The sequence below is a fragment of the Zingiber officinale genome, chromosome 8B, assembly GCF_018446385.1.
Source record: "Zingiber officinale cultivar Zhangliang chromosome 8B, Zo_v1.1, whole genome shotgun sequence".
Taxonomy (NCBI): Eukaryota; Viridiplantae; Streptophyta; class Magnoliopsida; order Zingiberales; family Zingiberaceae; genus Zingiber; species Zingiber officinale.
In genome coordinates, this window is record NC_056001.1 from 68833183 (window position 1) to 68905271 (window position 72089).

Sequence of the window (72089 nt, forward strand, 5' to 3'; positions counted from 1 at the left end):
CTCCTGATCGGTCTGGTGACCGATCGGGCGTGCCAAAATGTTGATTTTCGACTGTGTTGTCTGAAATTTCAGCTGAAAGTTAAAACACAGTTTGTGTTTTGGATTTCTAAAGGTTTGAAACTCTCCAAGATATTGTTGGTGCAATGGTCAAGGGGGAGTTGACTTTTAGGGGGAGTTTTTACACTAAAGACTTGAGTGATATGGGATTATCACTAAATTGATTGTTGACTTTAGTATCAAGGGGGAAATTAAGGGTTTCAATGAAAGGTATGTGACTTTCATTAGGAAGAAACTCTTAACCTTGAATCACTCTTTTTGATGTGTGTCAAAAAGGGGGAGAATGGGAGAATGTCCAAAGAATGTTCAAGGAAGAACATTAGAGTTTGGGGAGAATGTTCAAGGAAGAACATTGGAAAACCTAAGTTAGGTTATCGGGTTAACCTAACTTGATTATGGTTTTTGTCAAACATCAAAAAGGGGGAGATTGTTGGTGCAACCTTAGGTCAAGGTTGACCTGGTTGACCTAACTCGAGTTGACCTGACTCGAGTTGTATTTTGATTATTGACGAGAATAGAAAAGTTCTATTCTGATGTTTGACGAAAATAGAAAAGTTCTATTCTGATGTTTGACGAAAATAGAAAAGTTCTATTCTGATGTTTGACGAGAATAGAGAAGTTGAAGTTGTATCTTGATGTTTGACAAGATACAAACTTGGGAGATTGTGGGTGCAATCTTTGGTCAAGGTTGACCTGGTTGACCCGAGGTGAGTCGACCTGATTCGGGAAATCCTGGTAAATGAAGCCAGGTGAAAGTCCTGGTGAGTGAAGCCAGGCAAGGGAAAGTCCTGGTGAGTGAAGCCAGGCAGTTGGAAAGTCTTGGTGAGTGAAGCCAGACAAGGGAAATCCAGATAGGTCAAGGTTGACCAGACATCTGGTGAAAAGTCCAAGTATGGAGACTTGGCACGAGAAAAGTCCAAGTATGGAGACTTGTTACGGAAAAGTCCAAGTATGGAGACTTGGCACGGGAAAAGTCCAAGTATGGAGACTTGACACGGAAAAGTCCAAGCAGGGAGCTTGGCACGAGAAAAGTCCAAGTATGGAGACTTGGCACGGAAAAGTCCAAGCAGGGAGTTTGGCACGGGAAAAGTCCAAGTATGGAAACTTGGCATGGGAAGTCGGAGAAGGCTTGGTAGCTCGTTCTCCGGACTAGGTCAGAGAGGGCTCGGGAGCTCGTTCTCTGGACCGGACGTGGAAGTCGGAGAGGGCTCGGTAGCTCGTTCTCCGGACTAGGTCAGAGAGGGCTCGGTAGCTCGTTCTCTGGACCGGATGGAGTCGGAGAGGGCTCGGTAGCTCGTTCTCCGGACTAAGTCAGAGAGGGCTCGGTAGCTCGTTCTCTGGACCGGATGGAGTCGGAGAGGGCTCAGCAGCTCGTTCTCCGGACTAGGTCAGAGAGGGCTCGGTAGCTCGTTCTCTGGACCGGATGGAGTCGGAGAGGGCTTGGTAGCTCGTTCTCCGGACTAGGTCAGAGAGGGCTCGGTAGCTCGTTCTCCGAACTAGGTCAGAGAGGGCTCGGTAGCTCGTCTGGACCGGACGAAGTCGGAGAGGGCTCGGTAGCTCGTTCTCCGGGCTAGGTAGGGTTTAGGGCTGGGAGCTCTAAACCTGGATCGGTCTGGTGACCGATCTAGTTATACGCTGGTTGACTGATCGGTCTAGTGACCGATCAGTAACCAAACAGTGTGTTTCTGTAAATTAACTGATCGGTCTGGTGACCGATCAGAAGCGAAGAAGATCGGGAGAAGAAAGAGGGGGGATCGGTCTATGGACCGATCCACCTGAGTCCTGATCGGTCCATAGACCGATCAGAGACGAGGCCAACTCTCTGTGAGAGTTGGCTGATCGGTCTGGGGACCGATCAGCCTATGGCCTGATCGGTCCCAAGACCGATCAGAGCACTCCTGGACCGATCAGGAGTGTGCCTGATCGGTCCAGGCCTAGCCGTTGTGACACAACGCCTATCTCTGCTTCGTTTGTTTTCGTATGTTCTTCTTCGTAGGTTGCAGGGAGATACCAGATGATATATAAGGCCTCTACAGTAACAATTCTTGCTCTTCCTCCTTACTGCTATGATTTGAGCTTTGCTGAGCTCCTCTTTGCTGAAGCTTCGCGTGAGCTTCGTGCTGATTTTCTAGCTGCTGGAGCCGTGAAGCTGCTGCTTCATCAACGGACTCCGACGAGAAGGCAAGCAAGTGTGTTTACAATTTCTATTGTTCTTGTTTGTTTCCTCTATTGTTGTACTCCTCTGTTTTGCTGTTGCAAAGACTTTGTGGTGAGGTTTCTCCACCCAGAAGGAGTTCATATTAGTCGGTTATCCGGGGTTTCATCCACCGACGGATTGATAGGCTTCGTCCACCTTACGGACACGCCGAGGAGTAGGAGTATCATCTCCGAACCTCGTTACATCGCTGCGTCTAAGGTTTGATCTTCTCGTTCTCGTTTCTATTTTTTTATTTCCGCTGCGCTAACTTGATTTGTAGAAAGAAACGCGAAATTGGGGTCGGCTATTCACACCCCCCCTCTCTAGCCGCATCCGAAGGTCCTAACAATACTCACTTTACTCGCCGCTCTGTCTGGCACTCATCCTTAGTGTTTCGCTCACCATTGTTGCTCGGTCGACGCTCACCGCTCACTCGTTGCTTTGCCCGACACTCGCCATTCATGTTCTGCTCATCGCAGTTGCTTGGTCGTGTGCTCGACCATTCATTGGTACCACCCAGCTACTCATTTTATGTAGATCAGTCTATCGCTTGACATTTTTTCTCCATCGCGCGCTTGTCACCGCTCGCCCGTTGTCATTCCGCTAGCTTGGGTTTCTCCCTATTGCCCAGGCGTCATTATTCGATTGTCTGATCGCGATTTATTGTCACTCGATCGTCACTTTCTTGGTCGCGCTCACGTCTTCGCGCGCTCATTTTACTCTCTATTGCCTGGTCATGATTTACTGTCACTCGGTCAATATTTTTTCGGTCGCGCTCATGGCTTTACTCGTCCATCAATCTCTTTATTTCCTGGTCACGATTTATTGTCACTCAGATGACATTTTCATGTTCGCACGCTTAACAATCGCTCGCCCGTTGTCTTCCGACCCGCTCGGCAGTCGCCCTATCACCCGAGTATCATTCAGATGATCGATCAAATTCTAGGTTGGTTGTCGTTCTATTCGACACTCATAGCCTGGTCGACATTCATAGCTCGTGACTCACTTGCCGTTCCACCTTGCACTCGTCGTCCACGTCTCGTTTATCGCTCTGTCATGCACCCGTTGCTCGTGTTTCGCTTATCGCTCTGCCCCGCATTCGTCTCTCGGTCGGTGCTGGTTTTTTACTTGTCAATTGCATAATCGCCCGATCACTCTGCTCAGTATCGCTCAAGCGTCTTCTCGATATCACTCGGTCTCCCTCAGCATCTTATCGATCGCTTGCTCGGCATGCGCTCCGCACTATTTCTCATCACTCGCTCAATACTATTTGAATCACTTGCTCGACATCGCCACAGCTGCTCATTCGACATGATAAGACATGCCCAGCGATCTGATTCCGTGCTCGGTAGCGATTCTGTTTTGGGCTTGGTCTAGTCAGTCGAACTTGTGTCTCCTTCGACTAGACTTGAAGGGGAGGCTTGTGATGTGGATATGGGTTAGGGGCATAGGAGGAATTAAAGGGGGAAGGAGGGGTAATTTGGTAAAAGCACTATGGAGGGTTTTAAGAGGAAGGATACTATAGCAATAGGGGAGTGTGGGCTTTGCTTCGCCGCCGCCAATAGGGACCAGGAGGCAGATCTTCTTCCTCGTCCTCGCACTCCTTGCCAATGACGCCGGCAGGCAGCGGCTCTCCCCCTCTTCCTCCGGTCACCACCTCCTCCTCTTCTCGCTGCTTACGCGTGCCACCCCTCTCTCACGCTCTCTCGCCTTCGTCGCTAAGGGTTTTTCCGTCGCCACCGCTTCTTCTTCCCTCGGCGCCACCCTCGAGAGATGGTTGTCGGCTACCATAGTCTCTCCCCTTCCTCCTTCTCCTCACGACGTCGACCACAACATCTCTCTCTTGCGCTCCTCTCCTTGCCAAAGTCGGCCATCGCTCCTCTCCCTCTCTTCCTCCCGTCGTCGCCGCCAAAGGTGCACACAAAAGGGAAGGTCTTCTCCCCGTAGACTGCTGGCATCACCGCCTCGGCTCTCCTCCAAAGCCAGCTGCCCCCAAGGCCGACCACCTCTTTTCTCCATCTCGACCGCTGCCTTCATCTGTAGCTCCGCGCATGTCGCCTTCTCAAGTCGCCACCAGCGTCACTGGAGCCGACAACCCACTACCCTCCTCTTCCTCTCTTCCTGCTGCTGCTATCGAAGCCGCTGCCGGCACTGCAGTCCACCGCCACAGCCGCTTTTCCCTCTTTTTTCGCACACCTCGTCCATTCCTTCTCAGTTGTCGCAACCCTTATCGTTGGTGGGGCACGCCATCAACCATCCCTGTATTTTCCAGCATCGTTACCCGCTCCACAGTCCACCGCCATCGCAGATCTGTCGGTCCGGTTCTTCGGCTCTCGATCTGTATTGTTATATGCTTTCGCCATCGATCGGGTCTCTGGGCCACTGTCGCCATTATGCTCCGATCTGACCAGTCTCTAGCCTTTGAGCTGTGGATGTATTTTGGACTGTGTGTTTTGTGTCTAGTGTTCTTTTTGCTGTCATTTCCCAGCCTGCGGCGTGCCGAAATCATATCGCGGCCTGCGTGCCGGTGTCTTATCTCGACCTACGTGTCGAAGTCTTATCCCGACCCATTTGTTGATATCTTATCTCGGTCTGCGTGTCGATATTTTATCTCGGCTTGCGTGCCGTTATTATCTCCGGACCTGCAGCTCGTCTTTCGGTCTGCGTGCTGATATCTTATCCCGACCCATTTGCTGATATATTATCTCGGTCGTCAGATCTAGCTTCTCGTCTGGTGCATTCTCATATACTCTTCCAGGTCATGACAACTCCAGCATCGTCCCATCTGAGGGCGCCCCCTAGGCCAGGGTACGTTACGGTACTCACTCTCCATTTATTTTATTATTCCAATATTAGTTTGTTACTTATATGTTCGTTGGATCCGCCTCGAGCCTCGGGGTACCAGGGATCGGGGGGGACCCGATCGCTGGCTGCAGGTAGCGTTGACCAGGGAACTTCTGAAGACTTGGTCAACATAGAAGTCATCTCAGCATACCCTCTTCCGAGACATCGCGACTCGGTTAACATTCCATCCACCTCACCCGGCGGTCCATCTGACTCAAATTCCAGACAGGATCAAACTGCATGTGCAAAAATCCAGAAAATCTGGACCTCTAAATGCCCCTTCAAGGACCACATCATTTGGAAGTGCAGCTTCTCATTCAGGGTCTATCATACCGAATGCCTCTGGCCGATCTAGCTATTCTGGTTCTCTCTCTTCTGCAGGACTAATTTCTAGCACCTCACTAGTTAGCGGAGGCCCTATCATGCAAAAATCTAATTCTGCGCCACTTAAACATGGAGATCTTTAAAAGAAATTTTCTGGTCTTCAATCTCGAGGGGGAGCGAGGGAATTCGGGGTCGCTAGAGGCCGCTGGAGGTCGCGTAAGGGAGGTCGAGGGAGGTTGCTAGAGGTCGACGACGCTGGAAGTTGGCGACGCTGGAGGGAGGCAACGCTGGAGAGAGATCACGGGAGGGAGACGATGTTGGAGGGAGGCCGCAGGCGACGAGGGAGGCAGCGTTGGAGGGAGGCGACGTTGGAGTTCGCTAGGGCTTATGTGCGTTGGCGCGTGCACGTGTTTTGCACGCGAGGGAGATTTTTATATCAGATGTGTGGTCCAAGAAGGGACCAGGAATAAAGGGTCCAGAAGATCCAACCCCAAAATTTAACAGTAAAGATTTTCTTGTCCACAAATTACGGATCAAAAAATGATCCCTTCACAAGGACTCTTGATTTGAATGAATCCCATTTTTAAATAAATAAAATCCATCCAAATAAAGGTCTACAAAAATAGACCATCCTAATCCGTCCTCGAAATTTAGTGAGCTTCACCAACCCATCCCCTGATTGATTGTCCATAGCTAACTTTCCCAACCACAAACAAATCATTCTTCTTTCTGAAAAGAAATCTGGCACCAAATCATTCTCGACTGCAAGAAATTTGCAACTTGCACACAACATGCAATCTTTTGCCCTTTTATTTCCATGACAGAACAAGCTTAACTTTAGGTTTAGATAAATACTACAAACGCTCATAGTAAATAACAAGTTGACCATCTCCTAGTGAGACCACACCTCCAACTGAGACAAAAAAAAAATATACATCCGATTCCCACATCACAGGCTAGGCCAAGAGTCCAACTGCTTGAGCGGATTGAGGGACTTAGCAGCGATCCTTCTCTTTCGCAGTCTCTCAGCGATGATGAATGCCAGCTCAAGTGACTGGGAAGCATTCAGCCTCGGGTCACAGTGGGTGTGGTAGCGCGAAGACAGGTCATCAAAAGTGACAGTGCGCGATCCACCAATGCACTCGGTCACATTTTGCCCGGTCATCTCCAGGTGCACGCCTCCAGGATGGCTTCCTTCTTGCTCGTGGACATCAAAGAATGCCCGGACTTCGGCCTGAGTAAGGCAGAACTTACTGTTAGTGAGATGGAAGTAAATAGATGATTTGACCGGCATTCATTAAATAAAGACATAGACTAACTATATCTACTAAAAAGACAATTATTAATACGCTCTTAGACAAGCTAAAATCAAAATTCATTTAAAGAGGAGACAGAGTGCAATTGGAATGACAACACAATGAATGAAGTATAACTGATATGAATAGAATTAGTTAATAACGGGGACTACTAAAGGCAGAAAAGAATCATAGAAAAGGATGATGCGAATCTACCAGAATTGAGTCAAAAGGTCGAGTTTTGAGGCCACAAGGGGCCTTGATGGTGTTGCCGTGCATGGGATCACTGACCCAGGTTACAATCTGACCAGCTCCTCGAACAGCGCGGATCAGATGAGGGAGCTTCACCCTCATTTTATCTGCTCCCATCCTTGTTATAATGGTGATCCTCCCGGGTTTATTGAGGGGGTTCAAGATCTCAATCAGTTTCACCAGCTCCTTGGGGTCCATCTTATCACTCACCTACATCAGTTAAACGATCAACAATATTTAAAGACATGTCTTGATTCAACGGAAAGGGCTGCGTGAACCGAACTCATCGAGTGTGCTCACCTTGATGCCGAGGGGATTGGCAACCCCACGGAGGAACTCGATGTGCGCACCATCGAGTTGTCGGGTACGTTCTCCCACCCAGAGGAAATGGGCGGAGCAGTCATAGAAGAGACCTGAAGTAGAGTCCTCGCGAGTGAGAGCCTGCTCATAGGGAAGGAGAAGGCACTCATGGGAGGTCCAGAACTCGGTTGTGGTCATGATGGGATGGTCCATGGTGAGTCCAGCGGCGGCCATGAACCCTAAGGCCTCATCCACCCGGTGGGCCAATTCCTGATACCTGTTGGAAGCAAAACAACAAACAAAATGACTATTTCATATAAAATGGATTCGTAGGTCGACAACCTATTCAAGATTTCATTTTCTCAAATACCGAAAAGGTTGAATTTTTTTTTAGATGAAATAACTAGTGGCTATCACTTCGTCCAAGTGAACGTGACTCAGTGGGGATGCTTGAAAATGAAAAAGCAACGTGAAAATTGCAATGATGTATATATAATTAACTAACTTACGTCCGTCAAACTTGTACAGAGAAAAGGAATAGGAAAATATTTCTAGAAGACGACAGCGGAATCCATGATTTGCAACCAAGAAGGCGACAATAATAAAATTCATCTATTTCCTAGAAAATCTCTTGCTAGAACAAAAAAAAAATCGCCAAAAGTTCCAAAGTGGAAAAGCAGGTGAGACGGAATTTTCACAATCAAAATATCTCAACCAGTGAGAGGGAAGAGTAGCTCAAAATATAGAAGATTTTGGCAAAAATTGCTCGATCAGGATCAGGGGAAAGACTATCAGATATGAAGAAAGAAATGCAGCCATCACGACAATAGGTTTGATGGACACCCAGTACCTGTCACCCTGCTCGCTGTGCTCGGTGAAATCGAGATTCCACTGGGTAACACGTTGCATGGCAGCATAGCCACCGGTGGCAAACGCCCGGAGAAGGTTGAGCGTCGCCGCAGACTGACAGTAGGCTCGGATCATCCTCTGAGGATCTGGATTTCTCGATTTCTCGTCAAATGAGTCGCCATTGATGTTGTCCCCTCTGTAACTAGGAAGCTTCACTCCATTCTTCTCCTCGAACGGCTCCGATCTAGGCTTGGCGAACTGCCCAGCCATTCTCCCCACCTAATACAACCACAACAAAAAAGATCGGCAATCCATTCCTCGTATCCAGTAAGATCTAAGAGATCCGATTAATAGAGTTTATTCTCAATCGAATTTACCTTGACGATGGGCATCTGGCCGCCGAACATGAGAACGGCGCCCATCTGAAGCAGAATCCGGAAGGTATCCCTAATATTGTTGGCGTTGAATTCCTTGAAACTCTCAGCGCAATCGCCCCCCATCAGAACGAACGCCTTGCCAAGCGCAGCATCCGTGAGGTGCTCCTCCAGGTGGCGGGCTTCGCCAGCGAACACGATCGGCGGGAAGTTCTCGATAGTTTTGAGAACCGACTCCAGCTCAATCTTGTCCGTGTAGTCCGGCAACTGAAGGGCCTTCTTCGTCCTCCAGCTCTCCACCGACCATTTCACGGCCTTCTCCTCCACGGTCGAGACCAGATCCTTGGTCTTGACCGGGTTCTTGGCGGGTTCCGCAGCGTGGACGGCGGAGATCGGGCGAGGATAGCCCTTCCGCAGGGCGGTACGGACGAGGGACGGGAGGGAAGCCCGGGGGACTACGTCCGCGGAGGCCGGTAGGGGCTGGTGGCGTGGGAGGAGGGAGGTGCCGTTGGCGAGCGCCATTCGTCGAACAACTCGATTAACGGAAGGATCAGAAGATCTGGATAGGCGGCAGCAAACCCTTCCTACCGAACGGAGGCGGCGAGGGATGAATTTATAGAGGGTAGAAGAAGCCCTCTCTCAGGGTTGGTGAGGAAGGTGAGAGCGAGAGTGGTTGAAGGGAAGCGTGAGGGGCATTTCTGGATACCTTCCCAAATACGAATAAAGAATATTCGTACTCATTTATCGCATCCTCATTGCTACCTTCACCGTTATTGGTGAGAATCCTCCCCACAATCTCCCCTCAGTTTCAGACGTTTCAATCGGAGCAAATATGGCATTTCTCTGTGGCTGTATAAATCAAGACGATCCCAATTTATTTTATAAAATAATATAAAAAAAAAAACTGACTTGCGAAAGTAATTATTTAAGCTTAATTTTTTTCAATTTAAATTTGAGTTTAGATATTATTAAATTCCTAATTTAAATTTATTTAATTTTTGTGAATATTTTTTTTCATTTAGATCCCTAGCAATGCCATTGATTTCTGCCTCCTCTACTCGAATAAATCAAACCCAAATGTCGCCCGCAAAGCAATCAATGGATTCAGGTGGTCCCAACTCCCCACCGCCCCCCAAGGCGAGGGCTTGTTTTGGGTACGTACTCCAGGTTTGGTTAGGTGTGGTCACGCGCGCATCACGTGACTATCCGCCACGTTTTGATATGGAACGGGCGGCCGTCAAAGTCTGTGCTTACCGTCAAGGGTTGGTAGAAGCCCGATCCGGTGTTACCGTCGAGTCAAAGTCTACGCTTTGGACCGATCGCAATACAGAGTGTGTCGTAAAATTATTATTATTATTATTAAAATAAAAATAATGTTGGGTGAAATTGAGGTTTTTTATTATTCGCCTCTAAAATGAATTTTTTTTTCTTATATTGTGTAGGAAAAAAAATTTACCAACCCCGACATTTCCCCAAAATTTAAACCACCAACCACAAATTAAATTAATAAACAATATATTTCACCTAACCATCGAGAGGTGATCAGAAAAAGCCACCAATAGATCGCGTTTACTTATTAGTGGACCTACTTAGCCAACATAATCAATAGATTGACGTCGCAATCTAATTATATTGGTCCATGTCATGACCCTTCAACTATTGTGGTCGAGAGGTTGCCATGGACTCCTATTCCTAGTAATTTTAATAGATGGAAAATCAATTTTAGGTGGGCAAAACTAATGAGGAAAGATCTTTTTGATGTTGCTTGCTAATTTTTTTTACAATATATATATTTTTTTCCTTCATATTTTGCTTATCAAAATGATCACATTGAATTTCATTTTCAGATAAAGGCATTATTGCTGTAATTCTGTGTACAAGTTACTGATAATAAATACTCAAATGTTTGTCGTACACTCGTACTAACTAACTTTCTATTTTACAGTTTACTGGACTAAATTTACAGTAGATTTGCGCCATCGACCTACTTTAGGAGGGAGATGCCAAAACATGTCAATGGAGCTTGACACTAGGGGAAGAGAAGAAGCAAACTATCTTGCACTTGGCCCACTCATTTCGGGCGCAGAACTCGTGATTTCTGATGTGCCGCTTTGACTAACATCAAGAATTTCAGTGTAAGAACTCATGCTGGGTTCAGGTTCTCCGCGAGCAAGCTCCAGTTGTAGGCTCTCCTTCAACAGCATCGACACCACAGTCATGGTTGGCCTCTCATTGGCATCCATGGAAGTGCAATGCAATGCTAAATCAATGATCTTTTTGACAGAATAGTTGTCGTATTGACGTTTCAATCTCAAATCAACAATATCAGCCACATTCCCTCGAGCAAGCCCCTGCCTCACCCACTGAAGGATGTGACCTGTTTCGGGAAACTTCAGCACGGCCGGAAGACCTGTGACTAGCTCCAGCAGAACAATTCCGAAACCATATACGTCACTCTTCTCGTTAAAACGGAATGTGTTGTGATACCTGAGAGAAACTGTTAGTTCAGTGACATGCTCATTGAACTTTAAATATGTATTGCTTGCATGTGTACTAGTGCAGCTTTAGTTTCTTTAGTTCAACCTAACTTACTAAACCTAGGCCAAGATTGAGAAACATACTCAGGATCAACATATCCAGGAGTTCCAGCAATAGCATGGGTAGATATGTGAGTCTGGGCATCGCTCAGGAAAGACTTGGATAGCCCAAAATCTGCAATCTTTGCCTCAAAGTTTTCAGACAAGAGGATGTTGCTAGTCTTCACATCTCGATGAATTATTGGCGGTTTACATGACTTGTGTAAATACTCTAATCCTGCTAAACCAATAGTTGATTATATTCTACACTTGTGGAATAAAAATATACAGTGATTGCTACTGTGAGAAACCTTGTGCTGCATCAATTGCAATACGAAGTCTCTCTCTCCAACTCAGATTTTTTTCACTGTATGCTTTTTCTGCAAGAAAGAGAATGAAAAGATTGATAATACAACAAAATGCTATGGAGGATTACATTACCAGCAACATCCAAGTCAAGTAAACAAGTTCAAAATCTGTTTGTATAACACTATGTATGAATATTTCACTAGATTTAGATGACAGAATGGGTTGTTTGTGGAGAGCAAGTCTCAGTCTCTCAGCATTGAATGATTGGAATTAACTTTTGGGGTGTTTAATTTTGATACCATGTTAGGTATTTGACTGGTATCATTATATTTGAAAATATATGTATCTGAATGGCACATATATTGACTGTTTAAAATGAAATACATGCTAGTAAGACTCTAAAAGGCAGCATGATATACAATACCTGAGAGATGGTCTCTGAGACTTCCTTGAGCTGCATATTCAAAGACAAGTCCAAGGGAATACCCTTCATTACAGAAACCAATCAAGGACACCAAGTTTCTATGATGCACCCTCGATAAGAGTTGGGCCTAACAAAATTCAAAGAGAAGCCACAAATACTAGAAAACAATAACTTACTAATTTCTACTGTTGTTAGAGGTAGATTATGAATTGCCTACCTCAACCTGAAACTCCTTGATGGCGTGGGAATATGAAGACAGCTCGTCATTCTTCAGCTCTTCAGTAACACCTTCATCAATTGCAAGCAACCGCTTCTGCATCTTCACTGCAACTTCAGTGCCATCAGGCAAGCGACCATAGTAAACAGTGCCAAAGCCTCCTTTGCCGATTGCTCTCTCAAAATTGTTGGTGATCATCCTCAGATCGTGGTATGTGAAACGAGAATTGTCAGTGTGGAAGGAACTACCTCCAATCTGCTTCCATTTTTGTTGTGGTTTGGCTGATAAACCACAAGGTCAGCATCAAATAATTTAAAAAGATAGGAGAATAATATTCTAACAATAAAATGGTAGATGAAACTGTTAGGGGATCATCACGACATATTCCCTCTATCAATTCATCTCATGCGAGTTGTCTTGTCTTGACACCCAGACCGCATTGTTTGTCAATATCAAGAAATCAGATCGAATATGAAGTTATTGGGAGCCTCTTCCAGTTGTGTTAAGGCGACACTGAAATGATCACTCAACGTGGGTTGCTTCTCGACTGTTGTTACTGAAGATTTACTTAGACGTTTGGGATATTCAAAATTATTTTAATAGACAAAGGTGTTTATACTGTGGTGTATTTGGGCATGTCAAAGATATCATGGATTCTCACTTGGTCATCCTTCTCATGCCACTCATGTTGAACAAACTGACATGACTCCCACAACTATGGTTCCTTAGTTCGATTGATTGTGTTCCGCTGCATTAATTCATACAAAAGAGTACTCTTGGCTCTTCAATTCCAAGTGGTTAGTTACCAAATACAAAAGTATTATAATTTCATTATTTTTTAGCATGCACACAACACGAGTATTAAATTTAAAAATGGTTAGAGTCAGAGTGATATATTTGGAAGCCTTTGAGTTTCTATTAAAAAAAACACTCCAACATAATTATGTTAAATGATGGGGTGTGCAAAGCATTAATTTAAACAAAACATAGTTATAATTGGTGAAAGATCAGCATGAGTTAACTTACATGGTTGTCTTTTGCCTCTTCTTCTCCGCCATATGAAGAACACTGAGAGTAGAATGAGTACTACAACCACAGTTGCAGCCATGGAAACCACAAGAACCTGACTTCTATTTGTATGCTTGCTACACTCACAGGCGCCTCCTGAGCTACATGGGTTGCCCTCTAGTCTGATGTGGCAATTGTTTAATTATAAGAGCAGTTATTAGATTATATGTTCATCAATTAGTTGAAAAAATTCTTGGAAGATGGATTGTACCTCAGCGACAGTAAGCCCTTTGCTTGTTTATGGCACAAGTGAGCTGGCATAGGACCATCAAGTTTGTTGGATGATAAATCTCTGCATACGAAAAGATAACAACATGGTTATCAGATACTTTAGTCAAAACTAAGTACTTGAGTTTCCCAAAGAGAAGGTATAAACACTTACAGACTTTGGAGTGAACTCAAGTTTGCAAGAAAATCAGGAAAAGTTCTCAAGTAATTGTTTGATAGGTCCCTGCCACAAAGAAGGAAAGCAATTTTCTTGTTTACAGATAATTAATTTACAAGAAAACAAGGGACTAGGACCAGAGAAGGCATTTTGTGATAAACCCATGAACAATTAAGTTAAGGTATGTGCTTCTTTGAAACTCAGCTCCTCCCTTGTACTATACATGGGTATGAACGTTCAACCTTTCAGCCATGTATAGTGACTTATGTTGGTGCAGTTTCCACTAACGGTCTAACTCAAATTTTGATGAATGACAAATGAGTTAAGTTAGGTGTTTTTGTGATCTGATTACTTTACCAAGTGTGTAGGAATTGATGGTCCGAAGGACCGGACACCAGGCAGAAATCCAGCTAAGTCCGCAAGACCGGATAGTTGGTGCGAAGTTCAGATAGGTCAACGGACTGACAGAATATCTGGAAGGAAGACCGATTAGGTCCGCGGGACCAAACAACCGGCAGAAGTTTAGTTGGGTCTGTGGATCGGACAGCTGGCATGAAGACCTGGTAGGTTAAGAGGCTAGTCATCCAACAACAAATTGATAAGTAAAGGTAAGTCACTGGAGGAGAGTGACTAAGTGAGGACGCGTCTCAATTGAGGAACAGTAGGCGCCGATCCAGGTTAGGTCCATTTTGGATCCCTAATCTGAGACTTTGACTAGTTCCTGATCCTAGGAGGACAAGATCTAATTACTACTTCTTATTATCACTATGGTAACTTTGTTTTACAGTTAGATGTTTTAGATTTGAATTAACACAACTTGCGGGGCAAAAAGAGCAAAAAGCCTTAGAATGAACAGTATCCGAAGGCGCCTTCAAGCATTGGAAGGTGCATTCACACTGTTCATGAAGGCGCCTTCAATGACTTGAAAGCGCCTTCCAAGGGATAAATTTTGGACCCCCTTTCAGATAAGGCACAGCGAAGTCGGGATCAAATTTACCACATTGAAGGCTCCTTCAATGGCTATGGAAGGCACCTTCCATGCCCTTTATAAGGCAGTCTTGACCAAGCATCAAATAACAACTACTATACGAGCTACTACACGTCTATTTGAGACATCTATTTGAGGTTCTGACTTCTTGTTGTGACTCTACTGCGAAGTTGTTGTGCCCGACAACTGCTCCGACGACTTCCGATAAAGGCCGACAGATCGACACCGGCACTCGTGCGCTTTCACTTCAATCCCTACATGTCGGTAACAAAGTCATTTTTTTTGTACTTAATTTCTATAAATGAAAAGTGTAGTCTGTTATACTTTTCCGATCTCTTTGTACTCGATCTCCTCTTTCGGAGGTACCGGAAGAGGTTTTTTAGTGGATTATCAATTGATAGGTCCGCGGGACCTAGGTCTTGGAGTAGGAGTCAGGCTCCGAACCAAGTAAACCGCTTGTGTTCGTATTGTTTTTCATTTGTCTATTCTCTTATTCCGCTGCGTTCGTACTTTGATTTGAAAACTGAAAAGAACGAGATTTTCAAAATCACGTGATTCACCCCCCTCTCATGTGTGACTCGATCCAACAAGTGGTATCAGAGTAAGTTCTGCTCTAAATTGGTGCAACCACCAATCAAGTTGGGGGGAATTGTTTTATTTTCTTTTCGAATTTTAGTTTTTCGTATTCAATTTGAATTGGTAGAACTTACTCTTTCAAATAACGATTTCTCGTTCAGTTCTTAACTCGAAGTTGGTGCAACACCACTCGAGTTCTTCAAAATTTCTTATTCTTCTTTTCAAACTCTGCTAATCCAAGACAAAGTCTTAGTACCTTTCTTTAGTTTTCTATCTACAGCTCTAAATGGCCCAAAACGAAGGGTATAGCACCGTTCGTCCCCTATTCTTCAACGGAGACGATTTCCCATACTAGAAGAAGCGGATGGAGGTGTACCTGAAAACTGACTTCGACCAATGGTTCAGCGTCACCAAAGGGTACAAGACGCCAATTGACAACGCCAAAATTCTAATGGACCCGGAAAATTGGAATCCGGAAATGAAGAAGGTCAGATTGACTTCAAGGCCCTCAACACAATCCAGTGCGAGTTAACAAAGGAGGAGCTAAACCGCATCGGCCCACACGAAAACACCAAAGAGCTATGGGACAACCTCATAGAACTACGCGAGGGAACCAACAACACAAAGGTAACGAAAAGAGATCTATATTTAAATAAATTATTTAATAAAAAAATGCAAGAAGGTGAGACTGCCAGTCAACTACATGCAAGGATAAAGGACATCCTCAACGGACTTCACACAATTGGCCACCAGATGGAGAACCGTGATCTTATAAGGTACGCTCTAAACGCATTTCCTCGAAATGCACTATGGCATCCATCGTGGATGCCTATAAGATTTTGAAGAATTTATCCAAATTAAAGTTAGATGAACGTTTTTGTGAACTAGAGCTACACGAACAGACTAACTCCAAACCCGAGAAAGGTATTATCTTTATTGCAGGAACATCAAAAGAAAAGTCCACAGCCAAACCAGAACCTGAAGTTGAGTCTAACCAAAACTCAGACGATGAAGAATACCTAATGAATCTGGTAAGAAAAATGTTCACTAGGAGAAAGAAGAATTTCACCTAAAGGGACATGTAGAAGATCAACTCCACCTCAAACTCCAGCAACAGCAAGATGAACGTTACATGCTTTGGATGTAACAAGAAGGGATATTACAAGACCGAATGCCCAAATCTCAAAAAGAAAAAGGCTCTCAAAGCAACTTGGGACAAATCATCCGCGGAAGAATTAGACGGCGACGAACCAAAGCACACCAACTACCTCGCACTGATGGTTTACAAACCAGACCCGGAAAATGAATCGGAAGGCGGGTCCGAACCCGAATCAAGCTATGAGTCCGCACTCGTTTCCCAAGATTCCGATGAGGTACAGTCTGATCTTAGCAAGAAATTTTTTAAAATCATTACATGCTTAGATAAAAAATTAACTATGTCTAAAAATAAAATAAACGAACTAAATCTGTAAAATAAAAAATTTAATGAACAACTGAATTCAAACTCAACATTTAAGTCAATTCAACCTGAAATCCTGACTCAAGTTGCAAAACTTGAGGAGGATAATTCTAGATTGAAAGGCGAAATACTTAAACTAAAAGAACTACTAGAAAAATTTACAACTAGATTCAAGTACCTTGATATGATACTTGGATCACAAAGAGTTGTATATAATAAATCCGAACTCGGATACAAGTCCAGCTCGTCTAACAAAACGTTCATATCACTAATAAGTCAAAATAAGAAACTAACTAAAGTCTGGATTCCAAAAGCGTGTCTAACCACGCAAATAGGACTCAATCAATTTTATATACCTAAAAATGAAATCCATTATCTAAGACCAAATCCAACTGAAAATACAAATTCAGACCTGAACCTAAAATATAATTCAAAACCAAATCAAAATAAACCTTCAAAGCTAAATTCCAAACTAAAGAATAAAATAAAATTAAATAAATCAAATAATTACAAAACTAACTCAAATTACCATCAAGTCTATTATAATTATAAAAGTAATCGAGATAAATCCAAAACCTAAACCAAAAAAATCAATAATTCAGGGGAGGTTCCAAATTAGTTGGCACCTCTAAAATCAATAATTTACCCGGATGGGTAATTAGGACTAGTCTAAATAGGGACAACAGTTTAACTTGATAAATGGTACATGAAGTTTTAGATGGTAGTAGGTTAGGGAAACTATGCTTATGCATGTCTAAAGATATGGCTTCGATGCATTTGGTTTAGTGGAACTGACTGAAATTACCCTGTACTAATCCTAACTGGTTAGACCAAAATTTTGTATTAAGTTATAGGACTATTTGGAAATTTTCGAATGCATGGTTACTTTAATGATGTCTAGGTGACTCACCATAGCTCATAAGTTTATCCAAAAAATTCTTGTTTGTTGAACCCAAAGCTTAACTTGAATCTAACACAAAGTTAAACCAAACCCTAAAATTCAACTTAACTCATCTCACGATATTATAGAATTCCCTGATTGAAAACATAGATTGAGTAAGATGACTAAAGATTTAAATTCAAATTCAAACTAAAATTAAATTGAAAATTAAAATAAATTAATATAAAATTAAAATAAATTAAAATTAAATTAAATTAAAATTAAAATTAAAATTAAATTAAAATAAAATAAATTGAATTAAAATTAAAATTAAATTAATTAAATTAATTAAAGTAACTTAAAATTAAAATTCTAACCTCAATTAAATTAAAAATTAAAGTTAATGAAATGAGTTAACAATAATAGTCAACTTTTATAGGAAATCAAGTAGATATTAGACAGTGGTTGTTTTAGACGTATGACTTGGGATCACACAAAATTCACTCAACTCACGTACAAAAGCTTAGGAACAGTTGTCTTTAGAAACAACAATAAACTTAAGGTAATTGGAATAGGTAATATCAAACCCAAAATTGACTTTATTGTTAAAAAAGTGTAACTTGTTAATAAGTTTAAATATAATTTGCTTAGCATTAGCCAGTTGTGTGATTCAGGATATAAGGTTAGGTTCTTATCTTCTGAATGCTTGATTAAATACTTAAAAGGGTTTAGGAAGAATAATATCTATGCAATTAATCTAACCATCTCCTCACTTAAGTGTCACTTGACACAAAAAAAAAAAGAAACCTGGCATAGAAGAATGCCCCATACCAATTTTAGAAACCTAAAAAAATTCAATGGATTAGTTAGAGGCTTACCAAAATTATCCAACTTAGATTCAACAACCTGTAATGCTTGTCAACAAGGAAAGAAAATCAAGTCAACACACAGATCAACTAATCAAACTCAAACTAACTCAATACTAGAATTATTGCACCTGGACCTATTTGACTCTCATCGAATCAAATCTATAAATGGAAGTCTCTACTGCCTAGTAATAATAGATGATTACTCGAGATTTACCTGGATAAAATTCTTAAAAAATAAAGATGAAACTTTTGAAGTGTTCGGTAATTTTTGCAAACAAACTGAAGACGAAAAAGATCAAAGAATTAAACGAATTAGAAGAGATGAATTTAAAAATCACAACTTTAATCTATTTTGCCTTGAAAATGGGTATCATCACAAATTCTCATAACCTAAAACATCCCAACAAAATGGAGTAGAAAGAAAGAATAGAACTCTACTTAAAGCCTCTAGGACAATGCTAAATAAATATCAACTCCCAAAATATTTTTGGCAGAAGTTGTTAGCACAGCCTGCTATGTACAAAACAGAACCACAATAAATAAAACTTATCATAAGACATCATTTGAATTCTACTATAATAAAAAACCCAATATTAAATATCTTAAAGTGTTTGGATGCCCAGCTTATATACTAAACACAAGAGAATACTTAGGAAAATTTACCTCAAAAAGTAGAAAATAGAATTTTTATAGGATACTCATTAAACAATAATGGTTACAGAGTATATAACAAAAATACACTAAGAATTAAAGAAACCACAAATGTAAAGTTTGAAGAATCTACCCTGAATCTAGAACAAACTCAGATTCAACCAATTGATTTTATAAAAGGCAGCATAAGTCAAGGGGGAGCAAGTGAAAACCTAAGTCAAGAATATGAAGAAAAACATCAACCACAAGAAAATGAACCAACTAGAACAATAAAGGTTAACCCAAACCATCCACTTGAACAAATAATTGGTGGCCAGATCTAAGAGTCCAAACTAGATCAACCATTAGAAATCTAAGCCAAATAGCTTTAATCTCTAACATTGAACCCAAAACAATAGAAGAATCATTAAGTGATCTAGATTAGATTTTAGTTATGCAAGAAGAATTGGCCCAATTTAAAAGAAATGAAGAATGGAATCTAGTTCCACTACCAGAACATAAAAAACTGATAGAAACAAAATCGGTCTTTAGAAACAAACTAAATGAAAAAGAGGAAGTTGTTAAAAACAAAGCCAGATTAGTAGCAAAAGGCTTTAGTCAAGTTGAGGAACTTGACTATGATGAAACCTATGCCTCAGTCGTCGGACTTGAATCAATTAGAATGTTATTAAGCTTTGCAACTTATAAAGGTTTCAAATTATATCAAATGGATGTTAAATCATCTTTTTTAAATGAACTGATTAAGGAAGAGATATATGTAGGTCAACCTCCATGATTTAAAAACCTAGAATACCCTAACTATGTGTTTAAACTAAAGAAAGCTCTTTATGGCCTAAAACAAGCTCCTGGAGTGTGGTATGAAAGGTTGACCACATACTTAACCTCAAAAGGCTTCAAACAAGGTCAAGTAGGCCCAAACCTATTTGTCAAAACAGTCAATCAAGATTTCTTTATAGCTCAAATCTACGTAGATGATATAATATTTGGGTCAACTAATTCAAAACTCCTATAAGAATTCATAATATTAATGGAACAAGAATTCGAAATGAATCTAGTAGAACAACTAACATTTTTTCTAAGTCTACAAATCAAACAAACAAATGAAGGAAATTATGTGTATTAACAAAAATATACACTTGAATTACTTAAGAAATTTACTATGGAAAACTCAAAAGAAATTAAAACTCCGATGGCCACCAATATAACCTTAGACAGTGATCCAAATGAAAAACATATAGACCTCAAATATTACAGAAGCGTCGTAGGAAACCTACTATAACTAACTGCCAATCAACCTGACATTCTATTTGCAGTTAGCATGTGTGCAAAGTACCAAACATGTGCCAAGGAGTCACACTTGGCCAATGTTAAGAGAATCTTTAGATACTTAAAAGGAACGTCCAACATGGGTATGTGGTACCCTAGAACGTCCAATTTTGAGCTCATAGGGTTCTCTGACTCAGATTATGTCGGCTGTAAATTAGACAGAAAAAGTACAAGTGGTGGTTCTCAACTACTTGGACCATCACTTGTCAGCTGGTTTAGTAGAAAGCAACACTATGTCACTTTATGTACTACTGAGGCAGAATATATAGCAATAGGAGAATATGTCGCACAATGATGATGCACACCTTAAAAGATTTTAATCTAAACCTTAAAAGATTTTAATCTAAACCTTAAAAATTTAAAAGTCCTAATTGACAATATTAGTTCAATCAACTTGACAAGAAATCCAGTGCATCATTCAAGAACCAAACATATCAAAATTAAACATCACTTCATCAAGGATCATGTAACTAAAGGTGACGCCCCCGGGGCATGGTTGAGTTGGCTAGTGCGGAGTAGAGTTGCTACCATAGGGAAAGGGTTCGAATCTCGGCAAAGTTGAGGGAAAAAAGCCCTCCTCTGCACTGGTCAACTACAACTTCCCGATTTACCTCCTCACATATGGTCGTGGGGTTGACCGTATGGGGCCGCTGGGGTGGCGGATTCCACCTTTTGCTACCATGTAACTAAAGGTGACATTGAACTCAATTACATTGAGTGCAAGTCAAACTTAGCTGACATATTTACCAAACCCCTTTCTAAAAGTGAATTTAGCAATTTACGTTGACAATTAAGGATGTGCTTCATAGACTAGGCTTGATGTCTTCAAAACATTTTCCAAATAATTTGCAACTTCTAGGAAAAATTACTTATTCTCTTAAAATTTTCATTTCTTTAGAATTTCAAAATTGATTTTAGCCTTAGAATACATCAAATCCATAGAAAGCATATTCCTATAGATCTAGGACTTGAACATCTCACAAACACACTAGATTTACCTTGATTGTGAATTCATAAACTTAGAATGGTGCGAGATGCATAGGCTCATTGATTGGACTTAAGATGTTGATATCTGTGCATCAACACAAATCTGGGCGAGAAATACCAAATTACAGTGATCAGGTTAAGTAATCCATCTTAGTTAAATACTAACTAGACATATATACTTAACTTGACTAACCAAGTGAAGACTACTATACTCTGATAGTAACTACTGGTTAGACATGTAAGGACAATTTCTAGATGATTATATTTTTTTCAAATAATAACAGATCTCGGGGAGAATATTTGAAGAATAATTTCAACTACAAACCTATTTTATTATGTTTGAAACCAACCTTGCTTGCTTAAAGGTATCTTAAAAACCTTTCTAAGTTAAGAATTTCTTGTATTTTGAAAATATTTCCAAATTCTTGTTTAGAATATTTTGAAACTTCTTATGAAATTCTTAAAAGTATATTTTTAAATATTTTTTTGAACAATAATTTAGAAAGGTCTGAAAAGTTAGTATATTTAAAATTTACTTTAAAAATATCTTGAAAACTCCTTAAACTTTAACTTTAAAGTTGTCTTTGCAAGAGGTAGCTTTTAAAACATCTTATAAACTTTCAAATTTTCCTTAAATGAAAAGCCAAAATATATGTTTTGAAAAATAAAAAATCTAACTTGAAAGGTATTTTGAAAAATAAAATACAAATGTTCTGAAAATTGTTTTAAACATACTTTGAAAGATGTTTTTGATAGCACTTTAATAACTATTTTAGCACATTTAATGTCCAGGACTTTAAAGTTACTTTTACAAAAGCTAACTTTCAAAATCAAGTATACTCCTTCAAAATCTTCCTTGCAAAAATTTTGAAACTCTTTCAAAATATATGTTCTGAGGAATTAAATGTTTTTTCAAGTCCTTTGTAAACTACTTTAAACACTTTTAGACGTTTTCAAAAAGCTTTGAAAAATTGATAAAACCTTTTATCAAAGTTAACAATTTCTCTAAACTCCCTCCTACAATGATCTTGAAAGTAGTTTTGTACTGCACAAATTTGTTATTTCCTTCATGATTTCTTTACTTCACAATTTTTTAACATCTGTTGACTCATTTTTTTACTCATGTTCTTTTTGATGAATGTCAAAAGAGGAGGGTTAAGGTTTAAGTTAGAAAACAAATAAAAATCAGAATAACTTAACTCTAAAAATGATCAAGAGAACAAAACTATCTCATTTTTTCTTGCTTCTCTTAAAATCATTTGTTGTTTATTTGTCATATATTTTTCCTAACTTAACTCAGGTTGTCATTGCATCAAAAAGGGGAGATTGTTAGTGCAATTTGCACTAACGGTCTAACTTAGATTTTGATGAATAACAAGTGAGTTAAGTTAGGTGTTTTTGTGATCTGATTACTTTACCAAGTGTGCAGGAATTGATGGTCTGAAGGACCGGGCACTAAGCAGAAATCCAATTAGATCTGCGAGACCGGATAGTTGGTGCGAAGTCCAGATAGGTAAATGGGCCGACCGAATATCTGGCAGGAAGACCGGTTGGATCCGCGGGACCGGACAACTGGCAGAAGTTTAGTTGGGCCTGCAGACCGGATATCTGACATGAAGACCTAGTGGGTCAAGAGACTAGTCAACTAACAACAAATTGGTAAGTAAAGGTAAATCATTGGAGGAGAGTGACTAAGTAAGGGCACACCCCAGTTGAGGAACAGTAGGCATCAGTCCAGATTAGGTCCATTTTGGATCTCTAATGTGAGACCTTGACTAGTTCCTGGTTCTAGGAGGACAGTAGCTAATTACTACTTCTTATTATCACTGTGCTAACTTTGTTTTGCAAATTAGATGTTTTAGATTTGGACCAACACAACTTGCAGGGCAAATGGAGCAAAAAGCTTTCGGATGAACAGTACCCGAAAGCGCCTTCAAGCATTGGAAGGCACCTTCCAAGAGATAAATTTTGGATCCCGTTGCACATAAGGCACAGCGAAGTCGGAATCAAATTTACCACGTTGAAGGCACCCTCAATAGCTATGGAAGGCGCCTTCCATGCCCTTTATAAGGCACTCTCGACCAAGCATCAAACAACAACTACTATACGAGCTACTACGCGTCTATTTGAGGTTCCGACTGCTCCGACTTCTTCCTGCGACTCTGCTGCGGCCGACAACTACTCCGAGGACTTCCGATCGTGGTCAGCAGATCGATACCGACACTCGTGCGCTCTCACTTCGATCCCTACATGTCGGTAACAAAGTCATTTTTTCTATTCTTAATTTCTGCAAACGGAAAGTGTAGTCTGTTACACTTTTCCGATCTCTTTGTACTCGATCTCCTCTTCCAGAGGTATCGGAAGAGGTTTTTTAATAGATTACCCATCGATAGGTCCGCGGGACCTGGGTCTTGGAGTAGGAGTCATCGAAAGCTCCAAACTAAGTAAACTGCTTGTGTTCGTATTGTTTTTCATTTGTCTATTCTCTTATTCCGCTGCGTTCGTACTTTGATTTGAAAGCCAAAAAGAACGAGATTTTCAAAACCACGTGATCCCCTCCTCTCTCTCTTACGTACGACTCGATCCAACAACTTATACTATCATCTTAAATTATTGCTGACAAAAAATGCATGCTCAAATGGAATGTGCAGCAGATAATAGTTACAAACCAATATTTATGGAGAAGAAAAGCATCAAACAAGGACCCAGGGGCTTAGTATAATGACGGCTACAGATACAAGAAAGTTTTCAGTACTTACAAGATTTTGAGGGCTGTTAGGTTTGCAATGGCAGTTGATAGAGAATCTTCTAGTCCTTTATAAGAAAGGTTTCTGCAAAAATTATTTCACAGTACAAAGAAGCAATATTATTCCTTCCTCATGTGATATTAGCTAAAGATTCTTTCTAGTTTCTGAGATGCGTACAAGGATGTAACCCTAAAGGATGTTGAGCTAGAAGAAGTGCAATTAACTATGCTCCAACTCAAATTTGCAGGAACACATGGGTCACCTTGCCAATTGTGCTTGTTATCATACTGCTTCTTTATGGCCATCATAGCATCAACTGTTGTTTCATGAGTTCAGAGACGTTAATAAAGCACCAGTAGCATTAACTTTGTTCCTTGATCTAACTTTTAAGAACATGTCAGCGTGAAATGGAAAACAACAAACGTATCTAGGTAGGGTTAAATAAATCAATGCATTAAGCCATGGAGCAAAGTTTGACCAGTACACATGCCAGTTTCGCTTGATCCTAACATACCTGTTTCTGGTACTGGTACACACTGTAGGTACCAGCCAGCCTCGTACAAATTATGAACATTGCACTACAAAATTATGCAACAACAGTGCAAGCAGAATGCGAGGTGCCATTCCTTTGTCATATTGGTCAGATCTAAAATTTAGCTTTTTATATGTGGCTTTTTAAGATGACAGTGACATGTACTTAGATGATTAATAAATGCTCTAGTTAGGCGATGTGAAATTATGACAAATACGCACATCAACCGAGGAAGACAAAAAAAAAAACTTGATTAGCAATAAAAAACAAGATAAAATTTATTTAAGTATAGATAATGATATAGCAGGGAATAAAGCCCACGTAAAAAGATCTATATAGCCGACCCCGCCTAATGGGATAAGGCTTGGTTGTTGTTATTGTTGTATATGCATGCTTTGATTAAATGGAACAAGAAATAATAACTTATAAAAGTTGCAGATGTTGGGATTGATTGTAGATAAATCTGATGACTAAAGGGGGGATGAAGTTTCTTGCAAGACCAAATATTAAGCAGATAGACCTGATTTGAAATACTTGATTCCTACTCTTGTGTCACCTTTGGAAAAACCCACTATCTTTTCACCTACTAAAGTAGAGAAATCTTGTACAAAACTATTTTTTACAATAAATCCCTACAAGATTAGTTTATAAAAATAAAAGTAAGACTTTATGGAGTTGTGAAATAAGTAACCTTAAAATAATAGGTTTTTTTTATTGTCTTTGGAGCTCCTCCTGCCCTTCTATTTATACCCTTCAATCCATGCTAGGACAAGCTTCACTCAACTCTTTTATTTAATGCCAATCAACTTAATTCTTTCTTGTCAACTAAAACGTAGAACATGAGATCATTATCAACTGATTGTTGTCTCCAGTAGACTTATTGGCCATCCAATTGACTAGAAACCATTCCAGTGGACTCAAACCTCGTTAATCGACAACACTAAATAAGATCTTCTTCAACCATTCTTATTTTCATATTTAAACAAAAATCCAATCAACTACCCAAAAAATTCAATCCTCGACGGTAGATTATCTAGTTAACCTAACTCCAAACAGAAACATGAAACATTCTATTCACGAACAATCCAGCCTAAGTCGCCTTAGCACATAAGTGAGTGAGATCAACCTCCAATTGATTGAATCCTCAACTGCAAACTCTGAAGCACTTTCTTGGTCAAGTCTATGTCTAAGTAAACATTTATCTGAAATCCCAATAGGTCACTCGACCTTCATAATAATTTACCTTTGCAACTTCACTTAACTTACAAAGCCATTTCTCATCAAGTTATAAATCCCTAGGATGCATCAAGCCCTCAACTCACTCCATGTGTCATCCTTCACTTTGCCACCTATGTAGTTCGCCTTCTTGGGCTATCATCAAAGTTGCCACATTGATGTTCCTACTCTTGCTGTCCCTCAGATGTATTATACTATATATCCTTCCTCAATCTCTAATGGACTTTTAAGTTATCGAGCCAACATCAACTTGGTCATGTCAATTCAAGCTCTACAAGCTTCGTGTGCATCCAACCAAGCCATTGCTAACTTTATGCACGAACAAGTCATACAGCCTGACCTAACTTAAACTCTGTCATATATATATCAAAACAATTTGGTTGAATACAACTACCTAGAGCATAATTGCACTAACTATAGATTCTTGTTTTCTTTCAATTATCCAATGCTAGAAAACAAAATGTGAAGAATGTGCAGGTCGCAAAAGATGCACCTCCCAACAATTGGAAACCTTGCATATGCATATGGGTATTAAGGTCTAACAGTTGAATAAACTGACAAGTTTCAAGTACTAGATATTTAATTAGTTAATGAAAATAAATCACATTTAAAGGTAATAGCAGTATTTTTAGCACCATTAAATAAATTGCAATAAATTGAGATAATGCTTGGAAAAACTAAATAGAAGTCTGCATATGTATGGCTAACTTGTCATTTTAGATCTTCCTTTCTACCTCATTGTTTTCCTATTAATCCAATAGATCCAACGGAATCACAGCCTAGATATTTATGTAGAATTGTCACATGGCTGGAGGTTTAACAAGTTCAAAGGGAAAATTGGCTTTTCAAGTTCAGTGAGCATTGAAGCATTGTGTGTTTGCAGCACGACAAGGTCATTCACACTGCAGGTTTAACATAATTAACTTTTTAAGTTTTCCAAAATATGTATCTACAAACCAAATAAAGGTTGAGAAAATTCATCTACTTGAATTAGAAAGTTTTTAAGTTTCTAATTAAAATAATTTAGTTAGATTTCAGCTGTATGAACATTTGTATTAAATGAGGAACTTCAGTTGAAATGGATGTTTGATCAAGACAGTATAAAGTGTTCACACCATCTCTTTCGTCAGTTGCAATACTTGCAAGGTTTATTTTGGAATAAACTTCCATGGCATTGATCAGTGGAGGAAGCATAGATCCCTGCATCTTTGTCAGAGTTAAATAATATGTGCTGGGGTCTGGGTCAGCTTGGTAGCTTATAGGAACGTGTCTTTCAGCCAAGTATTCTGAGGTCATGGTGTAAGGAATGGACTTAATACCAGGTATTTTAATTAGAAATACTCTGCTGGCGCTGGCGCTGGCGCTGGCATTCAGCTCAGAAAAGTGCAAGTAGATATAGAACAAGGGAGGGGGAAGGGGAGGGGGTGAAATACTGTTTCCATCACGAAAATCAATTTCCAGGGTGATGTTGTCTGGTGCCACCTTTGCTGTCTGCATTACTACTGATGGCACTGCATAAGGATCATTGGCATCAAATCTGACTAACTCTGTAGTTGCTACTACATTTGGGTTTGGTTCAGAGTTACTGTTGCATCTATACAAATTAGCTGAACAACTACGACCAATACCGTCCGGCATCCATTTGCGGTCATACTTGTCTTTCGGATATCTGCCCAAATATTCAAACATAAATAGTTAATGACTAATGAGATAAAATTGTCTCCGACCTATACAAAAAATTTTAAATAGTGGATATTATAGCCTTGAGTAAAAAATGCATATTACTAGATTTTGGGAATGTATATGGTTTCTTTATTGCCTTAATATTTTAACACAACTTCACATGGTAGATAATGCAAAAACTTCTCTTTCTGTTATACAAAAGAATGAAAGGTATACAGGAGTCAAATAGCACATGGCAATATTTTTAACACAGTAAATTGCATATACAGAGAAAAAAAAACAAGAAATTACCTCTTAGAATTTTACTCCAGGTAAAGGTGAGAGCATATTTTGGATTTGAAATTGAAACATAATTAATACCAAATGATGTGAGCTAGCAAATTGTTTAACATTAACTTAGAGTCTTCTGAGATGGCATTGATCGGGTTGTTTTATGATCACTGTATAAGATTATCAATAACAATGTCCAAGCTATTTAAGGCACGTTAAGAAGAGTCTCCTTTGTCTCATATACACATATGTCTAATTGTCTATCTAACGGTCAGTTTTGAACATTTCAATAATTCTTCATAGATTTTCTCTGATTTTTCAGCTACAAAAGCAACACTTAACTGTGTTAAAATATTTGTTTTCAACTAAAAGAGCGATGAATATGAATTGCTTAAATGATTGGTTAGCAGTTTATTTTTCAGGAGATCATGGTAACATATCTATATCAAGTTGATGAAAAATAAGTTGTCACCAGAAAACCCTTTTATATTCTCAGTAGGAGTGATGAACTCCACCATTGATTTTACAGAAGAAACTTAAGTCACGTATGAGACAGTTTGTATGTGAAGTTCTAATATATTCCCCTTCTGTAAAGTTTATATTCCGTTTGATGTGTCTGACCTAGCAATGCATTCCTCACTCATGATCAAAGAACAACTAAACCCATCTATGTTGTTCATGACGAACGGCAAAAGAGACTAGAACTAAGTAGTTGGTTCAACCCTTTTTGAAAATTCAAAACAAGATATCATGAAAAAGTCACATGTAGTGATATTTTACAAGAGTTAATGAGGAAATGACTTTTATCTTTCAGATTCTAACTTGTAATTGAGTTTTCATTACCTGAAAGTTTGATCAGAACCCATGTCCCACCTTTCCCATAATAGCAAAGAAACTGTTTGATTCACATCGTGGTAGATTCCATTGTCAATTGGCCTCAATTCAAGAGCAGATATGAATGGGGTCCCATTGCCCGTTCTTAACAAACATATAAAGAAATAATCAGAGGAGGCTATGGTTATTATCTCTGCAATGTAAAGTTGATCTGCATCAATGATTCTCATTGTTTTCCATAAACTAACACCTAGATAGAGATCAAATGCCAATTGTCCATTGTCTGTCAGGGAATTGTCATTATCATAGTTGCCATACAAGAAGGAAGCTCGCATGAGATATTTATAACCCCGAATAACATTCTTTATGGTGTAGCAATTACGAGTACCATCAGGGAAGCTTCGCAGGTTACGAGCCTGAGTTGGCTTATCTGTGACATAAGTTGCACCTAATTCATGATTTGATCCAGTATCTATGAACTCTCCATCAGGTTGGTAAGTTAAATTAGTATCCAAGTCATTGTATGCATGATCACCAGAAAACCCACAATCTATGCTCACAAAAGCTGCACCAAAGCATCAGAGTGTCAATTCACGAGTTAAATAATCATAAAAAAAACTGAAGGGAGAACACCACGTTCATTTCATATGGATATGAATCGGAAGGTAAGAATTCAGTGACATGTTTGGCGATCGAGGTGTAAAAAAATTACTGAAATAGCATGTATTTGATTACTTATCTACCAAGAACTATATAATTTTTGGTTTGGGATTTCTACCACCGCACTCTTCAGACGGTTCTACATACAAAAATGAGGGGAAAAAAAAATAAGGAATGAAGAGTTTTTAAAGTAACCACGTACCAGGCTGACCATTAACCAGAACAGCTGCTGCCAATATACCTAGACAGAGGAAGTACCTCATCATTGCTCTTAAAAAAATCCAAACTTTCTCCAAGGAAATGCAACGCACAAGTCAAGCAGACCCTGAGGATCCCTTTGGAGGAAAAGAAGAAACAATGACAAATAAAACTTAAAAGAGCAATACCGTATGCTGACCTCCCGTTTGCTGACCTCCCGGAATGTTCGTGTCCACATCGAACTAAGTGGATAACTGACTCAGTGGCCATCTAGTAAGCATCAGTGTGGAAAAAGAGCAATAATTGTTTGCACCGATCGAGCCAAAGACTTCGGCGTTGACGGCTGGTTCACTCGAAAAATAGGGTACCTATATTTTATTTTTCAAACTGATATTTTAAAAAAGAGAAAACTATCAGGGGTAAAATAAAATATTAATGCATGTTTGGACTTTGAGCGGACATTCATCATCTTGCTGGGACCCACGAAAAGTGGCCCTCGTCATTCGAGTCGAACTATCGAAGCGAAGGGGACGAAGTATAAATCGTTTGGAGGAGGGAAAGAGGAAAGAACTCTCGAAAACTGGAAAGGGTGCAAAGCCTTCTGTCTTTGATGGAGGGACGAGGCATCTCCTCCGGTCAAGACACTGATCGCTTCCTCGCTGATTTCATTTTCTTCTTGGTTGGTGCCTCGACATGTGCCCTCTTCCCTCCTTTAGTTTTGTCCCCTTCGTTTGTTTGCGTGCTTATTTTGAGTCTCTATGAGATGAAAAGCCCTAAGGTGTTGTTCTAATGTGATGCGGACCAATTTAATATGACCTTTTAAATTTGAATGACCTTTTAAATTTTAAAGCGACATAATTTTTAATTCTGAACTCAGAATAATTACTTATTTAGAATTTAGAGATTTACATTATATTTGAGGAATCACAACCATAAAATTCCAAGTCCAAAACCACTGTTTAAGTTCTCATTCGAACTTCAAGGTTTCTCTATATCAATGTCTATTTTGGTCATTTCAATTTTTATTAAGAATTTTTGTTTTTCTGAAAGTATTTTTTTCTTTCTCTGCAACATAAGAATTAAAGGTCGCTATTAGGATTTCTTTCATTTTTTTTATGGTATAGAGTTTATATAAATATTTATTTACTTGTATAAGAATTGATCCTCTATTATTAATAAAGTTTTCTTTTTCTTTTAGAAGTTCTTTTTTTTTTTTCTCCTCAATTTCGTTTTTTTGTCAGCCCGTAGAAGAATAGTTATCTTGCCCAAAATTAGTTGATATCAGAGCAAGGTGCAGACTTAATGGAAAGACGTCATAGACATGGTCACGGTCACAACAACAGACAGGTTCCTGTTGAGAAAGTTTTGCACCATAACTGTAGCATTCATGAGTTGATAATGGAGGATTTATAGAGACAAGTTGCAATCAACCCATTCTCTAGCGTCTAGTGGTGCGAGATTTCAAAGAGTGTGAGTTCTTAGATTGTGGATCTGAGTCTACATTCAAGAACACATATTGTTGTGGGCTACATAGCAGGAACATCATGGACGGGAGGAGTCCTATGAAGACCTCAATTTTCGGGTTGAACTACTCTAATATTCTAGTACATTGCAAGCATAGGCTTCATCAATTGGAACAACGAAGCGGAGTGGATCTTAAACTATAAGCAAATTCCAAATCGGATGAAAGTGAAGTTGATTATCATCAGACTCAAGGGGTGAGCATTGATGTGGCGGGAACAAATGCGATGCTCGCGAGACAAACAAGGTAAATCCCAAATTACTGACTGGGAGAAGATAAAGAAGAAGATGAGGAAGCATTTCTTTCCTTTCAGCTACACCCAAACTTTATTTCGATGACTCTACTTGTTGAGATAGGGCGCAAGATCGATCGATGAATATACTGAATATTTCTTCCAGTTGGTTACCCGAAAAGACTTGTCCAAGACGGAGGAGTAGAAGGTGGCATGATATTTAGGGAGGTTGCGCCTGACCTTGCAAGATGTCCTCAACCTTCATTCATTCTTGACGATTTCAGAGGCCTACCAACATGCATTGGCGACCGAAAAGTAATAGAATTGTAAACTAGTGGGCAGAGGCGACCAAAACAGCCAACCAGTTTGCCCTTAGACTTCTCGTCATTCACAGCAGTAGAAGTAACCACCACAGGTTAATGCTAAGCCCCTAATAGGTGTTATTATTGTGGTAAACAAGAACATAAGGCAAACTAATACAGAAAACCTAATCTGACTAAATAGAAAGACAAAAATTTATTGATCGAGGGAGATGTGGAAGAAGAGACAATAGTAACTAGCAAGTCGGTGTATGTAGCCGACAACATGATTTACGGTGTATGTATAGCTTTTAGGAGCTAGCATCTCACAAACACACTAGGACTACCTTGTTTGTAATTAAAAATACTTAGAAAGGTGTGAGATCCTTAGAACCTTGTTTGGACTTCAAAATGCTTATGTCTATGTATCAACATAAGTTTAAACTATAAATATAAATTCAAATTGAACAAGTTAAGTCTTCCTTCTTAGTCAAACTAACTAAATCACCTACTTAACTTGACTAAACAAGTGAATGCAACTATCTTATGGTGAATAGCTAGTAACTAAATGTTAGACATTTCTTCTAAGGAAAGTAGATGATTTTTTAAATATTTTTCTATAATTTTTTTTTTACTTCTATTTTTCCATGCTTGGACTCTAGGATTATAATTATTTTAAAGTTAACTTAAAGCACTTACTTAAAATATATATATATATTTTTTTTAATCAAGGGGGGGTTTCAAAATAAATTTTTGAAAAATAATCTTCTGTTATTTAGAACTTTACAAAGAATTTTTTTTGATATATATTAAATGGAGAGTAAAAAGAGTTAAGTTAAGTATTTTTTTTCAAAGGTATAATTAAAAGCTAAGTATTTTTTCAAAGTAACTAAAGTTAAGTATTTAGCTAAGTATTTTTCAAAGAAATCTTTTTAAAGCTAAGTATTTAGCTAAATACTGTTCAAAAATATTCTTTTCAAAGCAAAACATTTAGCTAATCTTTTTTTGGAAAAAGAAAAGGCTAAGTTTTTTTGCAAAAAAAAGTTAAGTTCTTTTTTGGAAAAAGAAAAAGCTAAGTTTTTTTTTTGGAAAAAATAAAAAGATAAGTATTTATTTTTCTTCAAAAAGAAAGTGCTATGTTTCCGGGGAAGTTAAATTCAAAGTTTTTTTTTGAAATCTTAACTTAAGAATTTCTTCCAAGTTTTGTTTCAATACTTAGAAATTATCTTTCTTTGAAAATTCTTATCTTTTGAAAAAGCTTTTTGAAATTTTTACATATGAAAATACTTACTTGTTATCTACTTGCTTAACTTAATTTTGAACTATGTTACTATAATAAAAAAGGGAGAGATTGTTAGTACAGGGAGCATCAGATGATCGAACCAGAGTTTTGATAATGGCAAAGGATTCTAAGTTAAGTATTATTATTGTTCTAACAAGTTTGACTGAGTGTGCAGAAAAGTCCTAGTTGACGTTAGACAAAGAAGTCCTAGTGGACATTAGGTAGGTGGAAAGTCTTAGTTGCGACTAGGCAATGAAGTCCTAGTATGTGGGATTGGGTAAAGTCTTGGCAGGTCGAGGACATTAGGTGAAATTCTAGGGTCGAGAACACTAGGTGAAAGCCATGGAGGTCGTGGACACCAACCAGAAAATCCTGAGGTCGTGGACACCAACCAGAAAATCCTAAGGTCGAGGACACTAGGTGAAAGTCCTGAAATCTCGGATGTTGAGCAAAAGTCCAGACGATCTGAGAACTGATTTGGCAACAGGTAATCTCTCCTTAGAGGAGTAAATGAGGACACATTCCCTAAAGAGGGAATAGTAGGTATCGGTCCGACCTAGAGTTTCAGCGAAACTCAAAGTCAAGACCAGACAATCCGGAGACTGTCAAATATTTACTTTGCTTTACATATTATTACATGTTTCTAACTCTTTATTACAGAAAATCAATTGCTTGAAAAAGAAGGGTCCAGGCACTCGGAGGTCCAAGAGCCCAAGTTGCTCCAAGCGCCCTGGTTAGTGGCTTCGAAGGAGCACTTGGGTGGGTCGCCTTGGTCACCGTAAGCACCCAGACGGTCCAAGCGCCCGAAGGTGCTCCAGGTGCTCGGACCACCAAACTTCATCTGTATGCTAAGTTGGAGCATGTCGATTGGCCGACCCACCTCAGTAGTCCAGGAGCCCGGATTGGTCTGAGTGCCCGGAGATGGATGAAATTTGTTAGATAAAGTTTCGATGAGAGCACACTATGTCAGCCCTATGGGGGCACTAGGGGGAAGTTCCAGGTGCCTGAAGTGCAGTATAAGGGGAGGGTTCGACCAACACCTTTAAGATATCAATTTGAACAACTTTCGCTCTTGTGCGCTGCTTGATAGACGACACTAAGACGTCGGAACGTTGCTCCGACGATGACTATGCTCAAGATATATTCTTCTAAGTCATCGGTATCTTTTATTTGCCAGTTACTTTACTTAAATTCGAATTGCTTTTGTAATAACTCGATTGATTAGTGATTTTCTAACGAAAGCACTCTCGCATGTGGGCCTTAGAGTATGAGTCATCACAGGTTCCGAACCAAGTAAAAACTTGGCTTTGTTAGCATTGTTTTATTTTCCATCTCTTTCTTTCCACTGCATTTTCTCTTTAATCGATCGTATTTTTGAAAAAGTGAAAAGCCACGAGTGTTGTTCACCCCTCTAGCACAATGATCCTGCACCTAATTCAGAAGTTGTACAAAAAGAAGAAGGGGTTCACTAAACGAGAGATCAAGAAGGTGATTCAATAAAAGACAAAATAGTCAAGTCCGAACTTGAAGACGAAGGTCAAGTCGGAAGTCACCTACTATGAATGCAACAAGAAAGCACACATCAAGGCGAACTGTCCAAATTTGAAGGAAGTAAAGAAGCAACGAAGGAAGAAGACACTACAAGCAATGTGGGATGAGTCTTCATCAAAAGACTCCTATGAATAACGCCAACAAGTAAGCTTCCTCGCGCTTCCAGCACAAGAACAAGTCATCGAAAATGAGTCCAAGAATGAATCGGAAGTCGAGTCCGAATGAAGCCATGGATCCATATCCAATGTTGGTGCAAGGAGCACTAGATGATCGTGTAAGGATCTTGAGTGCAAAACAACACAAGCATAGTAGAATAAATAACAAGATCCTTTTTAGAAGATCCATGCGAAGAAAATCGTATACTAGTTGTGATGAGAGTTATACCTTTGTCGCGTAAACACGAACTCCCGACAGTAACTTTATCCTCGATGGATCTCAGCACGATCAAGTGGTCACACCTCTATGGCATCCACACGAACACGTTCTTCGTTCGTCACACGAACTAAGCCTTCGAAGAAGAACCACCTTTGTGGTTCTAGCCACTCTAGGAGGTTTGGCCAAGAGAGGATTCAGGCAAGAGGAAGAAGAGGAGGAGGAAGGAGAAGATCAAGAGTCACTCATGAAAAATGAGCTCAAAAGGCCTTTTATATTCTTCAAGGAATACCAAGAGTCTTTGCCTTTTAGTCTTCTTCCAATAATGATACCAATTAATCTCTATTAATTTACATTATCCTCTTAATGGGTTGTCTTTAGTATATTGAATTAACCATTAACCTAATAGGTCATTAACCCAATAAGTCTACTCATCTCATAATTGGTTCTTAGGGCTAATACTAACAGATCAAACTTAAGTTTTGATAATGATGAAGGGTTCAAAGTTAAAGTTTCTTGTTGTTCTTAAAAGTTAAACTAAGTGTGTAGAAAAATCCTAAGTGATATTAGGCAAAGGAAAGTCCTAGTTGAGGCTAGGAAGGTAAAAAGTCCTATCTGCAGTTAGACAACAAAGTTCTAGTTCAGGTGATTAGGCAAAGTCTTGGTGGGTTGAGGACATTGGGCAAAATCCTAGGGTCGAGGACGCTAGGTGAAAATCCTAGGGTTCAGGGACACCAGGTGGAATATCAGAAAGGTTAGGGATCAAATGTCTAGCGAAAAATCCTGATGTCTTGGACGTTGAGCAGAAGTCCAAATGGTCTAGAGGACCGGTTTGGCAACAAGTAAACTCTCTTGAGAGGAGTAGATGAGGACGTGTTCCTCGTTGAGGGAATAGTAGGCGTTGGTTCGACCTAGGATTTTTGGAAAATCTAAAAGTCAAAACCAAACAGTCCAGAGACTGTCAAATATTTTATTTCTATATTATTTTATTATGCTAACTTTGTTTTGCAAGGTATGTTTGGTATTTTGGACTAACATGTTTTATAGGAAGAGAAATACATAAAAGAGTCTCGGGTGAACAGTACTCGAGGTGTCTTCCATGGTTCTGAAAGCTCCTCGGACACCCTAGTTTAAGGTGCCTTTGAGTGCCTTGAAGGTGCTTTCGGATGGATAAATAGCATAGGCTGCGGAGGTTATTGAGTCCGAGGAGAAAGGGATAACTTCTACAACTGGAGGCGTCTTCAGGATCATACTCGTTGAGTGTTTACTTTGAACAATTCACTATCAAGTTGTAAATTACAAGTGTACAAACGAAATATAAGAATTATAATTTAAGTGCTCTATAAATAAAAATTATACCGACGACTTAAGGATCCAGAGAGTCACGCTTTCGGTCGTCGGAGCCGCGTTGCAGAGTCATAGGATCGTCTTTGAAGCAGTGGATAGGAGAAGGATCATGAGAACGAGTTGTGTTGAAGCATCTACTTGAAGAATTCTTTTATAGAGTGTTGAAGGCGCCTTCAACACTCTATAAAAGAATTCTTCAAGTAGATGCTTCAACACAACTCGTTCTCATCGACGACCGAAAGCGTGACTCTCTGGATCCTTAAGTCGTCGGTATAATTTTTATTTATAGAGCACTTAAATTATAATTCTTATATTTCGTTTGTACACTTGTAATTTACAACTTGATAGTGAATTGTTCAAAGTAAACACTCAACGAGTATGATCCTTGGAGTAGGAGTCGTTACAGGCTCCAAACCAAGTAAAATTACTTGTGTTCCTATGTACTCTTTTTCTTTTCTTCTACTTATTTTCCAATGCGTTATTCTGATTGATCATTTTCTGAAAAGTGTAAAAAACCACGAATGTTATTCACCCCCCTCTAGCGCTTTCGATCCTACAATTGGTATCAGAAAGGGACCACTCTGAATTGGTACAACTACCATTCAAGCATTCTTTTTTATTGTTTTTTCGCCCATTTTTTGTATGCCTTTTTTCATTTTCAAATTTTTGCCAAAAGTTAGAATTGATCTAATAATCTCTCTTGACAAATTTGTCGATTCGTCAATTCTTTTCTCAAAATTAGTGCAACACCACTCAAGTTAGCTTTTCGTCTTATTTTCCTACCGCACTACTAATCCAAGACTAAGTCTTGGAATAAATTTTATTATTTTTGTGTTTGCAAGATCTTCACTAAATGTCCCATCAAGAAGGTTATAGTACCACACGCTCACCCCTTTTCACCGGTGAGGACTTCGGTTACTAAAAAGGCTGGATGGAGTATCACTTGAAGACCCAAGTGGAAATATGGATCATAATCCAAATCGAATTCACATTTCCCATTGAAGATGGAGTACTCATCTCCTGCGACAAGTGGGGCATGCCAACAAAGAGGAAGATCGAGGCAGATGCAAAAGCGACATGTACTCTCTAATGCGACCTAACCAAAGAAGAACTGAACTGAGTCGGTCTATTCTCAAGTGCAAAGGATCTATGGGAGAAATTGATCAAACTGCATGAGGGCACCTTCGATGCAAAAGTAAATGTGATCTTATTTTAAATAAGTTATATAATATTAAAATGCAGAGTGGTGAATCGGTGAGCCAATTACAAACTCAGTTCCAAGACCTGCTCAACGGACTCCATGTGATTCGAAAAAAAGTGGAGAGCCGCGACATCATCAGGTACAAACTGAATGCCTTTTTGAGGAACATTTTTTGGGCATTCATGGTAGATGCTTACAAAGTTTCTAAGGATCCTTCTCTAATTAGATTAGACGAGCTGTTTTTCGAATTCAAACTTCATGAACAAACTAATACTACTTGGGCCAAGAAAGATATTGTGTTGCTTGCAAGGAAACTCACAAACAAGAAGCCGAAACCTAAGTACTGAACCGAACCCCAATCCGAAGATGAATCACATTTTGAAGATGAAGACAAGAGCACCACCGAACTAGTCAAACTAGTTCAGAAAATACTTAAGAAGAAAAAGGTGATCTAATCCAAGAGCAAGAGCAAGCAGTCGAGCGTGAAACAAACTACGAAGCTAAAATCAGAAGTGACCTGCTATGATTGCAACCAAAAGGGGCACTACAAGCTGGAATGTCCAAACCAGTAGCAAAAAAGAATGAAGGCTTTGAAAGCAATGTGGTCCGTCCGAATCCTCGGAAGACTCCGAGGAAGAACATGAACAAATGATCTTCCTTGTTCTAAACAGTACAAGCTTACGTTGCCGAAACTGAGTCCGGGTCTGAAACCATAGCTGAATCAGAAATTGAGTCCAAAAGAAGTCACGGTTCCGTATCCATTTTTAAAGGACCAAACAATACTGTAAGTTCTCCTCAAGTAGATAAATTACAAAATTTAATTTCATACTTATTAAGAAAGTTGGCCAAATCCAATATCCAAGTCAAGACACTCTGAAAGGAGGTAACTACCCTTAAGGAAGTGACTAATCTAAGTTCCTTCACTAACCAAGTTCAAGAGGAAGCCTCAACTCAACTTCAACAACTTGAGGAAGAGAATTCTACTATGAAAAGTCAAGTCAAGGAACTTAAGAACTCATTGGAACGGTTCATTTTGGGTTCCAAGAATCTTGATCTAATTCTTGGAAACAAAGGGTCATATACAACCGAACTGAACTCGAATACATAGACATCAATTCAAATATTACTTGCAGTTAGTGAATTGATCAAATAGAAAACTGGTCCAAGCATAGGTCTTTAAGTCTAAATTATTTAATCAAGTTAGACTTAATCAATATTGGATTTTCAAGGATCAAATCCATTATCTTAGTAGACCGCATCGAGGCTATGTTCTAAGGGAGCTAATAAAAGGACCATTTTTGTTATTAAATAGAATTGTGTGATTTCTAACTTACCGCTTTATTTATCTATGCTTAGATTAGGGAAGTTAAGGACTTACGCTTAATTGACACTTGATTAATTAGACCAAGGATTCTCAAAAAAAAAAAAAAAAAATCAAATATTCAATTTCTTTAAAGGCTTGTCTAGAAGTAGTGTTGGACCCCGTGGTTGTTTTGATGTGATCAACCAAGTTAGGTTAGGTCCTGTTTGGTTTAATCCCTGTGTTTAAGTGTGCAGGAGCTTAGGAGCATAGGAAGTCGAGCGGAAGACGCGGCAAGTGAGAAGGGTGGCACGGGAGAGAGCCGACGGGCTCAGTGCGCCCGAGGTATGAGGTGCCGCCGAAGAGTACACCGGTGGACGAGAAGAACGTATGCGACATTCGAGGGACGAGAAGCCGGGGAGGAAGGCTGCTCAAGGAGAAGGCCAGAAATTGGGTTCGGACGAGCCCTATTCTAGATGGTCAAAATCACCCAAGCGAGCGGAGCCGGAGAGGAAGACCCGGACTGAGGCGAGCAGAACCGGAGTAGAGGGCCCGGACTGAAAAAGTCAACACTGTTGACTTTGGTGGTTCGGGCGCTCGGAACTCAACTTTTATCAAGTTTGACGTGTACGTTGACCGACGCGTTGGGGATAGAATTCTATCTCACTCTAGGCGTACAGAACCCTTCCAGTCTCCCAGAACCCTTCTAGGTGCCCGGAACCCTTCCAAGCTCCTGGAACAATGATATAAATATAGCTCTGATTTCAATAGATCAAACAATAACTTGCAATTCCTTTCTTTCTGTTCTACTATTAGTTGTGAGCTGTTAACGTTGTAAGCAGCTACTCCGCCCGAAGGAAATCTTCATAAACTACGCTTCATTTTCCTTGGATTAGTAATTTTCTGATTGCAAACCAAGTATTTCTCCTTGTGTCTCTATCTTTTTAATTAGTCTCTTAATTGTTAATTACAAGTATTCTTAATTAAGCTATAAGTTGAGAAAGGGTTAAGTATATTTTTACAGGATAATTCACCCTTCCCCTCTTGTCGGCCACCAAGAGACCAATAAGTAGTTATTGCTCCAATACCCAAGAAGGATTAGTGCATCGTCACAGCTTGGAAGCTAATTATTGAAATGGATGTTTAATTGACTAACTATTAAATCTTAGCTAAATTCAAATATAAATCAATCCTTAGATTTACTATCTCAAAAAATTCATAAGGTTTCCTGATTGAAAATCTAGAAAATGGTGAGATGAATTTAGGTTAAAATTGAAAATTAGTCAAACCAACTCAAATCAAATTCAAATTAAACTTAATTAAACCTAATCAAAAATGAATTAAATTTCAAAACATAATTAATTTCAAATATTACTTAATTTCAAAATTTTAATTAATTTCAAATTTTAATTAATTTTTAAAATTTAATTAAATTTTAAAATCTGACTGATTTTCAAATCTTACTTATTTTCAAAGCTTAATTAAAATTTTAAAAATTCAAATTTATTTAGATTAAACTCAAATCAAATCAGATAAACTTAAATCAAATCTAATCAAACTCAAATCAAGCCAGAACAAACTTAAAATCAACTTTAAAATTAAGATTAACTTAACCTCATTGCACACCAACTCATAATTTTAACATGTTTGAAAACTTAGAAAGAATGAGATGAAAAATCAGGAAAATAGATAATCATTTTTTTTTAATTTTTCTTCATGCTTGAACTCTAGGGTCATAGTCAATGACTAAATCTAGTTATGAAACTTACATTCCTCTTAAAATTAAGGTAATTACTTAGAGTAATTACATAAAATTTATTCTATTTTTTGCATTAATTAAGTGAGACTAAAAGGAGTTAAGTCAAGTATATTCAAAAAGTATTTTTTTTAAAAGGATAAGCACAGTATTTTTCTTAAAGCTAAATATCTTTTCAAAAATATAACTAAAGCTAAGTATCTTTTAAAGAAATTTTCTTAAAGCTAAGTAAAAGAAAACTTTAGCCAAGTATTATTCAAAGAAGTTCTTTTGAAAGTTAAGTATTTAGCTAAGTGTTTTTCAATGAAATTCTTTTGAAGTAATTAGCTAAATATTTTTCAAAGAAAACTCCTTTTTTTTAGCTAAATGTTTAGCAAAAAAAAAACACTTTTAAAGCTAAGTTTTTTTTAAGAAAAGAAGAAAAGCTAAGGTACATAATACTTTTCAGGGGAGCTTAAAGTTAAAATTAAAAATTAAATAAAAATTATTTTTTAAAAAAAATTAAGTACTATTTTTATAAGTTAACAACTTTTCTCTCTACTTAATACTCTTTTTGATATATGTCAAAAGGGGAGAGAAATGTTAAAAGTTTAGTTAAAACATAACTTAAGTCATAAATTTTTTTCCTTAAATTAAGGGGGAGCTTTGTTAAATTGAAAATTTATTTAATTTATTCTCAAATTCCTTACTTATGCCACATTATTTTTTTTATTATACTTTACTTAACTTTGAATTGGGTTGTCATAATTAAAAGTGAGAGATTGTTGGTGCAAGGAGTACCAGATGATTGAGCCTAAGTTTTAATAATGGCAAATGAGTTCAAAGTTAATATTTCTTGCTATTCTAATAAGTTGAACTAAGTGTGCAGGAAAGTCCTAAGTGATCTTAGGCAAAGGAAAGTCCTAGTTGAGGCTAGACAGGTGGAAAGTCCTAGTTACGATTAGGTAATGAAGTTCTAATCCGAGGGATTGAGCAAATTCTTGGTGGGTCAAGGACGTTAGGCAAATCTTAGAGTCGAAGACAATAGGTGAAAATCTTAGAGGTCGCGGACACCATGTGGAAGACTGGATGGGTTGGAGATTGGAAGTCCAACGAAAAATCCTGATGTCTCAGACATTGAGCAAAAGTCCAAATGGTCTGGAAAACCAGTTTGACAACATGTAAATTCTCTTGAGAGGAGTAGGTGAGGATGCATTCCCCTTTGAGAGAATAGTAGGCGTCGGTTCAACCTAGGAAATTTGAAAGTCAGAAGTAGATAGTCCAAAGACTATCAAATATTTTATTTCCATATTATTTTATTGTGCTAACTTTGTTTTACAGGGTATGTTTGGTATTTTGGACTAACATGTTTTACAGGAAGAAAAATGCATAAAAGAGCATCGAGTGAACAGTGCTCGAGGTGCCTTCCATGATTTTGAAGGTGTCTCAGACACCCTGGTTGAAGGTGCCTTCGAGTGTGTTGAAGGCACCTTTGGATGGATAAATAGCGCAGACTGTGGAGGTTATCGAATCCGAGGAGAAAGGGATAATTTTTATAGCTGGAGGCGCCTTCCATAATGTTGAAGGCACCTTCAGCACTCTATAAAAGAAGTCTTCGAGCAGATGCTTCAACACAACTCATTCTCACGATCATTCTCCTCTGTGCTGCTTTAAAGATGATCCTATAACTCTACAATGCAACTCTAACGACCGAAAGCATGACTTTCAAGATCCTTAAGTCGTCGATATAATTTTTCTTTATAGAGCACTTAAATTATAATTCTTGTATTTAATTTGTACACTTGTAATTTGCAACTTGATAGTAAATTGCCCAAAGTAAACACTCAACGAGTGTGGATCTTGGAGTAGGAGTCGTCACAGGCTTCGAACCAAGTAAAATTACATGTGTTCCTGTGTACTCTTTTTCTTTTCTTCTACTTATTTTCCACTATGTTATTCTGATTGATTGTTTTATGAAAAGTGTGAAAACTCCACGAGCGCTATTCCCCCCCCCCCCCCCTCCCTCTAGCACTTTCGATCTTACATCCGGTTTAGATGATTCCAACACCACTGCAAGTCCATCTGTAGTTAGATTAGAAATTTAATTTCTTATTTATTAAGAAAACTAGCTAAGTCTAATATTGGGTCAAGTCACTCCAAAAGGAGGTCAAAGCCCTTAAGGAAGTGACCAACCTAAGTTCCTTGACTGACCAAGTTCAAGATGGAACCTCGACTCAAGTCTAACAACTTGAGGAAGAGAATTCCACCTTGAAAAGTCAAGTAAAGGAACTCAAGAACATATTGGAATGGTTCACCTTAGATTCCAAGAATCTTGATCAGATTCTTGAAAAACAAAGAGCTGTATACAATCGATTCAGACTCGGATATATAGTTAAACAACGATTTAAATCTTACTCGCCTTTAGTTAATCAAACCAATAAAAAACTAGCCCAAGCATGGACCCTTAAGTCTAACTTGACTTATCAAGTGAGACTTAATCAATATTAAATTCCTAAGGATCAAATCTATTACCTTGATAGACATTATCGAGACTATAATCCAGGAAAAGCCAATAGAAAGCCACGTTTTTATTATTAAATAGATTTGTTTGATTTACCACTTTCTTTATTTCTGCCTAGATTAAGATGGTTAGATAAGAACTTAGGCTTGATCGACACTTGACTAGTTAGACTAAGGATTTTTAGAAAGAAAGTTAAATATTCAATTTCCTTAAAAAGCTTTGTCTAGAAGTGGTCATTGCTCCGATAACCAAGATGACCCCTATGACTCGCTACATCCTAGAAGTCAATTATTGAAATGGATATTTAATCAACTAACTGTTAAATCTAAGTCTAACTCAAATGTAAATTAATATTTAGATTTTAACTTAAATTGAAGATAAAATAAATAACCATTTCACAAAATCCATAAGATTCCCTATTTTAAAATCTAGAAAAGGGTGAGATGAATTTAGGTTAAAATTGAGAATTAGCCTAACCCAAACTTAACTAAACTAAATCAAACCTAATCAAATTTAAAGTAAACTTTAATTATTTTTAAAACTTAATTAATTTTCAAAACTTAATTATTTTTTTAAAACCCATAATTAATTTTAAAATCTTAATTAATTTTTAAAACTTAATTTATTTTCAAAAACCTTAATTAATTTTTGAATCTTAATTAAATTTCAAAACTTAAATTAATTTTTAAAACTTAATTAATTTTCAAATGTTATTAATTTTCAAATGTTAATTAATTTTTGAAATCTTAATTAATTTTCAAAATTTTAATTATTTCTAAAACTTAATAATTTTCAAAACCTTAATTAATTTTCAAAATTTAATTATTTTAAAAAAAACTTAATTAATTTTCAAAACATAATTAATTTTCAAAACATAATTAATTTTCAAAACCTTAATTAATTTTAAAAACTTAATTAATTTTAAAACTTAAATTAAAATTCAAACATAACTATTTTAAACTTAATTATTTTTCCAAAATTTAAAATTCAAACTTAATTATTTTCTAAAAATTCAACTTAACATATTTCAAATTTAAACTTAATTATTTTTCAAATTCAAACTTAAATATATTTCAAATTCAAACTTTAATATATTTTTTAAACTTAAATATCTTTTCAAAATTGTAGCCAAATTAATTGATTTTTACATGCTTAGACTCTAGGGTCATAATTTAAAAAAATTTACTCTATGAAGTTTACTTTAACCAATTCCTTAGACTAATCACTTGTTCAAATAGTTAAAGCAATTACTTAAAATATTTTTTAAGGTATTAATCAAGGGGTGGTAAAGGAGATTAAAACTTAAGTATTTTTCAAAAGTTAAGTATTGTATTATTTTTTCAAAAATATTAATTTCAAAATTAAGTGTTGTTTTAAAAAGCCAAGTCTTTAAAAATCAAGTAATTTTTCAAAATTTAAAGTCAAGTTCTTTTTCAAAATTTCTAAAGCTAAACATTTAGCTAAATATTTTTTTTTAAAAAAAAAATATAACTACTAAATATTTAGCTAAGTAGCTTTTCATAAGTATTATTCTTTTTTAAAGTTAAGTATTTTTTTCGAAAAGAAAGTTAAGTGGTACTTTTCAGGGAGCTTAAAGTTAATTTAAAAAAAAAGATTAAAAATTAGTCTTTCAATTTTCTTTACAAGTTAATAACTTTTCTCTTAGTATTTTTTTGATATATGTCAAAGGAAGAGAAATGTGTTAAAAGTAAAGTAAAAAGAGTAAAAAATTTTAATTGAGGAGGAGTAACATTTATGGAGGAGTAACATTTAAGGGGGAGTAGCATTTACATTCATTTATATTTATTTTTTATTTTATTCCTTGAAATATTGTTACTTAAAGGCTTACTTGTTATCATATTTTGTTATCTTAAATGTTTTTACTTAATTTTGAACTAGATTGTCATCAACCAAAGATGGAGAGATTGTTGGTGCTGGAAGCACTAGCTAATCAAACTTGTGTTTTGATATTTGACAAAGGTTCAAAGTTAAGGTGTGTTGTGATCTAACAAGTCTAACTGAGTGTGCAGGGAAGTTCTAAGCTAAGTGATCTTATGCAAAGTGAAAGTCCTAGTTGAGGCTAGGGAAAGAAGTTCTAGTGGATACTAAATAGGTGTAAAGTTCTAATTGCGACTAGGCAATGAAGTTCTAGTCTGTGGGACTGGACACAGCCTTAGAAGGTCGAGGACGTCGAGCGAAATCCTAGGGTTGAGAAAACTAGGTTGAATTCTTGGGGGTCACGGATACCAGGTGGAAGACTGGACGGGTCGGGGTTCGGACGTCCAACAGAAAGTTCTGAGGTCTCGGATGCTGAGCAAAAGTCCAGACGGTCTGGAGGACCGGTTTGGCAAAAGGTAATCTCTCCTGAGAGAAGTAGGTGATGACACGTTCCCCGTAGAAGGAACAGTAGGAGTCGGTTAGACCTAGAATTTTAGTGAAACTCAAAGTGAAGACCATATAATCCGGAGACTATCAAAATTCACTTTACTTTACATGGTATTGGTTGTTTTTTAACTTTGTGGTGCAAGTGATTGAAAGTGCAAGTGGTTGGAAAATAGGGCTCCAGGCACTTGGAGCTTATCTAGGTGCTCGAATATCTGACCGCCTAGGTTAATAGTAGAAGGGGAGCACCTAGGCAACCAGCTTCATCACAGTGGGCACTCAGACGATCTAGGCTCCCGGAGTTGCTCCAGGCACCCGAACTGACAAAGTTCATCCACAAGCTAAGTTGAAGCATGTCGACTGGCCGACCCACATCAGTGGTCCAGGAATCCGGACTTGGCTGAGCCCCCAGACATAGATAAAGTTTGCTGGATCAAGTTTCGATGAAAGCACGCCAGTTAGCCCAGTGGGGGTACACAAGGGTGAATCTAGGTGCCCGGATGGGGCTATAAAAGAAGACTTCAACTAGCAACTTCAAGACATCAATTCTAAGTGTTGGGGTTGCAAGGTTGCAAATATAGTTCCACATTGAAAACACATGGGAAAGATCATGAGTTTATAAGAGAAAGATATCTCCATTGGCATGAGGCCTTTTGGGTAGAGCCCAAGAGTAAAACCATGAGGGCTTAGGCCCAAAGTGGACAATATCATACTATTGTGGAGATATTTAAATTCTTTTCGATCATACAATTGGTATCAGAGCCCAGACTGCTAGAAGGTTTAACCGCCGACTGTGCACAAGAGCTATGGTCTGATTGAGCCATGTGGGTACAATATTGACCTCGAACAAAGAAAGTAAGGGCTCCTATGGTCGGATCAAGAGGACCAGACACCAGGCAGGAAGTCCTAGCTGCGGCTAGGCAAGGAAGTCCTAGTAGGTCGGGTGAACCAAGGGGCAGGAAGACCTGGTGGGTCGAGGATCGGACGTGGGAAGCATGTGGTCCTTTGTTTGAGGGGGGATTGTTGGGTTTGCAAGGTTGCAAATATAGTCACACATTGAAAACACATGGAAAAGATCATGGGTTTATCAGAGAAAGATATTTCCATTGGCGTAAGGCCTTTTGGGTAGAGGCCAATAGCAAAATCATGAGGGCTTAGGCCCAAAATGGACAATATTATACCATTGTGGAGATATCTAAATTCGTTTCGATCCTACACTAAGAAGTTTCTCTCTTGTGTGCTTCTCAGAAAATGATTTCACAATGCCGAAATGCTGCTCGGACGATCAAAAGCTTGCAATTTTGATTCTTTAGTTGTCGGTAAAATTTAGATTATAGCATTTAATTATTGTACTTATACTTATTCGAAATAATTAGTGAATTGTCCAACGAAAGTGATCGTCGATCATCGACCTTAGAGTAGGAGTCGTCACAGGCTTCAAACCAAGTAAAAATTTAGCATTGTTTATTTTTTCTCTCTTTCTTTCCACTGCACTCTCTCGTATTTCCAAAAAAGTGAAAAATCATGAGCGTTATTCACTCCCCCCTCTAGCACAACGATCCTACATTTACCTCCATCTCATATCCAACTACCTTTGAAGAAGTCAAAGTTCTAAGTGGAAAGCTGTAATGGGATTTGGTGATAAAAGCAATAGAAAGAAATGAGACTTGGGAGTTGACAGATTTGCCTAAAGAAATGAAAAAGATCGGAGTAAAGTGGGTTTACAAAACTAAACTCAATGTAAATTGTGAGGTTGACAAATGCAAGGCTCGGTTGGTAGTAAAAGGGTATACTTAACAGTATGACATAGATTATACTAGGTATTTTCGCCTGTGGCTAGGTGGGATACAGTTCAAATGAAAATTGCTTTAGCGACTCAAAATAGTTGGAGTTTATACCAACTTGATGTCAAAAGCGCTCTCTTGTATGGAGAGTTATATGAAGCAATATTTATTGAGCAATCATAGGGCTATGAGAAGAACGGTGAAGAGTACAAGTTATAAAAGGCATTATATGGCCTTAAAAGGCTCCTCGTGCATGCAACAACATGATAGAAGCATATTTTGTCAAAATAGCGTTTGAGAGATGCAACTATGAACATAAATTATTCATAAAAATGGGAGATGAAGGTTAAATTTTAATTGTTAGCTTATATGTTGATGATTTAATTTTTAGTGGCAATGATGAGAGTTTGTTTGTTAAATTCAAGAATTTTATGAAACTTAAATTTGATATGACTGATTTGGGAAAGATGAAATATTTTCTCGATATGGAAGTGTTACAAAATCCTGAAGGCAACTTTATAAAATATTTGACAGAAGGTTTCATTTCTTACGTGATTTGACCAGAGATAAAATTGTTGAGCTGAAGCATTGTGTCACACAAGATCAAGTTATAGATATTATGACAAAACCACTCAAGTTGGATGTGTTCTTGAAGTTGCGTGAGTTAATGGGTGTATGCATAGTACCCCAACTAAACTGAAAACATTACTGTAATCATTTTAAGAGAGGAATTGTTGGGATAATAGTTGAAATTGTCAACTAAAGTCCTATTAATTAGGATCTAGTCTCATTTTATCATGTTATTAGGATCAACGTGGATTGTTTTTTTGAAATTCTATCTCATTGTAAGCCTATATAAAGTCAATTGTTTATTGATTTTTTAGTTATAATAAAATTGTTTTCATCCATAACAATAATAACAATAGTTCTAGTGATGTGTTGACATTCCACCTAATTTTTTTGTTTATCACTCATAAAATATGAAAAATGATTTTGATATTATATATATACAACTCGTATTACATCTTTTCAAGAACAATATAGATAAAAGATAGCACTTGAAAAATCGGATTTGATACTATATTCTATCATTAAGGTATATATTTTTTAAAGCATATTAAATTTGTGATGATCAATTTTGTATTTTCAAATAAGTAGTTTTAACTTTAGATTTATATATGAGTAAGATTGTTTTAAAATAGAACATATACTTTAATTTAAATCATGCGTTTGCTTTTTTTTAAGAACATATCCTATTATACTTATTGCAAGATAAGATATGAGATGTGATGATGATAGTTGTATTAGTTTTTGAGTTTTGAGTTGGGATATAATAATTTGACTTATATTATTTTTGAACTATGTACCATGTTTTAAATATAGCTTTTTGTTAAACACTAATGTTGCCTTGCGGATTGATAGTGTGGTTTGTAATGGATTCAAATCACGTATCGTGAATGTGTTTGTGAATGGATCATGATTCAAATTTGAAGTTTGAATGTGTTTGTGAACATTGAATGTAATGGATTTGAATGTATCATATATCATGAATATGAATGTTGTTGATGTTTAATGTTGTGAATTTATCGTGAACGTTGTATGTAATGGATTTGAATGGAATATCTCAAATAGGGGAGATTATGTTTAAAATTTAATGAAAATTAACAACAAAATTTATTTCTGTCATCAAATTATCATAAATAATTGGCGGAAATAAATTTCCAATCATTAATTTAGTGACAAATTTATATTTTCCATCAAATTTATATTTTCCATTGCTAACCTTAGTGACGAAACGTTGACTTCCGTCGCTAAATTTAGCGACGTATTTTAATTTTCATCATTAAATTTGGCAATAGATTTTAATTTTTGTCACTAAATTAGAGATAGAATTCAAAGTTCTATCGCCAAATGTATTTGAAACAGAATTTTTTATGATTGAATATAGCGATCGATTAGCGATGAAAATTTTGATCGTAACTCGTGTTATTTCCTGTTGTGGCTACTTATTGTCGTATCAAATCTCTTCTTTATCTGCTAGGATTAACGAAGCATAGCCACAAAAGAAGACCGGAATCTATTACATATTAAACATTTGATGCTGTGATTTGTCAGGATATTGTATGAATTCATTGTTTGAATGTTATACTTATGAAAAACTAGAATAATTTGTTAGGAAAAGACGACAATAATATGAGGTATTTTGTATTCACCCACCAATGGCAGTTTTCATTTTACCATTTTCAATTTTCACCTTTTGTATTTAGTCCTCTTTCTTCTTCTACTTTCCATATTTTATTATCTATTATCTTAATTAAAGGATACTGAATTCCTGGACTACTTACTATGAGTACTTCCCGATTTATCTTAATATATTCATTTAGCTGACCGTACGTGAACAGTCTCATTCCCTCTATAATCACCATAGTAGACTAGTCATACAAAATTTTACTGACCAAACATTCTAAATTTTGAAATAGGCAGAACTGAAAAGGATTTTTTCTAAACATAAATTGTATTAATTCCTGAATCGAGATTTTTCGCCATGATCTTGAAATCACCGAGAAGCAAACAAAATAGCAAGTGATCCGGTGGTAAGAGCCCGGGACCCCCTAACGAGGGGTCAACGCCACGCGGAGGCTAAATGGCCATGTAGCCCGCCGGAGAAGGGTGAGCCGACCGGACTTGGAAGAAATGGATAAGGCCGATCGGCCGACCAATGGACATTCGGTAGTAAATGTTGGTGCAACCTTAGGTCAAGGTTGACCTGGTTGACCCGACTCGAGTTGACTTGACTCGAGTTGTATTTTGATGTTTGACTTGGGAAGATTGTCGGTGCAACCTTAGGTCAAGGTTGACCTAGTTGTGTTGCATGTTGATGGTTGACACTCGTGAGAGAGTTCTATTCTTGATATGGGACAAGAATAGATGTTTGGGAGATTATTGGTGCAACCGTAGGTCAAGGTTGACCTGGTTGACCTGATTCGGGAAAAAGTCCAAGTATGGAGACTTGGCAACGGAAAAGTCCAAGCAGGGAGCTTGGCACTGGAAAAGTCCAAGTATGGAGACAAGAATAGGAACTTGGGAGTGTGGGTGCAACTGGTCAAGGTTGACCTGGTTGACCAACAGAGGGAGCTTGAGCGGGAAAAGTCCAAGTATGGAGACTTGGCATGGAAAAGTCCAAGCAGGAGCTTGGCACGGAAAAGTCCAAGTATGGAGACTTGGCACGGAAAAGTCCAAGTATGAAGACTTGGCACGGAGAAGTCTAGTGAGTGAAGCCAGGCGGTGGAAAGTCCTAACTGGGATGTTAGGCGGTTGGAAAGTCCTGGTGAGCCAGGCGGTGGAAAGTCCTAACTGGGATGTTAGGCGGTTGGGAAGTCTGGTGAGTGAAGCCAGAGACGGAAAGTCACGGTGAGTGAAGCAGGCGATTGGAAATCCTGAGTGAAGCGGTGAAAATCCTAGTGAGTGAAGCTAGGTGAATGGGAAGTCCTAACTGGGATGTTAGGCAGTGTGGAAAATCCTGGTGAGTGAAGCCAGGTGAAAATCCTAGTGAGTGAAGCTAGGTGAATGAGAAAGTCCTAACTGGGATGTTAGGCAGTGTGGAAAGTCCTGGTGAGGGAAGCCAGGCAGGGGGGAAAGTCCTGGTGAGTGAAGCCAGGCAGTGGGAAAGTCCTAACTGGGATGTTAGGCAATGTGGAAATCCTGGTGAGTGAAGCCAGGTGAAAGTCCTGGTGAGTGAAGCCAGGCAAGGGAAAATCCAGATGGATCAGGGATGATCGGACTTCTGGTGTTGGAAAGTCCAAGTAGGTCAAAGGGATTGACCGGACACTTGGCAGGGAGTTCTAGCAGGTCAAGGGAGTGACCAGATGTTAGGGATGAAGTACCAATAGGTCAAGGTTGACCGGATATTGGTTTGGAAGTCTTGGGACTTGGTTTGGGCCAAACCCAAGCTCTGGATCGGTCACCAAACCGATCCAGTGATACTTGTTTGCTCTGATCGGTCTGGTGACCGATCAGATACCGAACAGAAGCTCTCTGTTCGGTTACTGATCGGTCTGGTGACCGATCAGCAAGCGAACAGAGGCAAAAGAGAGGCAGGCTGATCGGTCCACAGACCGATCAGGCCATGTCCTGATCGGTCTGGGGACCGATCAGAGACGATGTCGCTGAGGTTGGGATCGGTCTGTGGACCGATCCAGCTGTGGCCTGATCGGTCCACAGACCGATCAGAACCCGCACAGAAGGTGGGCAGCTTTCTGTGAAGAAAGCTGATCGGTCTGGGGACCGATCAGAATAGGTCCTGATCGGTCCCCTGACCGATCCAGGCACTAGCCGTTGCGTCGCAACGGCTAGATTTCTTCTGTGTTTTCTTCGCTTTCTTCGCAGGTTATAAAAGGAGGGCTACGGCTGCGAGCCAAAAGTTCCTGCTCTTCTTCTGCTGAATCTTTTCTGCTTCCTGCTGAGCTTTGGTTGAGCTCTCATTGTGCTGAGTTCTGTTGAACTCGTCGAAGCTCTGCGTGAGTTTCCTGCTGGTGTTCTAGCTGCTGGATCCGAGAAGCTGCTGCTTCATCAAGGTTCCAGTCGACAACAAGAGGCAAGCAAGTGTATTACAATTTCTATTGTTCTTGTTTGTTTTCTCCATTGTTGTACTCCTTTGTTTGCTGTTGCAAAAGAGTGTGGCGAGGTTTCTCCACCCATAAGGAGTTTATATTAGCCGGTTCTCCGGGGACTCATCCACCGACGGATTGACCGGACTCGTCCACCTTACGGACACGCCGAGGAGTAGGAGCCCTAATCTCCGAACCTCGTTACATCCATCGAGTTTGAGGTTTGATTTCTTTCTTTGTCGCTTCTATTGTTTTATTTCCGCTGCGCTAACTCGACATTGTAGAAAGAATCGAACGAATTGGGGTCGGCTATTCACACCCCCCTCTCTAGCCGTACGAAGGATCCTAACAAGTGGTATCAGAGCGAAGGTTCGCTCTTCATCGGATCAACACCCGTGGGAGCAAAGCTAGAGAATGGATCTCTATGGAGAAGATGTCACGATTCAACCCTTCTACGAGTCTCACGACAACTTCACATATTGGAAGGTAAGGATGATGTACTTTCTTAGGACTAATATGTTAAATTGGTTTTGTGTACAAGAAGGTTTTTCCCCTCCGATGGACGAGGAAGGAAAACCTATCAAGAAGAAGGAGTGGACGAAGGAGCAAATCCATAAATCAACCATCAATGATGAGGTAACGAAAATCATTGAATTTTCTTTACCTAATGATGTTTTGTGTAGGGTAGAAGGATACAATAGTGCCAAGGAGTTGTGGAACAACTTGGCCAAACTTCATGAGAAGAACTCCACTTCAAGTCATGAAGAGGAGACAAGTGAGTCATCAAGTAGCTCACTTCATGGAGATAGAGAATTGGGAGTTGAGGGCTACTCAACATCCAAGGAAGAAGAGGAGGAGAGCTCTTCTTCAAGATCGGAGCAAGAAGAAGCATCTACCTCCGGAAGGGATGAGGAAAAGAGCCTTCATCCATCCTCAACCCTAGGTAACTCAAGCATCGTAATTTCAAATAAGTTACATATAATATGCTTTGAGTGTAGGGAGTTTGGGCACTACAAGAGTAAGTGTCCAAGGAGGGTTAGGAAGACTCCACCGGCACCAAAAGTCAAGGGAGCCGGAGTCCCGACACGCAAAGGCAAGGAGCACGTGGTATGCTTCCAATGCAAGCGAAGGGGACATTATCGGAGTCATTGTCCGAGGGGGAGGCAACCTCACAAGGGCAAGAGACCGGGCACATCGATAGGGGGAGCTAAGGCAAACCCTAAGGTAACCTCTAAGGTTCATTTTTGCAATTCTAATAAAATGCATGCTAGGAGTTTTATTGCAATTGCAAATAATGATAAGCATGATAATCTTAGGAATCAATATATGTGCTTAGGTGCCAAACATGTGAGCCTAGATAAGGATAACACTAGGAAGGCTAACCCTAGGATCAACCCATCTAAGGCTAAGGATAACCTAGGTAGGAATCCTAAATCAATTAGACACATGCCTAGGAATACCTCAAGGAAGAGTGATAAATCAAAAATTGAGGTATTAGAGAAGGAGAATCAAGTCTTGAAGTCAAGACTTGATACTTTGGAAAAGACTCTTAAGAATTTGGAGAAGTCATCTCTAGGCTCTAAGAGTCAAAAACCAATGTCCAAGGACAAGAAAGGTTTGGGTCACAAACCTAAGTCCCAAGTGGTCAAGCCCACTTACCACAATGTTCCATTTGATTATGGAACAAAACCTAGGGCTAGGAAGACCATTACCAAGGTCACAAGGGGAGTCACCCCTATAGTTGACCTTGATGAGACCAATGACCAAGGCTTTAAAGCCTAAGAGGGTCATTAGGAGGGTTGCTAGGGAAGTTATCCCTAGTGAATATTTAGTGAACCCAATGAGCTCAAATAGGTATTGGGTTCCTAGGAGCATCTTCTCTACCCCATAAATGGGTTAGAGAGTGTCAACTCCAATAAGAAGGGTAGTTAACCCAACTTTGAGGAAATTGACACTCAAGGAGCATTTTCAAGGTTTTGAGAACTTTTGAAAATGAAATGGAATTATCATTTACTCCCTTGAAGAGCTAAATGTGCCTAATGGTGGAAATATCATTTTTAATCTTAAGTGGCACAATTTGAGGAAAACCTAGAGAAATACCATAATTGGGATTTTGGTTTTCTCTTAGGGATATATGGGCAATCTAGGGTTAGATTTTAAGTTAGCTAAGGCTAAGGATACTTAGATAGGGAATTTAGGTATTTTATTTGTGCTAACTTGCCATGATTAGCTACCATATGCCATGCCATGACATCATATTTATTTTATTATCATTTGAAATGTCATGATAATGCTTAGGCTAGTTGTTATGTCATGTTTATTTAAGTTTCAAACTTTATGCCATGACATCATGACATTGGCACATGTTTTCATTTATGATACCATTTTATGCCATGTCATCATCTCTTGCATTAATAATCAATTGAATTGATTTAAGGATGAAAAATACATTTTGATATTGAGATCAAATTTGTGTTTAGAAAATGCATGAGAACTTAGCCTAAGTTGACCTTAACCCATATCTCACATCAAATTGACTTGAATGTGGTTTGATACACCTTAGATGTGTGTGAGATATTAGGATCATGAATTAGGATCAAGGTGCATAGTTCTTGTACCTAGATGAGCCTAATTCAAGAAATTGGGGGATCATAGGGAAAGCTTGTGTACAAGTCATGTACATATAGCCCTAAGATTGTGGTCCCAAATTAAAGGGTTTGAAATCATTTCAAAATTGTTTTGAAAAACCTTGATGAAGCTTTCCTAGTGATAGCATTCATCATTGAACATTGTGATACAAAGTTGACTTAACTTTGAACTATTTCAAAGTTTTTGAATTTTGTATCAAGATTTGAAAATGGAAGTTATTCTCATAGAAAACTATTTTTCCATGATAGTATATGTTATGAGGAATGTATCCTCAAAATTTCACAATTTTTGGAATTTTCTGAATTTATTAGGGGTTTCTGAATTTCGGGAGAGGAAAAATCGAAATCCCTGATCGAGTCTGGATCGGTCGCTGGACCGATCCAGGAGGGCTGGATCGGTCACTGGACCGATCCAGAGTCTTGTGGATCGGTCCGGTGACCGATCCAGTGAGGTCGATAGCGTGCAATGTGCTGAAATTCGATTGCATGTCCGAAATTTCGGTGAAAGTTGGTTTTTAGATTTCTAAAGGTTTGAAACTCTCCAAGACATTGTTGGTGCAATGGTCAAGGGGAGTTGGCCTTTAGGGAGTTTTAACTATTAGTCAAGGGAGTTGACTTTTAGGGAGTTTTACTCCTTGAGGATTAGTGATATGGGATTATCACTAAGTGGATTGTTGAGCTTAGTATCAAGGGAAAATAAGAGTTTCAATGAAAGGTATGGGACTTTCATTAGGAAGAAACTCTTGACCTTGCTACCCTCCTTATTCTTTTTGATGTGCGCCAAAAAGGGGAGAGTGTTCATTGGAGAATTATTGGAGAACCCAAGTTAGGTTATCGGGTTAACCTAAGCTAGGGGAAGAATGTCAAGGAATGTTCGAGGAAGAACATTGGAATACTTTTTGATGTGTGTCAAAAAGGGGGAGAATTATTGGAGAACCCAAGTTAGGTTATCGGGTTAACCTAAGGGGAGAATGTCCAGAGAATGTTCAAGGAAAGAACATTGGACATTGGAAGATGGTTGGAAAACCTAAGTTAGGTTATCGGGTTAACCTAACTTGATTATGATTTTGTCAAACATCAAAAAGGGGGAGATTGTTGGTGCAACCTTAGGTCAAGGTTGACCTGGTTGACCCGACTCGAGATGACTTGACTCGAGTTGTATTTTGATGTTTGACTTGGGAAGATTGTCGGTGCAACCTTAGGTCAAGGTTGACCTAGTTAAGTTGCATGTTGATGTTTGACACTCGTGAGAGAATTCTATTCTTGATATGGGACAAGAATAGATGTTTGGGAGATTATTGGTGCAACCGTAGGTCAAGGTTGACCTGGTTGACCTGATTCGGGAAAAAGTCCAAGTATGGAGACTTGGCGGAAAAGTCCAGGAGCTTGGCTCGGAAAAGTCCAAGTATGGAGACTTGGCTTGGAAAAGTCCAAGCAGGGAGCTTGGCCGCGAAAAGTCAAGTATGGAGACTTGGCTGGAAAAGTCCAAGCGGGGAGCTTGGCAGGGAAAAGTCCAAGTATGGAGACTTGTCAAAAGTCCAAGCGAGGAGCTTGGCACGGAAAAGTCAAGTATGGAGACTTGGCAGGAAAAGTCCAAGTATGAAGACTTGGCACGGAGAAGTCCCAGTGAGTGAAGCGCAGTGGAAAGTCCTAACTGGATGTTAGGCGGTTGGAAAGTCCCGTGAGTGAAGCCGGGAAAGTCCTAACTGGGATGTTAGGCGGTTGGGAAGTCCTGGTGAGTGAAGCCAGGCAGACGGAAAAGTCCGGTGAGTGAAGCCAGATTGGAAATCCCGGTGAGTGAAGCGGTGAAAATCCTAGTGAGTGAAGCTAGGTGAATGGGAAGTCCTAAACTGGGATGTTAGGCGGTGTGGAAAATCCCGGTGAGTGAAGGCGGTGAAAATCCTAGTGAGTGAAGCTAGGTGAATGAGAAAGTCCTAAGCGGGATGTTAGGCGGTGTGGAAAGTCCGGTGAGTGAAGCCAGGCAGTTGGAAAGTCCCGTGAGTGAAGCCGAGCAGTGGGAAAGTCTAACTGGATGTTAGGCAATGTGGAAATCTGGTGAGTGAAGCCGGTGAAAGTCCTGGTGAGTGAAGCCGAGCAAGGAAAAATCCAGATGGATCGGGGATGATCGGACTTGGTGTTGGAAAGTCCAAGTAGGTCAAAGATTGACCGGACACTTGGCGAGGAGTTCTAGCAGTCAAGGGAGTGACGGATGTTAGGGATGAAGTACCAATAGGTCAAGGTTGACGGATATTGGTTTGGAAGTCTTGGGACTTGGTTTGGGCCAAACCCAAGCTGGATCGGTCACCAAACCGATCGGTGATACTGTTTGCTCGATCGGTCGGTGACCGATCGAGATCAAAGCTCTGTTCGATTCTTGTCGATCGGTGACCGATCGCCAGCAACAGAGGCAAAGAGAGGCGGTGATCGGTCCACGCCGTCGAGGCCGTCTGATCGATGCGGGGACCGATCGAGACGATGTCGCTGAGGTTGGGATCGGTGCGTGGACCGATCCGGTCTTTGATCGGTCCACGGCCGATCGAACCCGCGAAGGTGGGCAGCTTTACGTGAAGAAAGGCGATCGATCGGGACCGATCGAATAGGTCTGATCGGTCCCGGCCCAGGCACTAGCCGTTGCATCGCAACGGCTAGATTTCTTCTGTGTTTTCTTCGCTTTCTTCGCAGGTTATAAAAGGAGGGCTACGGCTGCGAGCCAAAAGCTCCTGCTCTTCTTCTGCTGAATCTTTTCTGCTTCCTGCTGAGCTTTGGTTGAGCTCTCATTGTGCTGAGTTCTGTTGAACTCGTCGAAGCTCTGCGTGAGTTTCCTGCTGGTGTTCTAGCTGCTGGATCCGAGAAGCTGCTGCTTCATCAAGGTTCCAGTCGACAACAAGAGGCAAGCAAGTGTATTACAATTTCTATTGTTCTTGTTTGTTTTCTCCATTGTTGTACTCCTTTGTTTGCTGTTGCAAAAGAGTGTGGCGAGGTTTCTCCACCCATAAGGAGTTTATATTAGCCGATTCTCCGGGGACTCATCCACCGACGGATTGACCGGACTCGTCCACCTTACGGACACGCCGAGGAGTAGGAGCCCTAATCTCCGAACCTCGTTACATCCATCGAGTTTGAGGTTTGATTTCTTTCTTTGTCGCTTCTATTGTTTTATTTCCGCTGCGCTAACTCGACATTGTAGAAAGAATCGAACGAATTGGGGTCGGCTATTCACACCCCCCTCTCTAGCCGTACGAAGGATCCTAACAGTAAAAGGCGCCCTGACCGGGTCGGGGTTCCGACGCTCAATGAAACAATGTCTCAGAGCCGAGAGGAAGTCACTCGCCTGGAGGTCTCCCCGGCATTGCAGCACAAGCGACAGGCGAGATATGAGGGGCGTGCCGTCCGGCCGGCGCAGGGGATGAAGGTCGTCCGGACGATGTTCTCCATCCAGCCGGCCGGACGTACGTCCCGGCCGGCGGTAAAGGAGAACAGGAACATCTCCTGATAGCCGTCAAGTCACATGACTAAGCCATACTCTTAGTCTGACAACGGGGTGTCTTGCTGTCCCATCAAAGGCGCGATGGGACTGTTGCAGTATGGCGTCAGGTAAGTTTTCTGACAGGCACACACCGAGACATGGGCTGAGGATACGCACGCGCCTCGATAGGCGTGTAGGAGCTTTTTCATCGCCCTATATAAAGAACCGTAGACTTCGTTGGAGGTACGCATTCTACAAGCTTGGGAGCTCCTTTTTCCACTACTTACCTGACTTGAGCGTCGGAGGGTCGCCGCCGGGAACACCTTCCCGGCCCGACTTCTGTGCAGGAACGCCGGAGCTTCGGAGGCCTGTGCCATTGACTAGGAGAGCGCCACGTGCCCAGCGTCCCTTGGTTCGGCAATTCGGACAGGATCAGCAAGCTTGATCTCTCTTAGGAGTTACAAAATGAATTAAAAGGAGAGTCAAGATCATCATAACCCTACGGAAACCACAATCCTTTATATAGCTTTAGAACCCAAATATGTTATCAACCTATCAATAATAATTGATTCTGTCCAGAAGTCGATGAGATGGAAAGCTAGAAATATGACGCTCCTGTTGATCATCTATACACTCCACTCCAACCTACAATACAAATTACGTCAGTGCCGAGTCAGGGAAGGGGTGCGCCAAAATTTGGTGTTGGTCATTTTCATGTCACGTGGCACATCAAATTAATAAAGAATAGGAACTCAACTAATTAAAGAAAACACGTGTCGTAGTAAGGAGTCCCAAGTCGTATTTTTCCAAGGATTAACTAGTAAATGTGTGTAAATTCTAGATTCGGTTCCAATCATAATCTAATTTCACTTTGAATACATCTACTTCCAAAAGTGCACTAGAGCAATTCAAAATGTAGTCAAAGAAAGGAAAATCTATCTAAACATGCTCCACTTCATTTGATTCAAATTGGTATCAATTAAGTTCAGATTCTAATGCATCATTTAATCTAATAAATCAATTATCATATCCTCAATTCACAAGCATAGCACTAATTAAACTCAAGGTTCAAACACACTTGTAGAATCCGAAACAAAATCCAATGAATAATCTCAATCAACTTCACAGTCAAGCTCAAACGTTCAGTCACAATAGCATTGAGCAGAGGTAGCAATCAATACATCAAAATAAGCATTCAACATAAAGGCATGGCACAATCATAGCATATCCAATGAACCGAACAAAAACTTTGCTAATTAAATAACCAAAACTAATAAACTAATGCTAACAAGAATGTCTAATGTCAAACACTAACTGGATTGCAAATTAATCAGTAGTTGAACAAGATTTGGATTGCTGTAATTCAAGAAATCAGAATGGTAAGCAAGAACTTAGAAACAAATTTGTAGAAAACATGAAACAAGAGAAATAGCAAGAAAATTGAATAAGATCTGAGCAAATGTGAGAACAAATTAAAGACAAAGATAATGAAAACTAAACCCTAAACATTCCACAACCAAATCCGTAGCAAAACCTTCCTCATTCTGCCATAAAACAGAGCCACCTCTGGAGAACACCCTTCGGGTGACCACCGACAACAAACCAAGCTTCCGACTAATGCCACCTTCCTATCACAGCCTCTGGAAAACATCCTTCGGGTTCACAGATCGGTTGGCACTCACATACCACGAAGAACAGCAGCTCAACTCTGAAATTTGCTTCATCCGATCAACTGATCAGATTGGTTCGAATGCAGCAGACGAAGTGAAGATGGAATGAATTTCGGAGCTACTGGGAAACACCCTCGTCCTCCGGTGGCTAATGAACATCGCAGAGCATGGGAAACACCCTCTGCCTGGATCGCGGACGGGAATCAAAATCGAACTTGCGGACTGGGAAACACCCTCGCCCGTAATCTGTTCACCGGGAGATGAACGCCGGTAGCTGGATGATCGCCGGCGATGAAGAAGGATTGCTAACAGATCTGAATGAGGGAATGGGAGGCTGCGGCCGTCGCGTGAAGAAGGCGAAGAACAGTGGAGAAATCGCAACGCCGAGCTCAACTGTAGCTTCTCACGCGAAGCCTTTTAAATTCCTCAGATCTGATCGGAGGGTCCAGGTCATTTTTGGCTTGATCAACGACTGTGATGTCTTCAGATCTGGATCAAAACCTCTGGATCCTCATCTATGACTCAGATCTAGAGGTTTTGATGAGCCGGATCTTCAACGGATGGCTCAGATCTTCTCAATCTTGGATGAACGACCTATAATGCTCCGAGGCTTGATCGACTTGATTAGCCCTTGATTTGAGCCCAAATGCAGCCTGATCTAATCGGGTCCATGACCCTTTTGATGCCTACAAAATGATAATCAAATATTAGCATCAAATACCGTGATAATTAGTTAAATTACAATTAAGTCCAAGATCACATGCAATTTATGAAATGTAATGTAAATATGAGATTAGACTATGAATAAACCATCAAAAGCATGCATTATGAATTAAAATAATATAGCTAAATCATGGTTATCAGTCCCGCTCTGCCAATGTCGAGTCCTGCTGCCTGGCCGAGCGGGATAATCGCTCGGCCAAAGTTCCGCTCTGCCAATGCCGAGTCGTGCTGCCTAGCCGAGCGGGGTAGCCACTCGACCCAGCTTCTGCACATCTTCTCCTCCTCCGTCTGGCGTCCCCTACTCCATTGACAGTCCTTCATTTGACACCTCCTCGTGTCGAAGGTGAAATTGGACCAGGACCTTCTCCCCCGGTCGGGGCATGCTCACCTGACCAACTGATGCTATCTGCGCATTGACCGTCTTGACTTTGACCTCCACCGTGGTCGCTATACTCCATGGGGCGGGGCCCCTCCTTATTACCGCATCACATGCCTCCCCCCTCAAGTCTAATCGAAGGAGGCTGCAAGTCCGACCGACTGGACAAAATTATCTGTAAAATTTTCCACCCGATCGACTTCGACACTCCTTGGTTTATGATCGGACTAACGTGGCTCAACGATCGGCTATGCGACCGCTCTCCGCCGGTCGGCCTGTTGAAGATTGTCATTCGGCCATAGGTCTGCTCCCTTAAGTCGATCGGCACAATGAACATTCATACTTGGAAATCTTTTCTTGGGCTTCTTTAGGTGAGCGCCATCCGGGCTTACGTCAGCCATATTTCTGGGAGACCGTGCAAATCCCGGCTCATAATGGCTGAGTGCAATCCCATGCCTCCTTAATTGCCCTCATTATATGTTGACCTATGGTGAGGCGCCACGTGTCCCGCCCGCTGTTGTCGTATGCTTGACGTGACATGTGGATATTCGCTGGCGATGTGATGTTTGACACTTCAAATTCAACGGCCCGATCTCTACCTAGGTTTCCGCAACCTAGATCGGACGGCTCCGGTCGGCCAGCCCCGAGGCTTATAAGCCAGTGTGCGTTGCCTCCTCCTCTGCATCTTCATCTTCGAGATCTTCGACGATAACTCAGTCTGTGCTCCGGCGACGTTCCTCCTTTCCTGCTCCTCCGGCGACCTTTTTCCAGTAAGCTTCCTTCTAATCTCACCTGCCTACGAGTTTTTCGACATTTCTTTCTGTGTTTCAGTGATATTCCAGTAACCTTCCTTCCCCTCGCCTCCTTTCACTGCCTTTGTGTTTTTTGCAATGGCAAGTTCCTCACAGCCGTCTGTCAGCGTCCATGAGTTTTGGTACACCTCTACTGAGTTCAGATTTGATGCTGGTGACGCTGAGAGTCTGACCACCGCGTTTGAGTTTCCTTCTGGATACAAAATTTTTCTTCCTTCTACTTCTGATCGGCAAAACTCTCCGCTGCCCGACTATCTTACCTTCTTTAGGGATCAGTTTACCGCTGGTCTGCGGTTTCCTATTCATCCCTTCTTTCCCACTGTTTGCAAATACTTTCGCATCTCCCTTCATCAATTAGTGCCAAACTCCTTTCGGCTTCTGTGTGGGGTAGTTGTTCTGTTCCACTTGCACGACATTCCTCTCACTCCTTGGATTTTTCACTATTGTTATTATCCAAAATTGTCTGAGCCGGTGACTTTTCTTTTCCAAGCCCGAGTGAGCTTAGTTTTCTTTGACAAAATGCTGACCTCTAACAAGCATTGGAGGGAATATTTATTTTGTGTACTCCTTCCCGAGCGGCCAGACTTCCCGACCCACTGGTAGCTCGAAGTGGCGAATCAGCCTCCCTTAAAACAGTACAAGAGTCGATCAGACTACCTCAACGCAGCTTCAATGTTGTCCGGTCAGAAGTATGACATCCACAAGTTGTTGTTAGAGGGTGTCCTCTACATTTTCGGCCTGAGTCTGATCCACACTCGGCTTCCGTCCAGCTTAGGTATGCAACTTCTTCACTCCTTCCTTTAATTCTAACTGATTTTTCTTCTTCTTTTGCAGCCGAAGTCATGATATGTGCACGTTTGGCTGGCAAGGCTAAGCTTGCAGATGTCGCCATCAATATGACAGCTGTGGAGAAGTTGGAGAGTCGCGGCCTGCAACCGGTCAGCTCTCAAGAAGACCCCCAAGACGAGAGCGAAACGACTCTAGTCTTGGTGAGTGGTGGAGCGACTAGTGGATCACCACCTCCCTCCGAACGGCATTCGGTTGTTCAAGTTGAGGGGGCATTGGGTTCGGCCTCCTCAAGAGAGCCACTGATCAGGCATAAGAGGTGTCGAGCAGAGCCCTCATCCCGCTTCGCATCCTTGGTGGTGTGGTCCGTCGAACAGGTAGAAACTTCAACTCCCGCTCCCGTTGAAGAGACTGCTGCCCCCACATAGTCTGATCGGACGCCATCATTGTCTGGTTTGCTACAAGGGACTATCTGAGTGCCGCTAGTGGCCTTCATGCCACCACCATCGAAGGTCAAAAAATTCGGCATCCGTCCGGCGTCCTCATCTTGGTCGTCCGGACGAGCGACCTCGGCCTAGTCAGCCCCGAAGGACCAGCGCCATATAATAATGGTTCTCCATCTATCGACTGAAAAATGACACGAGTCGGAAAGTGCTGAATACTGAGCCCCCGATAACCAAATAATTATCCAGGGGTTGCTTGCACAGATCTGGGCTGACGCCCAAGCCCCTGCAGCGATGATGCATCCGGGGGCACTCGCGGACTGTTAGGATCGATGGTCGCTGCTAGAGAGGGGGGGTGTGAATAGCCGACCCCAAATTGCTAGTTTCTTCCTACGATTAGGGTTAGCGCAGCGGAAATAACTAAATAGAAACGCAAAAAGGAAAGATCAAACCTCAAACTCGAACTCGACGATGTAACAAGGTTCGGAGATGAAACTCCTACTCCTCGGCGTGTCCGTAAGGTGGACGAAGCCTATCAATCCGTCGGTGGATGAGTCCCCGGAGAACCGGCTAATAAATACTCCTTGTGGGTGGAGAAACCTCGCCACAAACTCTTGCAACAGCAAGATCAGAGTACAAGTACAAGAAGCACAGCAAGATACAAATATAAAGATGAATGTAACAACTCTTGCTTGCCTTCTCGTCATCGACTGAAATCTGTAGATGAAGCACCAACTTCACAGAATCACAGCAGCAGCTGAAACCAGTCGAAGAAGCTCACGCGAAGCTTCGGAAGCGAGCTTAACAAAGTTCTAGAACAGCAGAAGCAATAACTTGCAGAAGCAAGAAGAAGATCAAGAGAGGATCCACTGTAGAAGCCCTCAGCCCTTTTATAACCTGCACTCAACCTGCACTGCACCTGCGAAGAACGAAGACAGAAGACTAGCAGAAGACAGAAGACCGTTGTGAGCCAACGGATAGTTCTGGACCGATCAGGCTTCAGCCTGATCGGTCCAGGGCACCTCTGATCGGTCCAGGGACTGATCAGCATGCATGTCCCTTCCTTTTCTCCCGAACTTCTTGCCTTCTGATCGTTGTTTCCTGATCGGTCTGCAGACCGATCAGATAACACTCAGTAGGCTACTGTTTGGTTACTGATCGGTCACCAGATCGATCCAGATACCCAGTGTATCACTGGATCGATCCACTGATCGATCCAGAGCTTGGTTTTTGCCCAAACCAAGTCCCAAACCTTCCAAACCAACATCCGGTCAACCTTGACCTGTTGGTACATCATGCTTAGCATCCGGTCACTCCCTTGACCTGCTAAGACTCCCCACCAAGTGTCCGGTCAATTCCTTTGACCCACTTGGACTTTTCTCTTCATGTCAAGTATCCGGTCACTCCCTTGACCTACTTGATCTTCTCAACACCAGATGTCCGATCACCCTTGATCCATCTGGATTTTCCCTTGCCCGGCTTCACTCACCAGGACTTTCACCTAGCTTCACTCACTAGGGTTTTCACCTGGCTTCACTCACCAGGATTTCCAATCTGCCTGGCTTCACTCACCAGGACTTTCCAACTACCTGGCTTCACTCACTAGGACTTTCCCACTGCCTGGCTTCACTCACTAGGGTTTTCACAACTGCCTGGCTTCACTCACTAGGGTTTTCACAACTGCCTGGCTTCACTCACCAGGACTTTCCCACTGCCTGGCTTCACTCACCAGGACTTATCTGTCTGTCTGGCTTCACTCACCAGGACTTTCCACATCCGGTCCAGAGAACGAGCTACCGAGCCTTCTCTGACCACAGTTCGGAGAACGAGCTACCGAGCCCTCTCCGACTTCCCATGTGCCAAGCTTCTATACTTGGACTTCTCCGTGCCAAGTCTCCATACTTGGACTTTTCCCGTGCCAAGCTCCCTGCTTGGACTTTTCACCAGATGTCTGGTCAACTCACCTCGGGTCAACCAGGTCAACCTTGACCACGGGTTGCACCCACAATCTCCCAAGCTTGTATCCTTGTAAAACATCAAGATACAACTTTTCTGTTCACGTCAAACATTGTCAAACATAACTCGTCAAACATCAAAACACAACTCGAGTCAAATCAACTCGAGTCAAATCAACTCGAGTCTGGTCAACCAGGTCAACCTTGACCTAAGGTTGCACCAACACGGACAACCATACCAGATGCCAACTGGGGTAAGTGTTGTGTTTGTTCCTCGTAATTTATCTCTGCTCGGCGCTTACGTTTTCCTAGTTATTCACAGTATTGGGTAGAGAGTATGGTCATGTGCCAGAGACTCGCATTTTTGGAGGAGGAAGTCAAGAAACTGAAGGCATCGAGCGGCCAATCCTCCGCCTCTCAAGAGCAGACAAATGATGAGGTGGCAAAGCTGAAGGTCAATCTGGCGAAGAGTACCGCACTGCTCGAAGCCGAGCCGGGAAAGAGCGCAAAGCAGGCCGCTCTATTGGCTCGGCTTAACAAGCAGGTCACCACTTTTGTCGCCAAGATCAAATTGGCCAATGCGAGGAAACTTCAGGCCATCGAAGACCTCGACCTGAAGAATAAAGAGGCTCAGACCCTCTCTAATAAACTCAAAGAAGCCGAAGACTTTCTAGTTGCCGAACGGAAGAGTCGGTCGACCGAAGAAGTTGACCTTCGAGGCCAACTCTCCGTAAAAAAATAATGAGCTGGCCACCACGAAGGACGAGTTGGGGGCCTCCTGAGCGACCTTGAAAACTTATCAAGACGCGGAGCCTAGCCGATTTGAGGCTATGAAGAGGAACTACATCTGCTCGGACGCTTTCAATAACAAGGTTGCCGAACGGGCTCTTCGCCTATTTGATCTTGCAATTGATGGGACGCTCAACTAGCTTAGGGAAGGCGGTTACCTCCCCGCCGCTCTAACAAGGAAGGTCATCAGTCGGGACAAGCTGACCGAATCGCCGCCCGATGATGCCTTAGATTACCTTGAGTGAGGTTGAGAGATCCTCCTTTGTAAAATTTTGAAGTTTCAATGAATGCTGGTCCGTTCGGCTAAGCTTTATCTCCTTCTAGTATTTTTTTCAACTCGTCTTTCAATCATTGCACAAACTCGTGGCCTCGTGACTCCTTCGATTGACAACAAATAGTCTATCCAATCGATCGATCCATTTTGTTTTTAGAGTTGCTCATTACAACTCTGCCACCTTCCGCTTGGTCATGAAGTACTTTGAAGAATGGTCTCAAACGGTCACCATATTTCATGGTCGGCCGTTCATAATTCTTGAGTTATAAGGTTGTCGCTTGACCACTTATCGAGACGAGGGTTTAAGGTCGCCGCTCGACCGTTGGCGAAGATTAGGTTTTAAGGTCGTCGCTCGACCGTTGATGTAGACTAGGGTTTAAGGTCATCGCTTGACCATTGATGAAGAATAGGGTTTCAGGTCGTCGCTCAACCGTTGGGGAAGACGAGGGTTTAAGGTCGCTGCTTGACCGTTGATGTAGACTAGGGTTAAAGGTCGCCACTCGACCGTTGGTGAAGAATAGGGTTTAAGGTCGTCACTCGATCGTTGATGTAGAGTAGGCGAAGACTAGGGTTTAAGGTCATCGCTTGACCCTTGATGCAGATAAGGGTTTAAGGTCGTCGCTCAACCGTTAATGTAGAGCGGCATCTTCTTGGAGGGGCGGCCAAGAATATCCGGCCAAGAGTATTTTTCAAGCTAACGCATGACCTCCCGATGGCTTCCGCAAGAACCTTGGTGTACCTCCCGTAGAATGTGTTCGACATCTTCCGATCCGACGCATTTGAGTAGGAGCCTAAAGAAGACTTTCTTATAAAGCTGGTTCAGCTCTCTTCTTCAGCAAGCGAGCTTCTTCCTGATCGACAGGTGTAACTCCTGACTGTAGAAACTCTATCAAAGTCATTCTCCAGTCATTCAGAAAGGTTATTCCTTCCATTCGGTCAATATGTGCCACGAGTGAGACTTGTTCGATCGGCTGCCCTATGACGATCAATGATAACAAATTGGCTAATTTCACCAACTCATCTGCCACCTGGTTCTCCGATTGGGGGATTTTTTGTATAATAAGCTCCTGAAAGTTAGCCTTCAGCTTCTCGAAGACCTCCGCATAGAGCCTGAGTCGGGCATTGCTTATCTTGAATGCCCCAGATAGCTGCTGAGCAGCCCGTTGAGAGTCTGAGTGGATGAGGACTTTAATAGCTCCCACATGTCGGGCTACTTGTAGGTCGGCTATCAATGCCTCATACTCTGCTTCATTATTGGTGGCTTTGTAGTGCATCCGAACAGAAAGCTGCATCCGATCTTCCCGTGGTGAGATGAGCAATATGTTGATTCCGCTACCTTGCCGAGTGGACGAGCCGTCAACATATATCTTCCACGTTGCCTCTGGTTCGTCATTCAGGACCTCTATGACGAAATCTGTCAAGGCCTGAGCTTTGATTGTCGCTCGGGGTTGATATTGTATGTTGAATTCGTTTAGCTCAGTCGTCCATTTGATCAGTCTTCCTGATGCCTCGGGGTTGAGAAGAACCCGTCCCAAGGAGCTGTTAGTTAGTACGATGATTGAGTGTGCGAGGAAATATGGATGAAGCCTCCGAGCGGCGAGAATCAAAGTATAAACTAATTTTTCCAGATCGGTGTAGCGAGACTCTGCATCCTTCAATATATGACTTAAAAAGTATACATGTTGTTATTCTTGGTCGTTCTGCATTACTAGAGCTGCCCCAACCGCATACTCATTGGATGATAAATAAATCCAGAGCAGCTCACCAACAATTGGCTTGGCTAATACAGGCAAGGAGTTAAGATATTCCTTAAGCTCTTCCAATGCCTGATCGCACTCGACGCCCCACTAGAATTTTGTAGCTCGGCGAAGCACTTTGAAGAATGGCAGGCTCCAGTTGGACGACTTGGATATGAATCTGGATAGCGCCGTGATTCAACTGGTTAGCCGTTGAGCTTCCTTCAAGTTCCTAGGCGGCGGTATGTTTTGCAACGCTTTGACTTTGCTTAGATTGGCTTCTATGCCCCGCTCGGTGATAATGTAACCCAGGAAGCAGCCACTCTTCGCGTCGAACAGACACTTGTTCGAGTTCAACTTTATGCCATAAACCAGCATTCGGCAGGTCTCCTCTATATCTACGCACAGGTCAGCAGTTCGAAGGGATTTTATTAATATGTCATTGACGTATACCTCCATAGTATAGCTGATCTGCCGTCGGAACATCTTATTCATCAGCCTCTGGTAAGTGACCTCGGCATTCTTGAGTCTGAATGACATGACGTTGTAGAGGTACATTCCGTCGGCCGTAATGAAGCTAACCTTCTCTTGGTCTTCTCGGCCGAGCGTCACTTGGTGATACCCTTGGTATGCGTTGAGCATGCAGATCAGCTCGTAGCCCGCCATTGAGTCCACCATTTAGTCTATCCTGGGTAACAGATAGAAGTCTTTTGGGCATGCATTGTTCAAATCAAGGAAGTCGATGCAGACCCGCCATTTATTGCCCAGTTTGGAGACTAACATGACAAGGGCTAGCCAGCCCGGGAATTCAACTTCCCTAATATAGTCAGCCTCCAGCAACTTTTCTATCTCCGCCCGGATGATCAAATTTTTCTCTGCACTGAAGTCCCTCTTTCTTTGCTTCACCGGCCGAGCGTCCGGTCGGACGTGAAGCTCATGATGAGTCACACTCGGGGAGATACCGGGAAGCTCATGTGTCGACCATGTGAACACATCATGATTTTGTCTAAGGCAGACGATCAACTCGGCCTTCTTCTCCACCTCCAGGTCGGCGACGATAAAAGTGGTTGCTTTCGGTCGGCTGGGGTGAATCTGAACCTCCTCCTTTTTTTCGTACACCAATGTAGGAGGCTTTTCAGTGATTGTGTTCACCTCCAAGCGCAGATTCTTCCGAGTGCTTCTCGCTTCGGACTTGACCATCTCGACGTAGCATCGCCAAGCGGCCAGCTGATCGCATTTGACTTCGGCCACCTGGTCGTCCATCGGGAACTTGATCTTTTGCAGTATGTAGACATCACCGCCCGAAATTCGTTGAGGGCCGGTCGACCCAAGATGACGTTGTAGACCGATGGTGCATCCACCACGATGAAGTTTGTGGTCCTGGTTCTCCTCAGTGGCTCTTCCCCGAGCGAGATAGCCAGTCGGGCCTGTCCGAGCGACAACACCTCGTTGCCCGTAAAATTGTAGAGAGGGGTCGTCATGGGTAGCAACTCATTTCGATCGATTTGTAATTGATCGAACGTCTTCCTAAAGATGATATTCACCGAACTCCCTGTATTCACAAAAGTTCGGTAAATAGTGTAATTAGCAATTACCGTCCGAATGATCAGCGCGTCGTCGTGAGAGATTCCACTCCCTCTAAATCGCTGGGGCCGAAGCTGATCTCGGACCCTTATGCCTTCTCTCTGCTGCATCCTACGGCATGGATTTCCAGTCGCCGAGTGTACGACTTCCTGGCTCTATTGGAGTCGCCGCCCGTTGGCGCACCGGTGATCATGCTTATTTCACCTCGGGCGGCGTTGCTTTTGTTTTCTTCTTCCCGAGTGGAGAGTTTATTTTGCTCGGCCGGGAATCAGGAAGGATCAACGTTATCCCTCCCCTGGTGCCGATTGTGCCGCTCAGGTTCTCTTCTTTCATCCTCTCGTCACCTGGCATATCATTGTCTATGTCATCGATCGAGAGTTAGAGATCGGCGACGGTATCCTCGGCATTGGTCAGCTATCGATCGGTGTCAGGTTGTAGCAATTACGCGTGTTATGTGTCGCCGACTGGTGAAAGGAGCATAACATTAGCGTCCATACCTTGTCTCTTGTTGTCTTCTGCCGACTGGAGGTCACATGCTGCACGGCATATGTCATTGCCTCTTGGTGCGGCTGCCCTCCCTATGCTCTTAGCCCTTTGGGCGGTTGATGGCTGCTCGACGATCGCCGCTCGGGCGTCGGTGCGGGATCGACCGACGTCTCCTTCTTCCTTGCTGTCAGGGCTTCTTCCATGTTTATATATTTATTGGCCTTCCTGAGCAAGTGGTCGAAGTCCCTGGGCGACTTCCGGATGAGCGATCAGAAGAATTTTCCTTCAACCAGCCCTTGAGTGAATGCGTTCATCATCGTCTCGGATGAGACCAAGGGGATATCCATGACTACTTGATTGAAACGCCTGATGTACGCTCGGATCGCTTCCTTAGACCCTTGCTTTAGGGAAAAGAGGCTGACGCTCTTCTTCTGATAGTGTCGGCTGCTGGCGAAATGGTGTTGGAACGCAGCTCGAAAGTCCTTGAAGCTACGTATTGAGCCGTCCGACAGTCTTCAAAACCAGCGCTGCGTCGAGCTAGAGAGAATAGTGAGAATGTCTCGACACTTCACCCCATCTATATACTGGTGCAGCGTGACCGCGTTATCAAACTTATCCAAATGATCATCTGGATCGGTTGTTCCATTATATTCCCCATCGCCAGTGGGGTATAGTGCCTGGGTAGAGGGTCACAAAAGATCGCTTGAGAGAACTGCAGATTGAACTGCTCGGGCGAGGCGTGACTTCTGGGCGCCTTTCCTTTTCACGCATCTCGAACGGGAGCGTCGTCCGAAGATGACCCCCTTTCCTAGTTCGCCTGAGCTATTTCTGAGGGGGTTTGGAACAAGGCGCGATGAAATGGGATAAACGTGGACGGTGCTTCCTGAGTGTCGGCCAGACCTCTATTCTGCCCCCATATGGAAACTGGTTCCGGTTGGTCTTCCAGACTCGCTCGCCCTTGTGCTACCGACGTCGCCGGCTATTGTACTAGCTGATCGGCTAATGTCTGCTGTTGCTGCTGCTCGAACATCTTCGCCGCTCGGGCTTGCACGAGTATGCACTACAAGAATTTTTGCATTCAACAACACCCAATAGACAACGCTTTTTAATAAAAACGTTGTCGTTCTTTGTTTTACAACGCTTTTAGTGAAAAGCGTTGTCTATGGTATTTACTTTTTACTAAAGACAACGGTTTTTAATGAAGTGTTGTCTTTAGTGTTGTTGTTTATGGTCAAAGACAACATTTTTTTAAAAAACGTTTTTTAAAGTGTTGTGTATGTTTCCCCTAAACTCACTTAAAATAAATTCGCAGCCCTCGCTTTGCTAAACTCTAAACCCTCAACGCGCGCGCGCCTTCTCCTCACCACTCCTCTCCACGAGTTCTCCTCTCCACGAGTGCCTTCTCCTCTCCTTCTCCTCTCCTTCTCCTCTCCACTCCTCTCCACGAGCGCCTTCTCCTCTCCACGAGCGCCTTCTCCTCTCCTTGCCGCGTGATCTCCTCTGAACCCTAATCTCGACCCAAACTCCTCACGCAAAACTCCTCACGCCGGCCCAACTCCTCCAAGTCGAGAGAGATGGGATCAGTTATGGTGTAGTAAAGGGATCGCACGGGGGGACGAGCGTGGTCTACCTTTTTGTGCTGGCCCCATTTTCGATTTTGTAACCTATCTATCATAAATAATTTTGTACCGTGCAGGCCTTCCTGCTAGGGTTTTGCACAGGGCAGAGACTTCCATCCCAATTCGTAAACTAAGCCAAGGTAAACCTCTCAACCATTTCCTTCTCTTCAACACCCTTCTTGCTGATCTGGTTGGTCAATTTTTGACAGAAAGTAATGTTAGAAAGCAGTAGTTACTTACCTCTGTTCGTTGTTATATTAGGTCGGCAAAGGGTCCTGCTTTCATTGTAGAGAGAATAGAGCTGCTGGATCTTGGAGTTGACCAGAGTTTTAATGTTCCAACGATCTCATCTGGTTGGCTAGCTGGTTCTGGTTGGGGGTAACATCTAACAAGTGTTGTTCTCATCGTTGCCTTTCATTTCATTTTTCCTTTGTTGGAATTAACAACAAAAGAACGAACTTTCTTTCTTTCTTTCTTTTTTCCAATAATGAAGTTTTATCTTGTTGTTAAAATCTTATCAATTTAGTTTGCAGATTACAATTTTTGCATGCGATTTTCTACATGGGCAAATATAATGCTTTAGTGTATAATTACATATCGGATTTAATTAGACTTCCAAAATTATGTCCTGCTTAAAAATGATCTGTTTTTCAGCATAATCTTTGTGATTTCTTGCGCATTTGAACCTAACTTAGGATTATATTTAATGCTTCATATATACCTTTATTCTTGGTTGGTACTAGGAATTTTTACTATTCAATTTTACATTTTGTTATTCTTTTAAGCAATAAAATTTACTCTTTTAGCTAGTGGCACAAACATTTAAAGCATGCACATGCTCAATAAGCATCAATCTAGCCACACAACCTGTCATACTCCATGCCTATCCTTTCTCTATATTGTAATATTCCCCTCATTCAGGGTCAGGGGCATAGGTATACTCATTAATCAAGCTCAGTTAATAAGCTTGCTTCTAACATGATAAAATAAGGAGCTAATTTAAACCAGAGTGTGATCCCCTTAAGCTAATTTGTAGTGCCTTCTTTCCTCCTGTAAGTATTTTTAAAATATATTTCCTCTAAGAACCCTCTAATTGATTCACATTAAATTATTTCACATTTGTTATTTGATTTTTCTTTGTTGTAGGGGACTGAATTATGTGATGATAATGACATCAATAGAGCTATTATGTGGAAGAAAGGACACGCCAACAAAGGAGG

At 40.8% G+C, this 72089-nt stretch overlaps 2 protein-coding genes across 4 annotated transcripts; both read right to left on the reverse strand.

Moving 5' to 3' along the window:
- Positions 1–6194: 6194 nt before the first annotated feature.
- LOC122014950 (phospho-2-dehydro-3-deoxyheptonate aldolase 2, chloroplastic-like) lies at positions 6195–9105 on the reverse strand. The gene is made up of 5 exons (XM_042571513.1): positions 8496–9105; positions 8120–8397; positions 7270–7546; positions 6934–7179; positions 6195–6656 (listed from the first exon to the last, which is right to left on the reverse strand). The coding sequence occupies exons 1-5, from the start codon at positions 9012–9014 to the stop codon at positions 6372–6374; spliced, it is 1605 nt and encodes a 534-aa protein (XP_042427447.1). The 5' UTR covers positions 9015–9105; the 3' UTR covers positions 6195–6371.
- Positions 9106–10327: 1222 nt separating this feature from the next.
- Positions 10328–29706, reverse strand: LOC122014527 (probable LRR receptor-like serine/threonine-protein kinase At1g05700). Of its 3 annotated transcripts, none has more exons than XM_042570765.1 (14): positions 29556–29706; positions 29372–29410; positions 28519–29074; positions 26838–27391; positions 24132–24270; positions 23967–24038; positions 13469–13537; positions 13298–13378; positions 13045–13208; positions 12019–12299; positions 11802–11928; positions 11380–11448; positions 11114–11306; positions 10328–10979 (listed from the first exon to the last, which is right to left on the reverse strand). In XM_042570765.1, the coding sequence occupies exons 1-14, from the start codon at positions 29635–29637 to the stop codon at positions 10544–10546; spliced, it is 2862 nt and encodes a 953-aa protein (XP_042426699.1). In that variant the 5' UTR covers positions 29638–29706; the 3' UTR covers positions 10328–10543. The 3 variants fall into 3 exon arrangements, with proteins under 3 accessions (XP_042426699.1, XP_042426698.1, XP_042426700.1); XM_042570764.1 differs by having other exon boundaries at positions 11114–11309; XM_042570766.1 differs by lacking the exon at positions 29556–29706 and having other exon boundaries at positions 11114–11309; positions 29253–29375.
- Positions 29707–72089: the final 42383 nt, after the last annotated feature.

Excerpts from the sequence above, each read along its gene's own strand:
- LOC122014950 (XM_042571513.1), bottom strand. The coding sequence starts at position 9,014 with ATGGCGCTCGCCAACGGCACCTCCCTCCTCCCACGCCACCAGCCCCTA. Across the intron at positions 7,547-8,119 it reads CACAGCGAGCAGGGTGACAG|GTATCAGGAATTGGCCCACC; the intron begins GTACTGGGTGTC and ends TGCTTCCAACAG. Across the intron at positions 7,180-7,269 it reads CCAATCCCCTCGGCATCAAG|GTGAGTGATAAGATGGACCC; the intron begins GTGAGCACACTC and ends TAACTGATGTAG.
- LOC122014527 (XM_042570764.1), bottom strand. The coding sequence starts at position 29,637 with ATGGCCACTGAGTCAGTTATCCACTTAGTTCGATGTGGACACGAACAT. Across the intron at positions 11,929-12,018 it reads TCAAGGAGTTTCAGGTTGAG|GCCCAACTCTTATCGAGGGT; the intron begins GTAGGCAATTCA and ends GAATTTTGTTAG. Across the intron at positions 11,310-11,379 it reads TGCAATTGATGCAGCACAAG|CAGGATTAGAGTATTTACAC; the intron begins GTTTCTCACAGT and ends CTATTGGTTTAG.